Below are 71,794 nucleotides of genomic sequence, written 5' to 3' on the forward strand. Positions count from 1 at the left end.
ATGGCCTCGTGGGCCGCATGCGGCCTGCGGGTGGTAATTTGGGGACACCTGCACTAGACCCACTCAGTCACCACAACCACATACGTGTGTCTTTCTTTCTTTCTTTCTTTCTTTCTTTCTTTCTTTCTTTCTTTCTTTCTTTCTTTCTTTCTTTCTTTCTCTCTCTCTCTCTCTCTCTCTCTCTCTCTTTCTTTCTTTCTTTCTTTCTTTCTTTCTTTCTTTTTTTTTGAGATAGTGTCTCGCTCTGTTACCCAGGCTGGAGTGCAGTGGTGTGAGCTCAGCACACTGCAACCTCCAACTCCTGGGTTCAAGTGATTCTCCTGCCTCAGCTTCCTGAGTAGCTGGGATTACAGGCTCATTTTTGTATTTTTAGTAGAGACTGGGTGTTACCATGTTGCCCAGGCTAGTCTTGAACTCCTGATCTCAAGTGATCTGCCTGCCTTGGCCTCCCAAAGTGCTGGAATAACAGGCGTGAGTCACTGTGCCTGGCCCCAAATATGTCTTTCAACACCATCATTTGTCCCCTGGTTAGAACTACTGATCTAGAACCGCATTTCCCAAAATGTGTCCTGTGGAACCCAAGTTTACTGGGACAGCAGTGAGTACTTTCTGAGAAACGAGCTTCTGAAATCAGCAGAGTTTGATAAACTGTGGGCTGAACACAGTTAAAAGATTTAACAGGGCTCTGCTTTCATTTGCTTTGCATGGGTTTTCTCACTTCTGTTCTTTCCCTGGCTTTGAGCAGAGTGTCGTCTCCCGTGATTCTTCCTAGATCACGTTCATTACTGGAGGGTCTTATTTTTACTGTTTTTCCTTCCGCTTCTTCTCTGCATTGCTCCAGATCACAAGGCATTTTCTCTTATCTGTCCTGAGCTCTTGTATCTCTGACCTATTCTTTTCTTTCACATAGGTTGTTGCCTTTAATTGGCAAAAAGACTTTGGCCACAATTTTCTTAGTTCAGGGGCAACACTTTTGGTGCTATGAGCAGCTCACGGCCCCGCTGCCGGGGACGTGGGTGCACAGCTGTCTCCACATCCGCTTCCTGCGCTCCTCGCTCTGCCTGAACCTCTCCATAGCACCCCGCCCTCAGGCCATGGCACTTTCCCGTTCCCAAATGACGCCATTCTGAGGATAACAAGCCATGTTTGTCCAGCAGATGAACCGACATCACTGGCAAAGAAAACACGTGTTTGGCCTTGGTGGGGAATCATGTAAGCCTGTCTGTCCCACTGCTGAGTGTTGGAGACCAGCACCTCGAGCGTTTAATGACAGCGCAGCTCAAGAACCACAGGTCAGAGAGGATCATGCCCTGAGAGGAACGTTCTCGAAGGCAGAAGGTGGGCAGATCTGCCCAGATTTAGTGGCTCTTCGAGAGTGGAGGGGCACAGCTTGTTTACCTGTGTTTATGAAGGGCGCCAGCGTAGACAGTTCATGTGTATATCTCTTTAGTTCTTCTCACACCTGCTTTCCAGGAGGCGTAGAAGCGATAGCACCTACTGCCTCTTTTGCTGGACAAGGGGAAAGGAAGCATGCTGGCTATATGGGGATGCTTATTTAGGTTATAAATACGCTGCTCCGAATCTCTAAACTGGATTACCCATTGGCGGCAATTGGCTCTCTTGTGGTATTTAGTTTTGTTTCAAAAGCCATTGGTGATTTTAACTCTCTCCCTCCTTGTACGCTCTGGTCTTAAATACTACAGGACTGACGCTAAATTCATCACCTTTCTCCTCCTTCCCTCCCTTTCTCCACACAGTTTCCTTGATATGGACCACATTGTTAAGAGAAGCAGTTCAGGCTGGGCATGGTGGCTCATGCCTGCAAAACCAGCACTTTGGGAGGCTGAGGCAGGCAGATCACCTGAGGTCAGGAGTTCGAGACCAACCTGGTCAACATGGTGAAACCTCATCTCTACTAAAAATACAAAAATTAGCCTAGCCGGGCACGGTGGTGCATGCCTGTAATCCCAGCTACTCCGGAGGCTGAGGCAGGAGAATCGCTTGAACCCAGGAGGCGGAGGTTGCAGTGAGCTGAGATCATGGCACTGTATTCCAGCCTGGTGACAGAGTAAGATTCTGTCTCAAAAAAAAAAAAGAGTAGCAGCTGAGCTCTTAGGTTATGAGACTTGGAGTCACTCCTTGTCCCCATTCCTTCAAGCTCTCGACATTATCTGTCATTATCATCATGTTTATCATCTTTTTTCTTCCAAAATGGTTTTCTGCATCATCCCCAAAGCCTCTGCCCAGACAAACCACAGAAATGCCACAGGCAAAAGGATGGGTGTGAGAGCGTATGGCAGGGTGATGTGATTAGCCAGAAAGAGGTAGTGGCCGTTGATGTCCAGGGAAGCCCCCTCTTGGGAAACGACTTTCTGCCTGAGACTTTAAGCACCAGCAGTGGGTAGGAGTTCCGTGACTGGGGTTCCTCCCTGCAGCCCGTTCCACCCTGGTCTTCCTTGCCTAACCCTTTGTGGTAGTTTTCTGGGGCTAAGTAGCCAAGTACCACACACTACAGGGCTTGAAACCACAGAAGTGTGTCCCCTCACAGTTCAGAAGGCCGGAAGTCTTAACAGCGAGGGGGCGGCAGGGTCAGCTCCTTCTGGGGGCTGCAGGGGAGAGTCTGTCCCGTGCCTCTTCCTAGGTTCTGGGGGCTCCCAGCAACCTTTGGTGTCCTTTGGCCTGAAGCTGCCTCCCTTTGATGTCTGTTCCATCTTTACAGGGCCTCTGTGTGTGTGTGTGTGTGTGTGTGTGTGTGTGTGTGTGTGTGTGTATTTTCTTTTTCTTTTGTTTCTTTCTTCTTCTTCTTTTTTTTTTTTTTTTTTTTTTGTGAAATGGAGTCTTGCTCTGTTGCCCAGGCTAGAGTGTAGTGGCGTGATCTTGGCTCACTGCAGCCTCCACCCCTTGGGTTCAAGCAGTTCTCCTGCTTCAGCCTCCCGAGTAGCTGGGACTACAGGCGGGTGCCACCATACTCAGCTAATTTTTGAATTTTTGGTAGAGACGGTGTTTCACTATGTGGCCAGGATGGTCTTGATATCTTGGCCTCATCACCTGCTCGCCTCAGCCTCCCAAAGTGCTGGGATTACAGGCATGAGCCACCACGCCCAGCCTCTTCTTTTTATTTTCTAAGGATACCAGTTACATCGGATTTAGGGCCCCCTATAATCCAGTAGGACCTCATCTTAACTTTAATGACACCCGCAAAGGCCCTATTTACACAGTAGGCCACGTTCACAGGTTCTGAATCTTGAACCATGAATTCTGGGGAGACCCAGTACACCCTTGTTTAAGAACCTACCCAAGAGATTGTTTGAAGCTGTGCAATGAATCCCAGTTCCTGCACATCAAGTCCAAACTTCCTCGGCAGCCTTTAATTAATTAATTAATTAATTAATTTTTTGAGACAGGATCTCACTTTGTCACCCAGGCTGGAGTACAGTGGGGCAATTATGGCTCACTGCAGCCTCCACCTCCTGGGCTCAAACTATCCTCCCACCTCAGCCTCCTGAGTAGCTAGAACTATAGGTGTGAGCCACCATGCCTGGCTAATTTTTTTATTGTTTTTTGTAGAGACAGAATCCCTACATTGCCCAGGCTGGTCTCAAACTCCTGGGCTCAACTGATCTTCCTGCCTCAGCTTCCCAAAGTGTTGGGATTACAGATGTGAGTCCCTGTGCCTGGCCCAGGCCGAGTTTTTTGGTCTTTTGTTTTTTGTTTTTTGTTTTTTTGAGACAGAGTGTCAATCTGTCCCCCAGGCTGGAGTGCAGTGGTAGGATCTCAACTCTTTGCAACCTCGGGACTACAGGTGCGTGCCATCACACCTGCCTAATTTTTTTTTTTTGTTTTCGCATAGGTGGGGTTTCACCATGTTGCCCAGGGTGGTCTCAAACTCCTGACCTCAGGTGATCCACCCGCTTCGGCCTCCCGAAGTGCTGGGATTCCAGGTGTGAGCCACCAGCCCCGGCCGAGGCTGAGGTTTTATAGACCCTTCATTCCGATCTATGGACTAACCCTTATATCCTGCCAACCCCAGTCCATCTTCCCAGTCGAGCTCATGTTCCCTGCCCTGCCCACGCCTCTTCTGGCCACTCCTCCTGCCCTTGTTGAAGGAGACATTGCCCCTGTCCCGGGGTACCCCTGTGGTCCCCAGCTTTGGCCTGTCTTTTCCATGGCTGCCCCGAGGCTCTTCACCCGTGGCCCTCCGTTCCCATGATTTCTCTCGGCCTGTGGGCAGCAGGAATTAGGAAGCCCCAAGGAATCAGCACCTCCAGGGAGCAGCCCTTATCCAGCGGCTGGTGGGAGGAAGCGAATCAACATCTCATCTTTCTTGCTGTCAGCGTGATCGTTCTGAGGCACACTGCAAGAATGCCATTGCCCAGAGTTCCCCAGTGGGAGTAAGCTCCGTCCTCTCTCGGAGGAGACATGTTGCTACCTCATCCTTCTGGGGCCGCCTCACCTCCCCTGCCTCTCCTCCCCCTCACCTGCAGGTGCTTCCCACCGCCACCTGCCGCATCCACTCCCAGAAACCCTGCAGCAGGGTCCCGTTCAGTGAGGCACCCAGCCTCTCACAGTGCTTTCCGCACTTCAAATGCCTACCCACGGCTGATATCAAGTGAATGCTCCAAACCAGCTCCGCTTCCTGCCCCACGGTTCCTAGGATGACATCAACCTGCACAATTTCTCTTTCTCAGAACCACGAGTGTTGCAAGAGTCAGGACTCCTTTGGCCTTTCTGCTGCTTTTTGGCTTTGAGTGTCTGATTTCTCTTTCACAGAGACCATGTTTCTTCCATCTGAAATGGAGCACGTCAAACAACTTCCTAAAATTTCCCCAGACCTTGTATAGAATCTGTGCTTCCTTCAAGTCTGCAAAATGTTGTTCCTTTTTCCTTGTCCTGTGCCACCTTTTTTTCACAGGCTTATTTTTTCCCTTGCCTGCTGTGTGTTTGTTTTTTGAGACAGAGTTTCGCTCTTGTGGCCCAGGCTGGAATGCGGTGGTACGTTCTTGGCTCACTACAACCTCCGTCTCCCAGGTTCAAGCAATTCTCCTGCTTCAGCCTCCCGAGTAGCTGGGATTACAGGTGTGTGCCACCATGCCCTGCTAAATTTTGTATTTTTTTAGTAGAGATGGGGTTTCATTGTGTTAGTTTAATTAGGTTCCAATTGTCAATTTTTGGTTTTGTTGTGTTTGCTTTTAAAGATTTAGTCATAAATTCTTTGCCTATGCCAATGTCCAGAAAAGTCTTTCCTAAGTTTTCTTGTATGATTTTTATAGCTCGAGGTCTTAAAATTAAGTCTTTAATCCATATTGAGTTCATTTTTGTATATGGTAGGAGGTAGAGGTCAAATTTCATTGAATAGGGTGTCCTTTCCCCTTTATTGATTTTTGTTGACTTTGTCAAAAATCAATTGGTTGTAATTATGCAGCTTTATTTCTTGGTTCTCTGTTCTGTTCCATGGGTCTCTATTTCTGTACCAGTACCATGCTGTTTTGGTTACTATAGCCTTGTAGTGTAGTTTGAAGTCACGTAATGTGAGCCTCTTCTTTTGTTACTTTTGCTTAGGATTGCTTTGGCTATTTGGGCTCTTTTTCAGTTTCCTGTGAATTTTAGAATGGTTTTTTCTAATTCCATGAAGAATGACATTGGTAATTTGATAAGAATTACATTGAATCTGTAGATGCTTTGGGCAGTATGGACATTTTAATGATATTTGGTTCTTCAAATCCGTTGAGCGTGGAATGTTTTCCCGTTTGTTTGTGTCGTCTATGATTTATTTCAGCAGTGTTCGGTAGTCCTCCTTCTAGACGCCTTTCGCCTCCTTGGTGAGATGTATTCCTAGGTATTTGTGTGTGTGAGAGACTATTGTAAATGGAACTGCATTGTTCACTTGTTTCTCAACTTGAACATTATTGGGGTATAGAAATGCTACTAATTTTTGCATATTGGTTTTGTATCCTGAAACTTTACTGGTCACTTATCAAGTCTAAGACTCTTTTGGTGGAATCTTTAGGTTTTCTGGTATATCATCAGTGAAGAAAGATAATTTGACTTCCTCTTGCCCAATTTGGATGCGTTTTATTTCTTTCTCTTGCCTGCTTGCTCTGGCTGAGACTTCCAGTACTATGTTGAATAGGAGTGGTGACAGGGGACATCCTTGTCTTGTTTTAGTTCTTAGGGGGAATACTTTCAACCTTTGCCCATTCAGTATGATATTGGCTGTGGGTTTGTCATAGAGGACTCATTATTTTGAGGTATCTACCTTTGATGCCTAGTCTTTTTGAGAGCTTTTATCATAAAGGGATATTGGATTTTATCGATTGCTTTTGTCTGCATCTATTTAGACGATTATGTGGTTTGTGCTTTAAATTCTGTTTATGTGGCAAATCACATTTATTGATTTGCATGTATTGAACCATCCTTGCCTCCGTAGAATCAAGCCCATTTGAACTTGTTGGATTATCTTTTTGATGTGCTGCTGGATTCAGTTTGCTGGTATTTTGTTGAGGATTTTTGTGTCTACGTTCATTAGGTATATCGTGATTTCTTTGTTGTTGTATCTTGGCCTCAGGGATCTTTTATAAGGACCCGTAATTCCATCCATGATGGCAGATCCCTCACAATCCAATCATCCCCCAAAGGCTCTACCTCTTAAAACTCTCATTTGGGGATTAAATTTCAACACGTGAATTTTGAGGAGACATAAACATTCAGACCATAGCACCCTCTTACCACATTTTTAAGTGTGTAGTATATTATTGATAAGTGTAAGCACAATGGTGTACAGAAGACCTCTAGAACTTTTCATCTTGTGCGACTGAAACATCGTACATGCCGAACAGCTGTTCCCCACTTTCCTCTCCCCAGCTCTTGGCAACTAACCATTCTATTCTCTGCTTCTATGAGTCTGACTATTAGATACCTTACGTGAGTGGGATCATGCGCTGTTTTTCCTCTATGTCTGGCTTATTTTGCTTAGCATTATGTCCTCCAGGTTCATGCATTGCATACGGCAGGACTTCCTTCTTTTTAAGGGATGAATGATATTCCATTGTATTTACCATATTTTATTTATTTGTTCATCAGCAAATGGACAGTCAGGTTACTCCCACATCTTGGCTATTGTGAATAATGCTTTTTTTCCTCTTGAAACGAGAATCTCCCTCTGTTGGCCAGGCACAGTCTTGGCTCACTGCAACCTCTGCCTCCTGAGTTCAAGCAATTCTCCTGCCTCAGCCTCCTGAGTAGCTAGACTACAGTCATGTACCACCATGCCGGGCTAATTTTTGTATTTTTAGTAGAGACAGGGTTTTGCCATGTTGGCCAGGCTGGTCTCAAACTCCTGACCTCAGGTGATCCACCCGCCTCAGCCTCCCAAAGTGCTGGGAGTACAGGCATGAGCCACCACGCCCAGCCTGCTATTGTGAGTAATGCCACAATGAACACGGAAGTGCAAATATCTCTTCAAGGTCCTGATTTTGGTTCTTTTGAATAAACACCCAAAAGTGGGATTGCCGGACCTATGGTAATTCTATCTTTAATTTTTCGAGGAGGCCCCAGACTGTCTTCTACAGCAACGGCACCATTCCACATTCCCACCAATCATGCACAAGTGTGTCAATCTCTTCACATCCTCATCAACATTATTGTTATTACTATTATTTTTGAGATGGAATCTCACTCTGTACCCCAGGCTGGAATGCAGTGGCATGATCTCAGCTCACTGTAACCTCCACCTCCCAGGTTCTGGCTTAAGAGATTCTCCTGGCCCAGCCTCCCGAGTATCTGGGATTACAGGCACGCACCACCATGCCCAGCTAATTTTTGTATTTTTAGTAGAGATGGGGTTTCACCATGTTGGTCAGGCTGGTCTTAAACTCCTGAACTTGTGATCCACCAGTCTTGGCCTCCCAAAGTGCTGGGATTGGTGTGAGGTGATATTTCATTGTTGTTTTATCTACATGATCAGTAATGTTGAGCGTCTTTTTATGTTCCCGTTGGCCATTTGTATGTATTCTTTGAAGAAATGCCCGTTCAAATCTTTTGCCTTTTACAAATTTGGGTTATTTGTTGTTTTGCTACTGAGTTGTAGGAGTTCCTTATATTATTATGGATATTAACCCTTATCAGATATGTGGTTTGAAAATATCTTCTTCTGGCTCGGCAAGGTGGCTTACGCCTGTAATCCCAGCACTTTGGGAGGCTGAGGTGGGTGAATCACCTGAGGTCAGGAGTTTGAGACCACCCTGGCCAACATGGTGAAACCCTATCTCTGCTGAAAATACAAAAATTACCTAGGCATGGTGGTGGGTGCCTGTAATCCCAGCTGAGGATTACGGGAACCCACCACCTGAGGCAGAAGAATCACTTGAACCCAGGAGGCAGAGGTTGCAGTGAGCTGAGATCGCACCATTGCACTCTAGCCTGGGCAACAAAGCAAGACTCCATCTAAAAAAGAAAAGAAAATATCCTTTCCCATTCCATAAGTGGCCTTTTATTATTTATTATTATTATTTTTTGAGATGGAATCTTGCTTCATCGCCCTCCTGACCTCAGGTGATCCACCCACCTCCGCCTCCCAAAGTGCTGGATTACAGGCTGGTCTTGAACTCCTGACTTCAGGTGATTCACCCACCTTGTCCTCCCAACGTGCTGGGATTACAGGCGTGATTACTCCCGGCCCCATGGTTGCCTTTTAAATTTTATTTTTCAATTGACAACGAAAAGACTATATTTATTATGTACAACATGTATTTATTATGTACAACATGTTCTTAAGTATGTATACATTAAGGAATGTCTAAATTGAGCTACTTAACATAAGCATTACTCATATACTTATCATTTTTGGTGGTGAGAACACTTAAAAAGTACTCTCTTGGCAATTTTCAAGAATACATTAGGCTTAATATCATTCCATTGTGTATATAAACCACATTTTAGAAAATTCATTCATCCATTGATGGACACAGTTGATTCCATATTTTGGCTACTGTGAATAGTGCTGTAGTAAACATGGGAGTGCAAATATCTCTTCGACATGCTGAGTTTATTTCCTTTGGATATGTACCCAGTAGTGGGATTGCTGGATCATATGGAGTTCTATTTTTAAATTTTTGAGGAACCTCCATACTGTTTACCAAAATGGCTATACTAATATGCATTCCCATCGACAGCATGCAAGGGTTCCCTTCTTCCACATCCTCAACAACACCTGCTAGCTTTTGTCTTCTTCATAATAATGATTCTAACAAGTGTGAGGTGACATCTCATTGTGATTCCCATTTTCATTTCCCCTATGATTCATGGTGTTGAGCATTTTTTCGTATACCTGTTGGCCATTTGTGCGTCTTCTTTGGAGAAATGTCTATTCAGGTGCTTTGCCCATTTTTTAATCGGGTTATTAGTTTTCTTACTTCTGAATAGTTTGAGTCCTTACGTACTTTGTATATGAATCCCTTGCCAGATGTAGGATTTGCAAGTATCAGTCGCTACCCAAGCTGTCCTTGCTACGAATAGAGGGACCCAGCCTGCTCAGGGAGGAGGCGCCAGACATCTGGAGCGCAGGGTCCCCACTCCCTCCGTCTGCGTCTTTTCCCTCTGCAGACTGTGCTCTTCGCCATGGCCAGCTGGGATTTTCAAACTTTAGTTTTGTTGCTGTTACTCCACACCTGTTCAACTCTCGGTTAAGTCACTAGTGGCCTCAAACAAAATGTAAGTGCACTGGGAAGCTTCCTCTGAGGGACGAGCCGTTTTCTAAAGTAAAACCTTGTGCCACACGGAATGCCTTTTCGTCATTAACTTGTCTGGTAAATATCACATTAGGCCAGGCTTTACAAAATCGGATCCTGGATGTACTTCCCATGAAAACATGAACACATCTGCATTTGGGTGATCAGGGTGGCAGGGCATGGAGCTGAGGGACCTTTCCAGAGAGCCAGGTCCTCTCTCTGGAGGACAGTCACCATCCAGAACTATGTCTACAGGAACTGTTTCCAACCATCAAGATGCGGACGTGAAGGACCAGCCCACAGTAATGACTTAGTCAATTCCCTACATATTTACTGAGCATTCCCCATGACCTGGGCTCTGAGAGCGTCCCCAGAGGAAGCTGGTGCATCCTGCCCTTGGCAAGGTTAGGCTTCTGTCATACCCAGTGTAATATGGTCAGCTCCCAAGACCCATACCTAGCCAGGGAGAGGAGAGGATTGGAGAGAAATCGTCAAGTCACTTCAGCCCTTTTTATTAGCTTTTTTCCAGCCCCAAGTGCTGCTGCAGGTATGAGAGAAGCAAAGCCCTGAGCGTAGCTCCAGGGGAGTCAGCATGCCCGAGAGCCAGAGAGAAAGAAAGCCCCTTCAATAACTGCTGCGGAAAAAGTGCCCTGGATGGGCGCATCTCAAGTTGACGTGCATACAGGTCACCTGGGAGTCTTGTCAGAATGCAGATTCTGATTCGCTGGGTTGGGGTATGGCCTGAGAGCCTGCATTTCCAGTTTGCCCAGCTGATGCTTATGCAACTGATCCTGAGCCACACTTTGAGAAGCCGGGTAAAGCCCCACGACCAGCAGGGGAGGGGGCACAGGGAGCTGTGGTGATCAGGGGCAAGCTGCAGCCTGCTGGGGCTGCCTGGGGCCTTGAAAGAGGAACAGGATGGAGGCAGTACCAGCTGTGGAGGTCAGAATGTCACAGGGAAGGAGTGGGGCTGGAACAGGGGGAAGGGGAGGCCCCTAGTCCCTGCCTAGGCTGCTTTCATTCTATAAAGAGGTTTTTACTCTCTAGACCTTCCACTGTCCTGGAAGTGAAGATCTGACGTGCACTGACCCAGAAGGTGAAAACCAAAGGATGGGTGAATAGGCACACTCATCCTCACTTAATTCAGCTGAAATCAAAGCAACAGGGAGGTGGAGGTGGGGTGGGGATTGGGGACAGGCGTGGCGGTGGGAGAAGGGCTTTCTCAGGCAGGGAAGTTCCTGATGGGTGGGAATTGGGTAGGGAACAGCAGATGGCAGGGGGTTTCTGTGACCGGACCTGTGATCCTCTTGCCTTGGGGCAGCCAGTGTGCCCACGAGCCCTCCAAGGGCAAAGTTTGTGCTTCTAGACATTTCTTTCCAAGGAAGCGATTAGCCGGCCAGACCTGTTGTCCTTTTGCAAGCAGCCAATTACCCAGGAAAATGTAATTACCCATTTGCTTTGTTATTAGTGCACAGCTAAGAAGATTGAAGCAATCGCCCCTTTCATGGTATTTCAAAGCTTACTCACACGATGCATCCCTGATATTAAACACAATGAGACTTTTTTGAATTCAATTAAGCATTTGCCTACTGTGACTCTTTATTCATTGCAAATTGTCTCAGTAAATAATCTTCATCAAAAGTCAGAACCAATCCCCATTAGTTGTTTAGATTAATTAATGGGTCCCCCTGGAGCCACCCAAATCAATTCAATTTGAACGTCAACAACTTGGCGATGGAGTTTCCCAGGTTGGCATTAAGACAATATTAAACCTGCAATAAGTCACATTTAAAATGTTAATTCAGAGAAGCTCTCCATTTAGAGCATTTAATTAAATCCTTAAATAAACTGCATGGGCTCAGTACCAGATGGTTCTGCATTTTCATTGCAGCACAGAGCCTTGAAGTCATTGTGGGAAGTAATATTGGAGGCGCGGTGAAGATAACCAGGATATATAGAGTAATAAAATCTAATCTCGTTTCCAGCGGGGAGATTCAGTGTATGTACACAACCCGGGCTCAAATTGTAAGTTAATTACATTAACCCCAGTGTACTCCGGGATCTGAGCAGCCAGAGATGAAATTAGTCTTTTTCCTATCATAAGATTCTTTTCAACTTCACTATATTAATTTTTAGCCAAATACTTACTCATAAGGAAAATTGAAGTTAATGTAACCAAAGATAAAGTAATGCAGCCTTAATATTCTGAAGGGATTATGGAGACCCATGAAAATATACTCTGCAAATATCATTGGCTTGGAATGGATTTATGGAGTTGGGGGTGAGGGAAAGGAAATGAAGATACCAACAAGACCCTTATCCCTGCCCATTTCCCCCCTGCCAACCTAGGGTTAATAAAGGACCGAATCTAGGAAATTTAGTCCTTGGAGCAAACAGTCTCCCAAGGGCAGTGGAGGGTGCTAGGGGGGTGAGACAGATGGCCTCTGAGAGCAGTCATGCCTTCATCTCAGGGGCAGGCGAGGGGTGCAGCAGGACGATCACCTCCTGGGTGGCCCAGGAATTTCCATGGCTCAGCCTCTTCATCTCCCTCCCGAGAGCATCCACCCTCCACAAGGAGAGACGAGACAAGCCACGCTTCCCGGTCTTTTCCTTGGGATGTCAAGAGGGACTGTTGGCTCCTCCGCCTGCCAACCTGGAGACCCTCAGGCAGCACCCTGAGTTACCGCAGTGGTCCTGTGGTGACTGAATATCTGGGGCAAACTTTTTTTTTTAAAGAGTTTCCTCCAAAAGTCTCCATTCTCCAACAACTAAGAAAATGGACACATCCCCCAATCAGTCTTGGGAGCCTGTGTTCCCGAGGGGCTACGATTCCCACTGCTACCCCACCATCTGGGGCAGGCATCCCCAAACTGCGGCCCCCTGAGGCCATTTATCCGGCCCCCCGCCGCACTTCAGGAAGGGGCACCTCTTTCATTGGTGGTCAGTGAGAGGAGCACAGTATGTGGCGGCCCTCCAACGGTCTGAGGGACAGTGAGCTGGCCCCCTGTGTAAAAAGTTTGGGGACGCCTGATCTGGAGAAATAAAGCCAACCTGAAACCTTGTGAGTGTGTCTCAAAGGTAGTTTTCCGCTCTGATAATTCCAAGTGAAGCAGTAGGAACTGAATTTCTGATAGCCTCATCCTGGGAAAGGACTCTGTTGTGACCCGGCCCTCACCTTCACTTGACCTTCTGTGATCCTAGCCCTCTGCCCGATGCTTGGTGCCATCTTACGCTCCCAAGCTGGAATATCCCGAACCCCTTTGGACCCTCCCCCTCCCTTCTGGTCTTCGCTCTGAGAGAAATGATCCCAGCTTCGGGGACCTGATTCCGCCGGGCCTCTGGGCTGCAGAGCAGGCACTTAGCTCCCTTTCCTGTCCTGACCTTGACTGCTGTGCTTGTCACTCAAGCGTCCCCACACTGAGGTGGCTCATAGGTTTCATCTGAATGCCAATTGCAATTGATTGTTGCTGAGTGGTTGTTGACAGCGTTAAGAAGGATTCTGAGCCTGAATTCTGAGCAGTCTCCAGGAGGAAGAGAACACGCATATGTTAGCAACACATGTCATGCGTGTGGGTTTGTGTGTGTTGCTTACACTAGGAATACTTTCCAAGGTTTTTAAATGAAAACATGTTAATGGCTACACCATAATTTAATTCCATTTTTTGTTTTTCCTTCACTAGTAAGGGGAAATGACACATCTTTATACACAAGCCTTTGAATGTCTGACCATTTTTTCAGGTAGACCCAGTCCCTCCCCCAGCAGGCACCTGGCAAAACCTTAGCCCAGAGGGGCCAGAGGAGCTGTTTCTGGGTTCATTCTGGAGCAGCTGGGGTGGCCCTGCTTACAGGTCCTCTCCTGGGGTCCACGCTGTGCCTGGGTTCACTCTGGCCTGAAATGGAATGACCGATTCTTTGCGTTGGGGCATGGATGGTAAGGACGCCCAATTTCATCATCTCAAACTGCTCCAAGCACAGAGGGTGAGCGGAGCAGAGATATTCCTAATTATTCAAATTAAGTGATCACACACGAGAGCCAGATTTAAAGCCACAAGCAGGAGGTTATTGTGTTCTCTCTCAATAGCTTCCTTCTCGTAATACCTGGTCATAAAATCAAAGACCTTAGAGCTAGAAAGAAAACAGGAGGCTGGGTCCAGCTGTCTCATCGGACAGAGGGAATGCGAAGCTCGGAGAAGTTAAGCGGTTTAACCGAGCCACACAGCCCGTTCGTGGCAGGCCAAGTCCTGGTTCAGTGGTCCACCCACCATACCTCGCCTACAGCCATCTCTGCTTACATATCCCCACCCGCTGAGGCGCTGCCGTCCCCGGGGCTCACCCTCACTCTGAGTCCGGTGCCCTCCCTTCTGCGTGCGCTTTCAGATGCAGACATCTTGCTGTCTATCGTGGCTTCATCCCACAGCGCAGGGCTGTGGGATGCCTTTGCCTCCACATTTCTCTCGTTTTGCTCTTCCGCCTAGTTCCACGTGGCAAAGGTGAGAAGAGATCAGTCCTGGTTATGCTGTGCCTACATCTGTATGGTATGCTCACTCTATTTTTTGGGGGGCGGGGGACAGAGCCTCACTCTTGTGGCCCAGGTTGTAGTGCAGCGGCGTGATCTCAGCTCACTGCAACCTCCGCCTCCTGGGTTCAAGCGATTCTCCTGCCTCAGCCTCCTGAGTAGCTGGGATTACAGGCGTCTGCCACCACACCCGGCTAATTTTTGTATTTTCAGTAGAGACGGGGTTTTCACCAGGTTGGCCAGACTGGTCTCAAACTCCTGACTTGAGGTGATGCACCAGCCTTGACTTCCCAAAGTGCTGGGATTATAGGCGTGAGCCACGGCACCAGCCTGCTTGCTCCACTTTGTAAGGGAGATAATAAACAGACCTTGCTTGTGTTTGGTTTGAATCAGTTTTGCAGAGAGCATCATCTTCTTGCCCCACATGAAAGGCAGAAGGGTCAGCCTCACCCAAAGCAGGTGAACTGAGAGGGAGGAGAACCCGGGACACTGTTTCCCGCCAGGCATCTTCCTCCCTCGGCCCCAGGATCCCGTCTCAACTGTGGTCTCATGAATCCTCCCAGTGGATAAAGAGTACAAGGAAGGGGTGGTCTAGGCTCGCGGGCACTTCCTGAGCACCTGCTACGTGCCAGGTTCACTCCGTCCTCACACGGGCCCCGCGGAGGAAGCATCATCACCGCATTCTACCGATGCAGGAAGCGAGGCCTGAATTCATCAGGAAGGGTCTGAGGCCACACAGCTGGTAAATGGCAGAGTGGGGACTGGAGGCCAGGGCCTGTCACTCCACGTGCGGGCTCCTGTCCTGGCCCTGCTGGCTGCTCTGAGGTGGGTCACTGAGCTGGGCACAGCTTGAAGCCTCCCTGGTCCCCTCCAGTCACGACGGGACCTTCCCTCCAGCCCACAGCCACCGTGCTTCCTCGCCAGGCAGCTTCCGTTGTGTTTCCCAGAGTCAGGATTTCCTAACCATCTCTCACACCCCTTCCTGTTCAGACTCCAACTTTCTCTGCCCTGAAGCCCCTGCGGTCATGGGCACCTGTGCCAGGCTTGCTCAGTGGGAGATGGGTTCACGGCCTCTCATCGCCTTCCATGCTCACTGCCCTTGGGACTGTCTGAATAAAGCTCAACACCATCCCTTCCCTCAACCCCACCCCATGTCACCACTCAAACTGACAGCGCCAACCCTTCCTGGCCAGCTCAAATCCCAACCCTCACCTTCTGGGGCTGCCCCTGCCTGCCCAGATCACCTTCCTGCTGAGAAAATGGAAACATTAAACTCTCAATCCTCCTCAAAGATCATTAGCCAAGAGCAAGCTTCACATCAAATTGATTTTACTTCTCTAGGTTCTGGCGACAGCAGTGACTTCGGGACACAGGCGGGGAGGGGGGGGGTATTTTTTCGAGGCTTGCCGGTGCCTCTCTGCCCTTTCCTTCTGGCTGCCTCATGATTCTTGCAATGTGACAAGCTCTGTGCAGTCCCAGGGCCAGAACACAGGGTGAGCCTTGTGCTCCCCTGGGGCAGGATGGGGGTGGAGGGATGGAGGAGGTGCTGAGCCTGCAGCTTCGTCCCTTCCTGGGGCCCTACCCAGAAGCTGTCCTGCCACTCGTAAAGGGCCTGAAAGACAAAAAGGATCTCTCTCTTATTCTTGTAACATGCTTTGTCCAGAATTCACCATGAAATATTTTCTCCAGCACGTTTTATGCTGTTAATGGCTAAAATCAAACTGACTGTTGTCAGACCATTCTCAATGGCTCCCCTAACCCCAGCATTTGTGCTGAAGATGGTGGGACCTCAGCTCACCCTTCTGGAATGTCACAGAGCCTGGCCCCAGCCTGCGCCACGGCAGCGCTCCAGGGGCCTCAGGTTAATCTGCCTAATACAGCGTCCTGGAGAGCTTGTGCAGACACAGAAGTGCCCTGTGCCCTGCAGGGGGCCTGGTAAGCATTTTGTCCCATCTGTCATGTGCTCCCTCTGTGCGGCTGCCCTGGAGGCTCTGAGGAGGCCTGCGGGGAGGCTCTCGGCTGTTCCAAACCACCTCTATAAATAGCCAGCTTCAGGAATTCACTGGGAGCCAGGCTGTTTTTATAGGCTTGTGTCTTCGTTTTTCCAGTAATCCAGCTGAGTGCTTCTGGACCAGGGCCCCTGCCAGGGAACTGACAGCCCCACATCTGCCACAGGCAGAAAACTCACAAGGGTCAGGAGCAGCTCTTTCTCTGCCATTTAAGAAGGGACGGTGGGGGCCGAGACTGCAGGCCGGCTTGGCTCACGACTCTTGGACTGTCTGGCTTTGTGGCCAGTACGTGACTGTGGTTATTTGGGGCAAGTAGCGGTGCCCAAGTCCACACACATCTCCTCCTGTCCCTCGCTGACACATCTGGTAAGCATGAGATCAAGACAGAGAACGCTGTGTAACAGGAACCAGTGCTGGGCTGTCCCAGGCATCCTTTACGGAGAAAACTCTTTTTATGGGGTCTGAACTCTTCTGCTCTTACATAACCAGTGTGAATTTCTTCTAAGCAGCCAGTGACCAGCCAACAGTTCTAGTAGGGCAAAGCCAGTGATGGGCTGGGTTTCATTTCTCATCAGTGGCATGAGGGGTTGTGCCAGGGGGTCTCTGGTCCCACTTAGATTCAATTCTGTAACCTCAGCCAAGTACCTGGGGAGAGTGGGGTCCACAGGGCCCTATGAGTGGGTGGTCAGGGGTAGGGAGAGGCCACGGAGGTCAAGGCAGGGCTGTGCTTGTTCAGAAGACCAGGTGACAAAAAGTCCCAGGAAAGCCGGTCTCCGTCCTTGCTCAACACACTCGTCCTTGTGAAGGCAGAGGGAGGAAAGGGGCAGCTGGCCCCCGGGAGGAAGAGCCCGAGGGAGGGGCGGACGGAGCACTCATGAGAATGAGGAAGAGGAGGTCCTATTCAGCTTCAGTGGAGGGACACTGCCCAGCACAGTCCGCATCAGAGGAGAAGTCTGGGGTCAGGCAGAGACTGAGGGGCCTGCTCCCTGGGGCCCAGTGGCCATGACTTGGTGCCAAAGCCCCCGCCTGCCCAGCCTCCTTGCTCTGAGCCCTGGTCTTGAGTATCTGCTGCTCTCCTTCCTGAACTAGCCTTGAGCTCGCATTGCAACTGCTGCTCCCTGGCTTCATTCATTCAGGAGAGATCTATGGACCACCCCCATGATGGACGTTCTCTCTCGTTCAGACCTGACGCGGGATCCCGAGCCCCACACGGTGGACCCTGGCGTTCTCCCCCCAGCACAGCTCACCTTCAGTGTTTTGATGTTGCCGCTTCCAGCTGTTCCAGGGAGATGCCCCCACCCACACCCTGGACGCAGACCTCAAGCAGCCACCACAGACCCAGCAGAGGAAGGAGCAGCATGGGTAGTGCAGGTGGGCCTGCTGTCGGGAGAGTGACCCTCCCTGCCTGGCCCTCCAGGGCCAGAGTGACTGCGTTTGGGTGTGATTCGGGTTCATGTAACAGAGCAGAAGTGACATTAAAGGGGAAGAAGTAGGTGAAGACGTAGCTGAAAGCAGACATTAACCAAATTCTTACTCTAAGGAGAAGTGAGGGGTGACAGGCCTTTCATCCCTCATTGCTCACTTGTCCCCAGTTCCCCAGGTACCAGACTGCAGGGAGTTGGAGCAGGCTCCAGGGAGAGTCTCGCCCGGTACCCAGCCTGACAGTCTGCAGTGGTGGTTGGTTTCTCATTGATGTTGGAGTTCTGTTTTTTTCTTGAGATGGAGTCTCACTCTTGTTGCCCAGGTTGGAGTGCGATGGCTCAATCTCAGCTCACTGCAACCTCAGCCAACCAGGTTCAAGCATTTCTCCTGCCTCAGCTTCCCAAGTAGCTGGGATTACAGGCATGTACCACCACACCCAGCTAATTTTGTATTTTTAGTAGAGATGGGTTTTCTCCGTGTTGATCAGGCTGGTCTGGAACTCCCGACCTCAGATGATCCACCCACCTCGGCCTCCCAAAACACTGGGATTACAGGCGTGAGCCACCACCCCTGGCCTCATTTTTAAATCAGGCAAAACAGGACCGACTGCCGAGACTGCATCCCTGTGCCTTTGCAGGGCCACGTCCTCTTGAGGAAGACCTGTGGATTCTGAGCGGCGAAGGGGGTCCCTTTGAAGCCCAACAACCGGGGCTGAATGCCACTTCTGCTGGTTGCCAGCTGTGTGACCTTAGCCAGCTTCTGGATCTAGGCCTTAGCTCCCTCACCTGTTAGATGGGGACAGAGCTGGCCACTTTGTGGGGCTGTTGATGGAGGGAAGGAGAAAAAAGCTGCAAAGGAGCTCAGTGTGGCACTGGGGACATGCAAGCATCCAACAGGTGACATTTGCCTTTTTTTTTTTTTTTGACACGGAATTCTCCCTCTGTTGCTCAGGCTGGAGTGCAGTGGCACCATCTTGGCTCACTGCAACCTCCACCTCCCGGATTCAAGGGATTCTCTTGCCTCAGCCTCTTGAGTAGCTAGGACTATAGGCGCCCGCCACCACACCCAGCTATTTTTTTTCTATTTTTAGCAGAGAAAGGATTTCACCATGTTAGCCAGGATAGCCTTGATCTCTTGACCTCGTGATCCACACACCTTGGCCTCCCAAGGTGCTGGGATTACAGGTGTAAGCCACTACGCCCGGCCACATTTGCCATTGTTATATAACCACTGTCATAAGAGTGTGTTCGTTCGAGAATTCACAGACAAGAGGTGGAGGCTCCGGTGGGGCTGGGGCAAAGGATGCCTGCCCAGGACACCACAGAGGTCCCATGGGAAGTGACAGAAAGGAGGTGATGAATGTCAAAGTCCTAAGGGTGCCTGCAGCCGTCCTGCCAGAGGGCAGGACCTTGCCCACTTTTACAATGGCATCCTCAAGTGGGGGCCTCCTTGACACATGGGCAGTCCACGCTTCTGGTCGCCTCTCTCGCGTTTGACTAATGGCTTGACCTGACATCTTTCAGCAAGTGACCTTGTTGCAGCTGGTAATTCAAATATCTTTCAGTGTCAGAAATAATAAACTCCACCATGAGATGAACAAGCAGAGCTTAAGTTGAGCGCAGATTAATGGGGTTTTAATATTCCTAATTTAATCACTCCTTTCTGTGGCACTGTGGGCAACATGATGTAGCAGCTAATTATTTTTTTAAACCATGATGGGGATCTTGCCTAATCAATTTCATATTTAACATGAATGAAGGGAGGGCAGTGATTAATGGGAGAATAAATCTCACCAAACAGGCACAAGCAAGCGATCGGTTAAAAATACAGCGGGATGATTTTTCCTTCTCCTGTAGTAAATTCCTCAGGGATGGGATGGGGCAATATTTAAAGTCTCTTTCAATCTAGAAAGGGAAAATAAGTTAAAGATTAAAAAACTATTTTGGGTGAAAAGTCATAAACACATTTTCATTTTTTAAAACAGTATAGACTCATAAGTATGGTGGAATTTTACGCATCTTTCAATATATTCTAGTATTATGGTACTTCATACCTGCTACAGTGCATACCAGCAAGTATGTAGCATTTTGTACCTGCTACAATGTATACCAGCAAGTATGTAGCATTTTATACCTGCTACAATGTATACCAGTAATTACGTGTTGTTTCATACCTGCTACAGTGTATACTAAGGAGTATTGTGGTATTCTATACTTGCTACATTATTTTTTATTTTTTAAAATTATTATTATTTTTTTTTGTAGACAGTCTCTCTCTGTCACCCAGGCTGGAGTGCAGTGGCATGATCTCAGCTCACTGCAACCTCTGCCCTCCAGTCTCCTGCTCCCAGCAAGAGACCAGGCACTGGCTATAGAGTGAGCACAAAAACGGTGAGGGGACTCTGGGTGATACCAGCAGAGGTGGACAGTGCCTGCCCAGGAGGCTGGTCAGTTGCTCCAGGTCACACAACGGAGGTGTAAGCTGGCATAGACCCCGGGTCAGATCAGGAGGTGGCTGGGTAAGATGTGGACTTGCACCCCAGGAGCTATGAGTCCCCAAAGACCTGGAGTAGGCTCTGTGCATGCGAATGTTCCCATCCTACGGGGAGCCCTTGGGGCAGGCTGCAGGACCCCCCAGGACAGAAGAGAACCACTTAAGCATTTCTCCTAACAAGCTCAGTTGGGCATCTTTGCCATGTTTTCATTCATTCTTATTCATCCTTATTCATTCATCCAACCTTTGTTTGGTGAGTGCCTCCTGCCGGCTGTGTATTGTTGTAGGCATGAAGTATAACCATGAACAAAATTTTTTAAAAAATTAATTCCTGCACTCGTGGAGCTGACATTCTAGAGGAACAGGATGAGCAATGAGAACAGCGAAACACAGAAACACCATGCGTCTTCAAAGGTGACGGCTTCTATGCAGAAAATAAAGCGGGAAGAGCGGAGGACTGGGGCTGGGAGGAGCGCCCTGCCATGGCTTCCAGTGGAGCTTCACTAAGGAGCTGCTGGCGCGGACCTGAAGGGACCTGGAGGAGCCTGTGGCTTTGACTGTCACACAGATGCTGACATGTCACAAACTGCGTATCTCCAGCATGTTCTCCCTCCAACTCCAGCTGGTAATTCAACTATCTTTGAATTCAAGGACATCTTCACAAAGAGATGCCCCTATATACCGAAGAGCATTCCAGGCAGCAGGATTAGCAAGAGCACAGGCTCAGAGGCGGGAGCCCGCCCGGTCCGCGGGAAGACAGCGGCACCAGCTGCGGAGAGGTGAGCTGAGGCCAGAGCAGCCGAGGGGCTGCAGGCTTTGTGAACAGGCAAGTCTGGATGAGGCCTTGGGTCGTGGTGAGGACTGTGGCTTCCTCTCCAAGTGAGTGAAGGCTGCAGAGTAACATCTGATTTGCGTGTTAAAATGCTGGCTGTGATGATAGAGAACAGTCTATGGGGGCATGGGCAATGGGAGGTGCAAGGGGACTCACAGGAGGTTGAAAGATGATGGTGGCTGCCCCAGAGGGTCAGAGGTAGCAGAGGCAGGACCGGCTGGACGCTGGGCGCTTTCCAAGGTCGAGCTGGCAGCGTGTGCTGGCAGGTGGATGGAGGGTGCAGGAGACTCGGAGGAGTAAGGGTGAGTCCACGCAGCTGGGAGGGAGCTGCCGTCAACGCAGATGGGAAGATTTGGGGTGTGGAGTCGTGGGAAGATAGGAGTTTGGGTTTATCAGGCTTATTCAACGTCTGTGTGAGTGAAGGGGCTGAGGACACAGTGGGATGTTTAAGTCTGGAATTCGGAGGAGAGAAGACGCTGGCGACAGGCAGTTTGGGAGTTGCCGGCATCTGTGTGGTATTCAAAGCTGCAAGGCTCAATGAGGTTTCAGGGACAGTGAAACTTCATTCTGGAAACAGAAGAGAAGCCATCCAAGCCTTGGGTGGCTCGTGGGGTCAGAGTGTGAGAAGACAAGGGGTCCAGCAAAGGAGACAGGGAAGGAGTGGCCGGGGGGGCAGAAGGAGACCCAAGCAAAGTGGGGTCCTGTGGGCTAAGGGAAAAGAGTCCTCAAGGGAAAGGGAGGATGGGCAGCTGTGTCCACACTGCAGAAGGAGCGTTTGATGACCACCGAGAACCAACCACTGGACATACCATGTTGTGGTAGGCCACTGGTGATCTTTTAACGATCAGCATAACATGAAACTTACCATAGTAATCTTAATCTGTTTTTTTTGAGATGGCGCCCCCCTCTGGCGCCAGGCTGGAGCACAGTGGTGCGATCTTTGCTCACTGCAGCCTCCGCCTCCCGGATTCAAGTGATTCTCCTGCCTCAGCCTCCCGAATAGCTGGGACTACAGGCACGTGACACCACTGTCCAGCTACTTTTTTGTATTTTTAGTAGAGACCGGGTTTCACCATGTTGGCCAGGATGGTCTCAATCTCTTGACCTTGTGATCCTCAGCCTCCCAAAGTGCTGGGATTACAGGCTTGAGCCACCGCACCCGGCCCATAGTGACCATTTTTGAATGCGAATTAACGTGGCCATAAGCACCTTCGTAATGTCGTGCAATCATCAGCCCTGTTGCACTCCACAACATTTGCCTTCCTCCAAAGGGGAGCTCCGCACCTGTCAGCAGTCAGTCCCCATCTCCCTCCTTCAGTCCCCACCACTCCTCATCTGCCCTCTGCCTCTAGGGCTTTGCCTGATCTGCATGTTTCATGTCCGTGGAATCACACAACGTGGTCTTTGTCCCTGGCTCCCTTCACCGAATGTCGTGTTTTCCAGGTTCATGCACACTGTAGCACCTGTCAGTACTTCACTTCTTTTTGTTCTGCATTTGAAATTAATTGTTAAAACATTGATAAAATTTTATATATATATATATATATATATATATATATATATATATATATATGCTGTGCAATGTGGTTTCGAAATTTGTATGCATGGCTGGGTGTCGTGGCTCACACCTGTAATCCCAGGACTTTGGGAGGCTGAAGCAGGTGGAGCACCTGAGGTCAGGAGTTCAAGGCCCGCCTGACCAACATGGAGAAACCCCGTGTCTACTAAAAATACAAAAATTAGCTGGGCCTGGTGGCACGTGCCTGTAATCCTAGCTACTTGGGAGCCTAAGGCAGGAGAATTGCTTGAACCCGGGAGGTGGAGGTTTCAGTGAGGCGAGGTTGCGCCATTGCACTTCAGCCTGGGCAACAAGATCGAAACTCCACCTCAAAAATAAATACATAAACAAATAAATAAGAAATATGTATGCATAGTGAAATGACTAAGTCGAATGAATAAGCACATGAATTACCTCATAGATTATCATTTATTTTATTTTATTTTTTTGTGGCAAGAACACTTAGAATCTACTGTCTTGGTGGTTTTGTTTCTTTGTAAGGTGAATAATATTCCACTGTATGGATAGACCGCATTGCGTGTACCCATCCGTTGATCGCCTTTGGGCTGTTTCTACCTTTGTGCTACTGCGAGTAATGATGCTATGAGCATGTGTGGTAAGAGTCTCTGTTTTCAGTTCTTTGGGGGTTATCCCTAGGGGTGGCATTGCTGGTGAACTGGACTGTGAGCACTGGGGATGTTGGGGCCACGCCCACACTGGACGCTGGGAGAGAATGGGAGGACAGGAATGGAGCTGGCATGGGTTCGCAGCTCTTTTGAGAAGTTTTGCTATAAAGGAAAGGGGAGAGGTGGGGGGATCACTTGAGGGAAAAACAGGGCAAAAGAGTTTAATTTGGTTTTGGGGACAGGAGAAGTGGTCTGTGCTGGTATGCTGGTGACAGTGGTCCCACAGGGAGGGAATCACCGACAGCCGCTGGACTGCGAGGGAGGAAGATCCAGACACTGATCCCATAGGGAGGTGGATGCTGGGCAGGAGCTCCCCAGGGACCCTCTGCTGTCTTTGAACTGGTTCCCTCCCAGTGTTCAGACAACGTCCCTGACCTTCCCAGGATCTGCTGGGGACTGCAAGGAGATTAAGGACTGTGGGCAGGTGGGATATGGAGAAGGAGAGAGTTCCTGGTGGATTGAATTCTGTGAAAAACGTGGCAGCAGTGTGGAGTCAGAGCCCTGGGTCCTGTTCTTCCCCGCTGTGAAGCTGGAGCCTCCAGAGGAGGGAAAGAAGTCGGAAGGAGGTGAGGAAGGAAGAAGGGCCGTGTTGTGAAGATTAAAAATAAACAATAACGCTGTCATCATGGGGGTGCTGGGCCACACCCCCTCAGCAAGTGCCGAGGATACCCATTTGCACTGTGCTTAGGAAGTTTAAAAAATATATAATTCTTCCACACTAATAAAAGAAAGACTCCAGTGGAATTAAACTTAAAGGGGTTGAGTTGAACAGTAAACGATTCATGAATTGGGCAGCCTCCGGAGTGGGCTCGGAGACTCCAGGGCAGCCACGCAGTGGAAGATTTATGGACAGAAAGATGAAGTCAAGTACAGAAAATGCCAGCGAGGTACAGAAACAGCTGGATGGGTTACACGTTGGCATTTGCCTTATTTGAACACGGTTCAACCACTCGGCCCCCTTCGGTTGGCCAAACCTCAGTGACGGGCTCAAGTGCGATCTATTGACGCCTCCACTTGTTAAACCAACAGCTCACGCTGCACAGAAAAACCTTTAGGCCAAACTTAAAATATGTAAGGAGGCAGCTTTGGGCTAAACTTGATTTAACAACGTGCCTTTAGCTTTCTGAACTCAGTATTATTTCAACCGCTCTTTCCTAAGCTTCCAGATGGCAGCTGAGTTTCGGGTATGTGGTTTGTGCAAGGATGCATGCCAGGGGGTGGTGGGGCCTGGTGGGTACCCCAGTCTGCACCCCGCAGTGAATGGGAGCAGGGAGGGGATGCAGCCTTCAATGTTTCTGTACTTTGAGCGGATTGCTTTCCCATTTGACCCCAGAAGTTGGATATAAACATCGTCTTGTGTTTAATTTTCTTTGTCTGGGGAGGTCGTAAGGCCCCAACAGGATTCTATTAAAGCTTTTTCTCCGGAGTGAGTATGTAAGACCAAGTTAGGAAGCGTTGTTGGGGGAAAGCGAACCCTTGCCTCGAAACCTCTTCCTTTGCTGCCTCATAGGAAAGCAGAAGGGAAAGAGCCCTGAGCAGAGGAGGGGCAGTCTCGTCCCTTGTCCACGTCCTCTGGGCCCTCAGTCACGAGACTGCGGGGTCCTCCCTCCACCGAGACGGGAGCTTCCAGGGCATGAAGGGGGCAGCATCATGGTCCCGTTGTTTTCCTTCCGTGGCCTTGGGGTTCACAAAATCAGAAGGGATTTGTCCCTGAGCATTTTTGGTTTTTTTAAAGCCATTTCGGTTTCAAGGAAATTGAATCCATGTGTGTTTGGATTAATTGCTTAACTCCTAAAAATGTTTTGTAACAGCAATTTGAAGTCCAAAAAGCCTGTTAAGTTGCTTTCCATCATTTTTTTCTGTGGTCCCGGTTGGGGGAACTGAGAGATCCCCCTTGCACCAGCCCCACGCTTACAGCTGGAGAGGCCTAATGAAGAATTAGCAGCTCCCCATGATGTTCAATTCACCCCCAGATAAGGCGGGCTTGCAATCTTCACTGTGAAATCCAGGAAGCCTCCTGGGTCCTGCTGGGTTTCCGGGCTTCAGAGGATGTGGACACCTTCTGTGGTCTCATGTTCAATTTGAGATTTCCTTTTCCCCAGGTCTCATTTCCAGAGCTTGACTGTTTCTCTGGTGGTTCAAATTGCAGAGGAGGAGATTTCAGGTCCCCAAAAGGATGCGCTTCTCAGCAGTCAGGGCTCTTGAGGTCTAGGAGGTGCTGCTGAGGGAAGAAGAGTCACGTGCTCTGCTCTAGAAATTGTTCTGATGTTCAGGGATGGTGACTGACGAGACGGCCCCATTTCATGAGTCAGAGAGGAAGAGTGTACCTTCCTGAATGGCCGGGTCCATCGGGAGGCTTGGGGGTTCATGCCACCTGGAAGAGAGGAGTACCCTTAGGCTGGGCATTAACCCCCAGACCTTGGTTTCCCCATCTGTTAAACAGGAGTAACCCCTGACCTCAGAGTTGTTCCAAGAGCAGTTTCCTGGTACCCCCAGACTTCATGTGAGCGGGCGTCTGTGTGGGCTGCAGTGGACACTGAGGGGTTGCTCAAGTGGACTCTTTCCTCCTGGGAACCTCCATTGCCTTCCTTCTGCCTGATCTCATTCATCTGCACCCCACATGGCCTCTGATACCTTCCCCGATGTCTTCAGTCAGGCGGGCGGTCTTCTGTTTCCCTAGCAACCATCAGAGACCATGGAGATCAGCAAGCAGGTCAGCGTTTCCAGGAGGAGGGTAGCCGCCCATTCTCCATATTCCCACCACTGCAGCACTTGGCAGAGGCCCAGGCACAGCAGCCGCTGTTCACTAAGCTCCCCATTGATTTATAAACTGCTCGGGGGTATAGATGGGTGTGGGTGTGGGTGTGGTGGGGATGCTGGTGTTCCCACAGCATCCACAATGTAAATGATGTTCCCACTTGTGTTCAGACCCCAAGAATCCAAATGAACCCACCTAATGACTTGGCAGAAGTTGGCTGGCTCCAGCGTCCATCATGATCTCATTTTCCTCTTGGCAATTTGACCAGGGCTTCACTTCTAGTGGCGTAGGACAGACTTCCCGTAGAGGCTCGCGTATGTGACTTCACTGGCTGACAGGCATAAAGCAAGGTGTCTATACCCCACTTCCGCGCTCCTTTATGGCATAAATGGCATGATCAAACAGTAATCCACCATGATATCTGCAATGCAGCTCTGACACTAACCACCTGGAGTGGGTGCAGAGGACAGGTTTGGGGCTCTGTCCCCCCAGGAAGGTCCTCACTTTAGATGTTGGCTGCAAGTTCTGGGCCCCCCTGGATACAAGCACTTCTGACCAACTGGCTAGAAATTCAGGGGTTTCCCTGACCTCCTGGCATTAAAAAATTCACCACAATGAACCATACAACTCAGGCAAGGGCTGTACTTAGGATTGCTGTGTCATTACCAGGGATACAAATCAGAACCAGCCGCTGGCAGAGGAACAGAAGGGGAGGTCTGGGAAGGTCCCAAATTCAGAGCTGCTATGTCCCCAGACCATGCAAAGCCTCCCAGGGGACCGATATGTGATTATGAACCAGGGACAGTCATCCAAGCTTCTGACACTCAGAGGTTTTACTGGGGTTTCATGATGTAGGTGTGACTGATTGGACTCGATCTCCAGTCCCTTCCCCTCCAGGGGGTGATGGAGCAGGGCCTCAGCCTGCTGTTCACACGGTCAGTCTTTCTGGCACGGGCTGTCCTCACCCCAAGTCCCCTCGTTAGCAAATAACTCTGATGGCCCATTGTGAAATACAAAGGCTTGCCAGGATTTCGAGGCGACCTCCCAGGAACAAAGGCCAGCCAATTCCGTATTATACAGCAATGTGCTGGTGCTATCTGATGACATGCTCTCCCCAGCCCTTGCCATCGAATGCCCTGACTCCATGACTCTTGCCAAGGATTCTCCCTGACCCAGCTGACAGAAGCCACATTCAAGTGCTCTGCGGAGGCGACCGTGGAAACCCTCCAGAGAGGCCCCTTCAATGGCTTTGCTCTGAATGAAGTTAGAGCCCAGGTTCACACAGCCATCGTGAAATCTTCAAAATGTTTAGTTTTCAAAGTCATAAGATTCTCCTGAGCCCTCCCTGTCCAAGTTGTGCGGTTCTCTCTTTCAGAAGGAAACGAGCCAGGACAGACAGCTTGAACCTCATTCCTCTTACACAAATGAGTCTTGTTTTAAGGGGGACTCCTTTCCATGGTGGGGTTTTCAGCTCGGCTTGGCATCCCCCACGCACCAGGCAATGCAGGCTCAGTAGGGATGCAGCACGAGCCCCACCGTGGAAGGCTTGCGGCCTTGGGTGCGGAGGGGTAAGGCTGGATCACAGATACTGAGCAAGGATTTCAGTTTGGGCTGGGAAGGGGTATGCCCAGAGGTCCCTGGGAACACAGAGCAGGTGCCTGTAGCTCAGACCGGGAGGGTTAGGCTCATCCTGGTGAGTCTTTAATGGATCAGTGGGGGTGACCAGGTGATTATGGGTAAGGGGAGAGCATGAATAAGGCAGAGAGGAGCCAGACAGCAACCCCAGGCTGTTTGAAAATGTGGAGTTTTGAGGGGGGCTTGAGGTGGTGTATCAGAAGATAGCCGGCTGGGTGCGGTGGCTCACACCTATAATCCCAGCACTTTGGGAGGCAGAGGTGGTCAGGAGTTTGAGACCAGCCTGCTAAAATGGTAAAACCTCGTCTCTACTAAAAATACAACACAATTAGCCAGGTGTGGTGGGGCACACCTCTAATCCCAGCTACTGGGGAGGCTGAGGCACAACAATCGCTTGAACCTAGGAAGCAGAGGCTGCAGTGAGCCAAGATTATGCCACTGCACTCCAGCCTGGGCGACAGAGCAAGACGCCATCTCAAAAATAAATACATAAATAAAAAAGGCAAAACAAAAATTAAGATAGCCAAGGAGCTCCGATTGTCCTGTCTGACAAAGTAGAGCCATCAGCAGATGAATGGGGAAATAAACTGTGGTATCCACACACTCAGCCCTAGTGAAGTACATACTGGGGCAAGCCACGACATCGATGAATCCTGACAACATTAGCTAAGCGAAAGAAGCCAGATGCAAAAGTCCACATAGCGTGCAATTCCATTTAGGGGAAATGTCCCCAGTAGGCAAACACACAGGGTCAGACAGCACGTGGTCACCTGAGGTTAGGGGAGCGGAGGACGCGTGAGGAACCGCTTGGCAGGTACAGGGTTTGCTTTTGGGATGATGAAAATGTTTTGGCCCTAGACAGAGGTGGTGGCTACACAACACTGTGAATGTACCAAATGCCCCCGAATTATTTTTTAATTTATTTTTTATTAAAAAAATTTTTTTTGAGACGAAGTCTTGCTCTATTGCCAGGCTGGAGGGCAGTGGCACAATCTCGGCTCACTGCAACCTCCGCCTCCCGGGTTCAAGCGATTCTCCTGCCTCAGCCTCTGGAGTAGCTGGGATGACAGGCACCCGTCACTACGCCTTGCTAATTTGTTTGTATTTTAGTAGAAACGGGGTTTCACCATGTTGACCAGGATGGTCTTGATCTCCTGACCTCGTGATCCACCCTCCTCAGCCTCCCAAAGTGCTGGGATTACAGGCGTGAGCCACCATGCCTGGCCGAACTGTTTATTTTTATTTTTATTTTTTATTTATTTATTTATTTATTTTGAGACGGAGTTTCGCTCTTGTTACCCAGGCTGGAGTGCAATGGCACGATCTCGGCTCACCGCAACCTCTGCCTCCTGGGTTCAGGCAATTCTCCTGTCTCAGCCTCCTGAGTAGCTGGGATTACAGGCACGAGCCACCATGCCCAGCTAATTTTTTGTATTTTTAGTAGAGATGGGGTTTCACCTTGTTGACCAAGATGGTCTTGATCTCTTGACCTTGTGATCTACCCGCCTCGGCCTCCCAAAGTGCTGGGATTACAGGCTTGAGCCACCGCGCCCGGCCTGAACTGTTTATTTTTAAATGGTTAATTTTATATGAATTTAATCTCAATTTAAAAATTTTAAAAATGAGGCTGAGTGATGGAACGAATTTTAGAAGAGTGGGGAATGGCCACAGGGGGCTTTTAGAAAGCTGTCCAAGGGACAGCGACAGTGTGGGTGACAAGCCGTCCAGGCAGGGTGGCAGAAGGAAATGTCCAAAGGCCACTTCAGAAGTCTCCATGAAAGACAATGAGACAATGAGGTCTTAAACCTGGAGAGGATTTTCAGGGAAGGATGGTGCTGAGAATTTTTAGGGGCTTCAGCAGGCATATCTTGGTGATGGGTTTAGGAATACAAATGTTTTCTCTGACAGGTTGACTACAAGGAATACTTTTTGTTTGGTTTTTTTTTTTTTTTTTTTTTAATGGCATGTTTAATAGCAAGCTGTCCTAGGGCAGCACTTCGCCTGGGAGACTCTGCCTTTGGGCTCTGTCTGGCCCTTCCCAAAGCCCAAGGATTCACGCCCAGAGGTCATCGGCCAACGTGGAGCTGGAGACCTTCACGGGCTTCCAAGAGAAAGCTGCCTAGGGTTAAGTAGGATGAACCTGAGGACAATTCTGGGAAGAGCAGGCTCGTTAGCATCTTAAATAAAGGTAACTTCTGAGTCTCACTCAACTTTGCCTGTGGAATCAGAGCTGGAATCATTTACATACTTCCGGTCAGGCAGAAGTGGCAGAATCACGACCCCTCCTTAGCCTCACTCTGAAGCGTTGTCTGTTTGCATAGCCTGAATCCTTTGTATAGCTCTACCCTGTGTGAAGAGGTAGAGCTTTTCTGAAGAGGACTTTGTGCTTATTCTGTGTGCCAGGAATTTTAAAATGGCATTTAGCCCAAAGCAAGAAAGTTCTGGCCTCATCTTTATAAAATTTTGTTTTAAAGGGAGGGCAGTATTTAATGATGCACAGAGGGGCCATCCATGCCCGCAGCTGGGCCCTCATCACTCAGCATATGCCAGGGTAATTGTTCTTTCCCGGTGGTGGAGGTGACCCCAGGGGACCCTAACTGATTTGAATATCAAGTCTGATAAGAATGTAATTAGGAAAGGACTGCAGAAAATCTGGTGATGCATTTCTGAAGTCAGATAAACCATGATTCGCCCGGTGTCCACTGTGTCTTCAACTCTCTTTTGGGTTCTCGCATAGGGAGCACACACCTCAGAGGCGCTGAGTCAGAGACTCTTAGATGGAAACTTGCCATGTGTCATCCGGTTCAAGCCCCACGCCTGTGAGGCTGACGTCTGCCCTCACGCACACGCCTGTGCAGAGAGGGTCCCCTGCGCCAGCCTGGCCCGTTACCGACTTCCCTCCTCCTGGTTACAGTGATTCCTTCCAAGGTGGTTAAATTGTCCGAGGCGGGTGAAATAGAGCAAGTCCATCTTGAATAAGAGCTGAGTAAAATGAGGCTGAGACATACTGGGCTGCATTCCCAGATGGTGAAGGCACTCTAAGTCCCAGGATGAGATAGGAGGTCGGCACAAGATACAGGTCACGAAGACCTTGCCGATAAAACAGCTCACAGTAAAGAAGCCGGCCAAAACTCACCAAGACCAAGATGGCCCTGAGAGTGACCTCTGGCTGTCCTCACTGCTACGCTCCCACCAGTGCCATGACAGTTTACAAATGCCATGGCAACGTCAGGAAGTGACCCTGTATGGTCTAAAAAGGGGAGGCATGAATAATCCACCCCTTGTTTAGAATATCATCAAGAAATAACCATAGAAATGGGCACCCAGCCGCCCTCGGGGCTGCCCTGTCTATGGAGTAGCCAATCTTGCTTTCCTCCACTTTCTTACTAAACCTGCTTTCACTTTCCTCTGTGATTGCCCTGAATTCTTTCTTGTGCAAGATCCGATAACCCTCTCTTGGGGTCTGGATCGGGACCCCTTTCCGGTAACAAAATCAGTCTCCCGTGAGTCAGTCCTGCGGCCTCAGCTGGCGCAGAGGGAAAGGCTTGTTCTCGTTTCTTGGGTGGGCAGGGTCAGGAGGATGGAGCCTAGGGCTGCTGTGTCTGCAGCTACCTGGGTAGACTCTGCTGGGAAATGAAGCCAGCACAGCAGAGCAGAGTTGAGAGACGGAGAGAGGTTCCCAAAGACACTGTTTATTTGGGTCCAGCCATGTGGAACGTTCTGGACTTTTTAGTTACATGAACCAGAACTTGCTCCCATCACCTTTTAAAAATCTTCAGCCAATTAAGCTGGTCTCTGGCTCTTTGTCATCAAGTGGCCCCTCTGTTATTTGCGTTTGGGGACTGTCAGCTTCCCCTGAAACCTGGGGGGTCAGACGGCTGCCCAGGAAGGACTAGCACATCATCAGGTCCTCTGCCGGTGACAAGGATGCTCTCCCCAGTGGCCTCATCCAATGTCCTAATTCTCTTTAGGGAACAGCACCAAGCATGTTGACCCGCTTTGGGTAAAACCTCTTTGTTAGCTGAGCTCTAAAAATTCTTGCCTCAGCTCTTGCCCACCTCTCTCCTGAGCTTCCTGCAGTCTAGGGGACAAGAGAGCAGAGAGGCAGCAGCCTCGGTTTCCCCTTCAGTCCCACCTTTGCTGAAGGGGCCCTCACCTCAGCATCCCCGGCACCGGCTGCCTGTGGCCCCCGTCAGCCTGGGTCACAGTCACACAAGTGTTTGTGTGCAGGCAACCGTGCGTTGTTTGGCCCGGTGAGGGAGAAAAGCTCATACCGCAGCCCCAGCCGACCAACAGCCCCCATCATGCCTTACAGAGCCCTTCCTCCTCCTTCATCACCTCCCACCAGCAGGGACTCCTCCCGTCCCCAGCACCTTTGCCCACGGGCTCAGGCACCTCCTTCCCTCCTAGCCTGCTTCCTGCTTTGCATGTGCCCTGCCTGCTTCTCCCCCAGTTCAAGTCCCATGGGTGTTTTCTAGGGCTATGTATCCCTGTGGTCTCCACACCCCCCTCTCGTCCCCACTCTCCCCAGCTCTGACAACTGCGAGCCTCTACTTCCGCAGCACAGCAGCACTGCCAGGGGCCCCAAAGGCCCATCCTTTTCTTCTTTGGTCCTCAGCCAGGGTAGGGGGCAGGAGGTCAGACTTATGTCCCCCCAGCAGGAGTTACACCGCTCTCCCTGGGAGGCAGGGCCAGCCACAGTCACTCCGGGTTTTCAATAAACATTTCTTTTCTCCCCGTGGCACAGAAATACTTGCAGCCTGTGACGAGCTCCCGTCCTGACCGCCCCCACTCCAAGCTCAAGCTCAGCTGACGTCTCTGTCACTCCTCTTTCTTTCCAGACCCTTCACCTTCCATCCGGAACACACTCCCCTGAATGGCTCTCCTGTGAGCGCACCCTTGTTTGCTCCCGTCCTTCTTAAACCAGGGTGTCCAGGTGGACGGCTGAATTCCAGATGTGACCTGACCAGTGGCATGAGGCTTTCGCGGGGACTGGCTCCGTGTAATCCAGGCTGTGCCCGCTTTTCCTGGCAGTGTCCCCGTCGTCAGCTCTCATGACATTGGTCATGTCTATCCATCCTCAGTCAGCGGCTTCCCACATGGCACCCTGCTGTCGGGTTAGGCTTCCCCAGCTTGTGAGGGCACCCTAAGTGTGAAGGAGTGCCAGCCATGTCTGACCCACTGGTTTTGCCAATCCTTCCCAGTCTCCAAAGCCATCCGCCTCTGCTCAGTTCATTGGAACACTTGTTCTAGTTTTCATTTTTCTTTTCTTTCCTTTTTTCTTTTCCCCTTTCTTTCTCTCTTTTCTTTCTTTTTCTTTCTTTCTTCCTTTCTTTCTTTCTCTTTCTTTCCGTCTTTCTTCCTTTCTTTCCACCCTTTCTGCTCTTTTGCTCTCACTCTGTTGCCCAGGCTGCAGTGTCCTGGTGCAATTACAGCTCACTGCTGCCTCAACCTCCTGGTCCAAAGCATCCTCCATCTCATTCCACTCCCTGGGTGGCTGGGACTGCAGGCGTGCACCACCACGCCAATGTCCGACCCACTAGTTTGACTGATTTTCCGTATCGACCTCATCATCTTTCACTTGAAGCATCCCTCCCAGGTGTGTGCCATTTGCAAGTCTGACAAAAATGCCCCTTCTTCTCTCTAAGGCTCTGGCTGGCACTGAAACAAAGAGCCCTGGGGCCCCCACTATGGCTTTCCTTCAGGGTGACTCACTGTCCTCAGCTGTCCATCTAGCTATGAACTGACCTCCTGGTTCTACCATCTAGGCCCCGTTTGACCACCTAATTTACAAAGATAGACGCCAGTCACTATATTGTCTGAGACATTCTTTGGATCCATAAATCTGGTAACTCATGGTAAATGGAAATAAGGTCCTTTGTTGAGACAGCCAGGTGGGAAGGGATCCCCAGAAAAACTCCCACCAGCCTGCACACCGGGAGGAATCTGCACTGGGGTGGAACCCCAGAAGCCCGGACCTTCACAGCAGGGAGGAGCCTGGCCGCTCCTCCTCTTGGGTGGAACTTGGGGTTCAGTCTGTGAGGAGGGAAGCCTGCACCAGGTGGCCTTGGCTCTGCTGAGTCCGTTTCCCCTTTTGCTCAATAAAAACCATTATTCTCACCCTTCAGATTGTCTGCGAGCCTAATCTTTCATGGCCGTGTGATAAGGAACCCGCCTTCAGCTGAAAAAGTCCCACAACACTGTGGTGTGTCTTATTCTTAGAGTTTCCGGTTGTGTGTTGACTCCTTTTACACCTTCATTAACCAGCTCTAAAATAATCTTTTTCTAAAGAGGCACATCACATTTACTGGACTATCATTTCTAGAATTTTCTTTCGTGTCCCTTTTTGAAACCAGGTCAGTGGCTCACGGCCCCTTTTCAGTACTTCTCTTACCCTTCATCATTTCTCAGAATGGGTTGTGGCTCTGAGGGGATGACTCTTGGAGGCTTCAATGTCCTGAGCTGCAATTCATCAGGGGCTGGGGAAGGAACTTGTTTAGAGCAGCTGGGGTAGCTATTTTCTCTCTTCACCTATATCTGGACTTATATCCGGCTGCAATCCCCTCTTTGCATTTAATTCAACAAACAGTTCCTGAGCTCCTGCAATATGACTGGCATCATGCTTTGTTTTCACCTTTTCAATTCAAAAACCATTCTCTTTCCTGGAACAGGCAGCAGTAGGATGAGAGCTGAGGTGGTGTGGCTTTGTCCTCTTCTTGAGGGGGTGTATTTGTCCATTTTCCTGCTGTTGAAAGACACACCTGAGACTGGGTGGTTTATACAGGACACCCAGGGGTTTAACAGACTTACAGTTCCACATGGGGGGCACCTCACAATCCTGGAGGAAGGCAGGGAGGAGCAAGTCATGTCTTACATGGATGGCAGCAGGTGAAGAGAGACTGCTTTAATCCTTACCAAAAAAACGTAAACTGCAGTAACCTGGTGTTAACCCATCAGTTCCCTCTCCAGTGCCCCACCTCCCTGTTCCCATCTTACAAGGAATGTAACTTTAAAATGATCCATCTGCTTTTTGTTCTTTGTTTTCACTTTCTTCAACCCTTTTTTGTACAAAGCCAAACTTCTTTGCTCAGTTCATTGGAATACTTATTCTATTTTTCATTTTTCTTTTCTATTTTTGTTTTTTATTTGAGACAGTGTCTTGCTCTGTTGCCCAGGGAAACTCCCCCTTACAGAACCATCAGATCCCATGAAACTTATTCACTATCACCAGAACAGCACAGGAAAGACCTGCCTCCGTGATTCAATTACCTCCCACTGGGTTCCGCCCGCAACACATGGGGATTCAAGATGAGATGGGGGTAGGGACACAGCCAAACCATATCCGGGGGACTTGGTGTGTCCTTGTTCACCTTGCTGAGGGTTGCTGTAAAGGGTGTGTCTGAGTGTGTGTGTTGTGTACTTTGAAGGCTGTGGTTTGCTCCTGGTTCACACTCTTCCCTCCAGCTCTGTGGGCTCATCTTTGGAAGATGGGAGCTCCTGGGGATGCCTCATGCAGCCCCATCCACTTTTTAGGCTGTCACTCCAGCCTCTCTCCCAAGGGAGGCCTTGCACTCAGAAGACCAGAATTTCATTTACAAAAACATTCCGTGAGCCATGAGCCCTGGGGAGCCTCAGACTGGGGGCTCCCATCTCCCTCTGCAATCTGTTTTCTTTGGTAGGGAAGACAGGGTGGTTTATTCCTTCCTATTTTGGAGTCAGGAGGTTAGAGTCATTTTCTTGAGGTTTCTGTCACTTCTTCATTACCAGCTACCTCTTACTGTGAGAGTCATGGAACAATCCATAAGTCCCATTTCTGAAAACGCCACTAAATTTGTGCATATGTGTGTAAGAAAAGACATAGAAAAATCTGGATGGATTCACACAGAAGATGTTAGTGGAAGTGACCTTTGGTGAGGGGGTGAGATCGGTATTTGGAAGATAAGGAGAAGGCCTTTCGCTTTTATCATGTACAATATATAAAGTGAAATTTTAAAATCTATATATATTTATAGTTAAATAAAAATTATAGGAGACCATTTCTGGGGGGGCTAAGCTCCTGCACTAGGCCTCAACAGACCAGACTGAAAAGAAAAACACAGTCACTCGTAGTAAATCCCACATCACCAAACCCAAACTCAGTTGTTACCTGGCCTTCTAAAAGGCAGAGACAGAGAGATAACGGCCACATTTCCCGAACAGGCCAGCTTTACTCAGCTTGAGAATAAAGTTCCCACTGCTTTAATCCTTACCAGAAACAGGTAACCTGCAGTAACCTGGTGTTAACCACTCGGCCACCTCCCCAGTGCCTGCCTCCCGGTTTCTGCCTTACAAGGAGTTAACTTTAAATGATCCATCCACTTCTTCTGCTTTGTTTATGCTTCCTTCCACCCTTCTCTGTCTATAAAGCCAAACTCTTCTGCTCCGTTCATTGGAACACTTACTCTATTTCTCACTTTCTTTCTCTTTTTGCTGAGACAGGGTATTGCTCTGTTGCCCAGGCTGGGGTGGAGTGGTACAGTCACAGCTCACTGCTGGGCCAAAGCAATCCTCTATGTCATTCCATTCCCTGGATAGCTGGGACCACAGGTGTGCACCACTATGCCAATTTTTTCTAGAGACAGGACCTTGCTGTGTTGCCCAGGCTGGTCTTGAACTCCTGGTCTCAAGCAATCTTCCAGCCTCAGCTTCCCAAAGTCCTGAGATTACGGGCATGAGCCGCCTAGTCCAGCTGTTTATTCTATTTTATAGAATGAAATGTTGTCCTAGCTCTAAAATCATAAATAAAGCCACTTAGGGTCTTTAAGTTATAATTTTTTTTCTTTTGACAATATATAATATACATAGCTATGATCTGTGAGTATAAACAATTTTTCTTCATGACAATTATTTAGGTGTCTGTTTTATCAACCATACCTGATCATAACAAATCCCAGGTACGTTTTCAAACAGGATCATTTAGGACTGGCTGGTTTTTCACTCAGCATAAGCCTCTGGAGATTGATCCAGGTTGCTGTGTATATCAATAGCATGTTCTGTTCTGTTCTGTTTTTTTGTTTTTCTGAGTGTATTCCATAGTATAGATGTGTCTGTTTGTTTAACCATTCTCTCCTTGAAAGATAACAGTTGTTTCCAGTTTTTTTACTATTATTCACAAGACTGCAGGACCTTTCCCGTGCAGGTTTTGTGTATGTGCGAACATAAGACTTCATTTCTCTGGACAAATGCCCGGGAGTGCCATTGCTGGATTGTACGGTTAGTTGCATGTTTGGTTTTTTAAAGAAACTGCCAAACTGTTTTCCAGAGTGTTTGCATTTCACGTTCCCACTGAAAATGTATGAATGATCTGATTTCTCGGCTTCCTGGCCAGCACTGGGTGTGATTACTTTGTTTTGGCCATTCTCACAGGTGAATAGCGCATCTCACTGTGGTTACACTTCACGTTCCTCAATAGCTGATGATGTTGCTTTTCATACGCTTATTTCTGTTCCGTACATCCTCCTCGGTGAAATGTCTCTTCGTGTCTTTTCCCATTTTCTAATTAGACTGTTTGAATTTTTTCACAGTTACATTTTGAGAGCTCTTTGTATATTCTAATTACTAGTCCTGTGTTTGACTTGTAGCCTGCAAATATTTTCTCCCCATCTGTAGCTTTTCATTCCATATTCTTAACAAGGTCTTTCACTGAGCAGGATTTTAAAATTAAAAAAAAAAAATTTTTTTTTTTTTTTTTTTTTTTTTTTAAGAGAGGGTCTCACTTTGTTACCCAGACTGGAGTGCAGTGGCACAATCTTGGCTCAGCGCAACCTCCACCTCCTGAATTCAAGCAATTCTTGTGCCTCAGACTCCCGAGTAGATACGACTACAGGAGTGCACTACCACGCTCGGCTAATTTTTGTATTTTTAGTAGAGACAGGGTTTTGCCATCTTAGCCAGGCTGGTCTTGAACTCCTGACATCAAGTGGTTTGCCCACCTTGACCTCCCCAAGTGCTGGGATTACAGGTATGAGCCACTGCGCCTGGCCGAGTTTTCAATTTTGATGAAGTCCAAATTATCAAGTTTTCCTTTTATGAATTATGTTTTTGATATCAAGTCTAAGAACTCTTTCCCTAGCCCTAGATCCCTCAGGTTTTCGCCTACGTTTTTTTCTAAAAAGTTATAATTTTATATTTTATATTTAAGTTTATGATCCATTTTGAGTTAAATTTTGTGAAAGGTATGAGACCTAAATAGAATTTATTTTCTCTTCTTTTTCTTTCTTTCTTTCTCTTTCTCTTTTTCTTCCTCCCTCCCTCCCTCTTTCCTTCCTTCCTTCCTTCCTTTCTTTCTTTCCAATTGCCCTAGTTTGTTGTAAAGGTAATATTTCTTCTTCTTTTTTTTTTTTGAGACCGAGTCTCACTGTCACCCAGACTGGAGTGCAGTGGCACAATCTCACCTCACTGCAACCTCCGCCTCACAGGTTCAAGCAATTCTCCTGCCTCAGCATCCTGAAGAGCTTGGAACTATAGCCGCATGCACTACCATGCCTGGCTGATTTTTATAGTTTTAGTAGTGACAGGGTTTCACCATGTTAGCCAGGCTGGTCTTGAACTGCTGACCTCAAGTGATCTACCCGCCTTGGCCTCCCAAAAAAGTGATCCTTCTTACATTGAATTGGTTTTGTAGCTTTGTCAAAGATCAGTTGGACATATTTGTGTGGGTCATTTCTGGGTTCTCTGCTCTGTTCCACTGATTAATGTATCTACTCTGCCAAATAACCAATCTTGATTACTGGAGATACTAATATATACCAAGTCTTGAAAAGGGGTAGAGAGATTCCCTCCCATTGTATTATTTTTCAGAATTGTTTTAGCTATTCTAGTTCCTTTACATTTCTGTTTAAATTTTAGAATAATCTCATCTAGCGGGGCACAGTGGCTCACGCCTGTAATCCCAGTACTTTGGGAGGCCAAAGCAGGCAGATTACCTGAGGTCGGGAGTTCGAGACCAGATTGACCAACATGGAGAAACCCCACTTCTGCTAAAAATACAAAATTAGCCAGGCATGGCGGCACAGGAGGCGGAGGCAGGAGAATGGCTTGAGCCCAGGAGGCAGATGTTGCGGTGAGCCGTGATCACGCCACTGCACTCCAGTCTGGGCAACAAGAGCGAAACTCTGACTCTAAATAAATAAATAACGAAATCTTGTCTGTCTCTACAAACAACCTTGCTGCAATTTTGGTAGAAATTACCTTAAACCTGTGTATCAGTTTGGGAAGAATTCGGCATCAACACTATGTTGAGTCTTTCAACTTGTGAACACAATATATCTGTCCAGGTATTCAGATATTTTTGGACTTCTTTCACGAGATTTGTGTAGTTTTTAACATACAAATCCCGTACATGTTTTGTTAGATTTACGCCTTCCGTATTTCTCTCTCTTCTTTTAGCGATTGTAAATGATACTGTAGTTTTAATTTTGGTGTTTGTTAGTATATATAAATAAAAGAAGTTTACATAATTACCTTGTGTCTTGCAACTTTGCTGAACTTATTTGTTCCAGGAGTTTTGTTTTGATTTCTTGGGATTTTCTAGATAGACAAGCATGTCCTCTCCCACATGGGATGGCTGGATTATCTGGTAATTCTATGTTTAGCTTTTTGAGCAACCGTCATACCATTTTCCACAGCGGCTGCACCATTTTCATTCCCAGCAGCAGTACACAAGGGTTCCAACCTCTTCACATACATGCCAACACTTACTATTTTGTGGCATCTCATTGTGGTTTTGATTTGCATATTCTTAACGATTAGTGACAGATATCGATTATCTTTTCTTGGGCTTACTGGCCATTTATGTTTGTTTGTTTGGTGAAATATCACTTACCATCCTTATGATGTCTGCAGAGACTGTAGGGAAACTCCCTTTTGCATTCCTTACATTGATACATCGTGTCTTTCATTTTTATCAGACTTGCTAGGGATTTGTCTACTTTATTGGTCTTTCAAAGAAACAGCTCCTTGTCTCAATTTTTTTTTTCTTTTAATTCTATTGATTTCTTTTCCTATCTTTATTATTTGTTTCCTTCTGCTTACTTTGGGTTTATTTTGCTGTTCTTTTTCTAGGTTGAGGTGGGAGCGTAGATTGAGACTCTTCTCAAATGCATGCATTTTAATCCGATGAATTTTCCTCTCAGCACTGCTTTACCTGCATCCCACAAATTTTGCATATGTGCTGTGCTTTCATTTTAGTTCAGTTCAATGTCATTTTTTTTCCCCCTTGAGGCTGCCTTTTTGATCCGTGGGTTATTTAGTTTCCAAATGTTTGGAGATTTTCCTCTTATCTTTCTGTTTTTCATTTCTAGTTTGATCCCATTTTGGTTAGAGAACATATTCCGTATGATTTTAAATTTGTTGAGGTTTGATTACTTTGTTCGAGGACTCAGTTGGTATATGTTCCTTGCACACTGGAAAATAAAAATCTGTATTCTGCCGTTGTTGGATGGAAAGGCATATAAATGCCAATTAGATCTCATTGGTTGATGGTGGTGTTGAGTTCTTCTGGGCTCGCCGAGGTCACCAAGGCTACTTTGTTGATAAATCCAGTGGATATTTTCTTGCCTTCATCCAACTTGAATTCCCCTGGGTCTCTGCAGTGGTATCTTCACTCATCTTCCTGCCTCTGTGTTCGTTCCTCTAGTCCATTTTCCTCTTGGTGACCAGAGCTCACCTTCTAGCAGGTGAGTCTGATCCTATGGGCTCTCCAGAGCCTTTAGATTCATTTAAATTCCTCAGTCCAGCACGCAGAGCCCTTTGTAATGCAGTCTTGGTCACCCCCCGCCCCCAGCTTTGTTTTCTGCCATTCTTCCTGGTACCCTATGAACCGGCCGTCCTTGACCAATGTCACTCTCCTTGAAGAGGCTACCTCCTTTCTCTACATGATACTTTTGCACGCACTGTTTCCTGTGCATGGAACAACACTCAGGTCCCCCTTTGTCCTTCTAGTCCTTCTCTTCCTCTCCACTCAGACGTCCCCTCCTCCCAGAAGCCTGCCTTGAACTTTCTCCGCATTCCAAATAGATGGCCATCTACGGGTTGTCGTGCAGCTTTGCGGTTCTCTAGCTCAGCCCTACTCATGCTGCCTTCCTTACTTTCTTTTTTTTTTTTTTTTTTTTTTTTATTGCATACTTTCAATTAGTCTGCTTTTCCCATTGGACGGGAGCTCTCTGAGGTTAAGGATTGTGGCCTAAAGGGCCCACCAGGAAACTGGGGCTTAGCAGATGTGTCAATGCTGGCTGCTGGGTGAAGCAGAAGCAAATGGTCTGTACACTGGAACCCAAATCGAGAACGTGTTTGCTTTTTCTTCTTGAAATGCAGCAGCCACTTCTTACTGCATGAAGGACGTAGGTGGAGCTTCCCACTGGACTTTCCAACTGCGTGCACCTAGAGGGCAGCTCTGTTTTGGCCTCGCTATTATCCCCCCAAACACTAGAGTTCGGGATTAGTTTCAGTGCTGATCTTCATTGCTTAGAAATTTTATTTGGTACTTACTCAAAGAGCTCTTTTAGAATTAGTTAGGTACAGTGGGTTTCTATATCGTAGGTTGCTTTTATGCATATATAAAAAGGCAAATATAAATAAAATGAATGGTTAAGAAATTCCTGGCTCTTCTTCGCCTTTGGAGTGATGGATGTCCCTGTTTTCCACACAGTATCATCCTCTGAGTCACCAGGAGCCTTTGTCAGGCAGGATTTCCTAGAAGAATCCCCCCCGGCCACCTCCAGGATTGGCTCCCAAGGCATTGGTGCCTGTATCCATCAATATGCTGGTGCCTCGGACGTTTGCCCACATTTGCCGTCTCCAGTTCTCCCACCCAACTCACAGAACGATGGCACCAATGTTCACACACAACCCAAATGTAGCATCCGTCAAGTGTGGGGAAAAAGTGAATCTTAGAGTTAACAAACTATGATTAAGCAATTCTTCCTTTTCTGTTGTTCCGAATAATTTTTACCTTATGTTCAGTTCCCATGTGAACACGAAGTCTAAGTGCTCTGTCCTCCTCCACCAGCTGATCAGTTCTTATGTGAGTATCTGGCACCCCGCCTTCCTACTGCGGTGTGGAATATGCCTGCATGTCCAGGATGGACAGTACCCGCTTTACTCTTTATTTTCGGGGTTATTAACCTAGCCTCCTTATTTTTATTCTCTCTCTCTCTCTTTTCCTGAGTCAGGGTCTTGCTTTGTTGCCGAGGCTGGGGTGCAGTGAATTCCTGGGCTCAAGTGATCCTCCCACTTCAGCCTCCCAAGCAGCTGGAACTATATGTGTGCGCCATTGTGCTCAGCTAATTCTTAAATTTGCTATAGAGATGAGGTCTTGCTGTGTTCCCCAGGCTTGTCTGGAACTCTGGGGCTCAAGTGATCCTCCTGCCTCAGCTTCTCAAAGTGTTGGGATTATAGGCATGAGCCACTGTACCTGGGGTATTTTTATTTATCTATATACATTTTAGGATAGGTTTAGCAAGTTTCTTTAAAAAAATTCAAGTAGAATTCTTAGTTTTGTATTGAATGTATTGATTCATTACAGTGAATATATTTTATAATTAATTTATAAAATAATTAACAGAAATTTAAATTACAAATTGATATAAAGAATGTTGTAAATTAATATAATTATTATAATTAATATCAAATTATATTCATTTATATTACAAATGAACACAAATAAATTATGTTATATACTACATTATATATTTTATATTAATATAGATTAATTTTAATTTTATGCATATATAAAAAGGAAAATATAAATAAAACTAATGGTTAAGAAATTCCTGACACTTCTTTGCCTTAATATAGATTAATTTTAATCTATATTAATTACCAAATTTACCAAATTTATAGATTAATTTGGTAAAAACTGATATCTTTATAATAAGTTATACTATGCAAGGAATGGAATGTCTCCTTTGAATCCAAATCATCTTGTGTTTTAAGTCATGCTTATTGAGATATAATTCATACACAGTAAAATTCACTTTTTAGATACACATTACTATGAGTTTTGACGAATGCATACCACAGTGTAATCACTGCCACAATCAAGATATGGGCTATATTTGGGGTCTGTCTTTTCTTGGGGAGAGCCCAGTAATCAAGCCAAGTAATCAAGTGTCGATTCCGGCCTTCAGCCCCTTTGAAAAGAGTTGGGGAGGAGACAGCAAAACCCCCGGAGTGGAGCATTTGTGGGTGGGAGAGGCAGAAGTGAGATTTGCACATGGCCAACAAATGGGCCTTTTAGGCAGGGTCCTTCCGTGAGGCTGGGGTGAGACATGATTTCAGTGCCGCCACCCAAGGCAACCACTAGGTAGATTCTTTTTTTTTTTTTTTTGAGGTGAAGTCTCGCTCTGTTGCCCAGGATGGAGTACAGTGGTGGGATCTTGACCTCCTGAGTTCTATAGCTGGGATTACAGGCATGCGCCACCACACCTAGCTGATTTTTTTGTATTTTTAGTATAGATGAGGTTTCACCATGTTGACCAGGCTGGTCTCGAACTCCTGACCTTAGGTGATCCACCTACCTCGGCCTCCCAAAGTGCTGGGATTACAGGTGTGAGCCACGGCCCCCGGCCCCACTGGGTGGATGTTAAGTCGATCTGGAGGAATTAATCCTGCTTCCTTGCCTCTCATTTTCAGCTGTTTTGCAATTGTATCCTTCCTCCCCGGGGTCCCCACTTTCCAAAGTTGTTGATATTGTTGGTGGTGGTGGCATGTAGGTCTATGTTTTAATTCTATCCTTCTTTATATTAAGAGAAAAGAAGGTTTGTCTGACCATGGCCAGGACAGAGAAGGTGCAGGGTGTACCTGAAGTCCTGCAGTGTCATGGCAGCCACCACCCTAGGTCCAGGGGAGATGGAGAGGGGACCCCGAGCAGACAGAGACAAGAAGTCACTTGGTGAAGAGCATCAGAGACCCCGAGCATGCCATTTCTCCACCTGCGGCTCTCCTGCAGCAGCCCCAAAGGTTTCATGTGTGTGGGATTACATTTTCTTTTTCTTTTTTTTTTTAAAGAAATTTACAAGTATATTTATTAACAAAAATGATGTTCACAGCACAGTAAGCACACAGGTTACAAAGAGGGTTAGAGTCTAATTTTTATTTAAAATGCATATGGTAATATAAGAATGAAGAATTATTGAGGATTCACTATAGGTAGGAATTGTTCTAAATATTTTGCATCGATTATTTCATTTCATCCTCATTACATATTTTCTTTTTCTTTATTATTATTATTATACTTTAAGTTCTGGGGTACATGTACAGAACGTGCAGGTTTGTTACACAGGTATACACATGCCATGGTGGTTTGCTGCACCCAACAACCCATGATTTACATTATGTATTTCTCCTAATGCTCTCCCTCCCCTAGGCGCCCCCCACCCCACTGCCAACAGGCCTTGGTCTGTGATGCTCCCCTCCCTGTGTCCATGTGTTCTCATTGTTCAACTCTCACTTCTGAGTGAGAACACGTGGTGTTTGGTTTTCTGTTCTTGCATTAGTTTGCTGAGAATGATGGTTTCCGGCTTCATCCATGTCCCTGCAGACAACATGAACTAATTCCTTTTCATGGCTGCATAGCATTCCACGGTGTATATGTGCCACACTTTCTTTATCCTGTCTATCACCGATGGGCATATCGGTTGGTTCCAAGTCTTTGCTATTGTGAACAGTGCCGCACTTACAGTTTCAAAGGCAGCTCTATAAAGCCCAGCCACAGCCCAGGAGAGGCTGGGACATCTCCAGCGCTCTCAGCTTCCCCCTACTTCCTTAGCTTCTGGATAAGCTGTCACTGGGTGTACCAAAGGGTGAGGGCCACAGACACCCATCTTTTCTTTTTTGGAAAAATCTGAGAAATCCCACGGACTCCTGGAAAGATGCCAAGGGCCCCTCGCATGGGTATGTGGTTAGAAAAAGTCCATTCATGCTCAAGCCTGTAATCCCAGCACTTTGGGAGGCCGAGGCCGGTGGATCACGAGGTCGAGAGATCGAGACCATCCTGGTCAACATGGTGAAACCCCGTCTCTACTAAAAATACAAAAAAAATTAGCTGGGCATGGTGGTGCGTGCCTGTAATCCCAGCTACTTAGGAGGCTGAGGCAGGAGAATTGCCTGAACCCAGGAGGCGGAGGTTGCGGTGAGCCGAGATCGCGCCATTGCACTCCAGCCTGGGTGACAAGAGCGAAACTCCGTCTCAAAAAAAAAAAAAGAAAAGAAAAGAAAAGAAAAGAAAAGAAAAAGTCCATTCATGATAGTTGATTCCGATTGAGTCCTAAGTGGCTGCCACCGTGCTACAAACCCACGAGGTATAGTTAGTTACTCCCCATGTGATGGTTAATTTAATGTATTAACATGAATGGGGCATGGAGTGCCCAGATATTTGCTGAGACATTATTCTGAGTGTTTGTGAGGGTGCTTTGGGATGAGATTGACACTTAAATCCGTAGACCGAGGGAAGCAGACTGCCCTTTGCAATGCACTGAATGTTCTTGCCTCTCCCTCCTGCAATTCATATATTAAGAACCTATTCCCCAAGGTGATGCTATCAGGAGGTGGGGCCTTTGAGAGGCATCAGGTCACAGGGCTGAGCCTTCATCAGTGGGATTAGTGCTCTTATAAAAGAGCCCCCAGAGGACCCCTCACCCTTCTACCATGTGAGGGCACAGCAAGAAGGTGGCCGTTTGCAACCTGGAAGAGGACCTCCGCCAGACCCGACCGTGCCGCCACCCTGACCTCAAACGTTTAGCCTTCAGGATGATGAGAAATAACGGTTGTTTATAAGCCACCTAGTCTATGGGATTTTGTAAAAGCAGTCCAAAGGTCTCAAGGAAGTTCAAGGTTAGCCCTTTGCTGGGTGAGGAAGAATTCTCCTGCGGGCCAGCTGTGAGCTGGGACCTTGGCTCTCCTCGGTTCTGCAGCACCCCTCTGTTTTTCTGGAGAACTGTCACTAAGGCACCCCACTTTTACAGATGTGAAGAAGGAAGCTGAGGGGTAGGCACAGTGGCTCACACCTGTCATCCCAGCACTTTGGGAGGGCAAGGAAGACAGATCACAGAGGTTAGGAGTTTATGACAAGCCTGGCTAACACGGTGAAACCCTGTCTCTACGAAAAATACAAAAATGAGCCAGGTGTGGTGGCGGGTGCCTATAATCCCAGCTACTTGGGAGGCTGAGGCAGAAGAATCGCTTGAACCCAGGAGGCAGAGGTTGCAGTGAGCTGAGACTGAGTCACTGCACTCCAGCCTGGGCGACAGAGCAAGGCTCCATCTCAAAAAAAAAAAAAAAAAAAAAAAAAAAAATGTGGTGACGGCCTTCGTGCCTTGGGAGGAGACACACTGGTTTCCTGTGGCTGCCAGAACAAATGACCACACACTGCATGGCTTAGAACAACAGTCGTGGAGGCCAGGAGTCTCCGATCCCCGCACCTGCAGGGCCACTCCCTCTCCAGGCTCTGGGGGAAAGCCCTGCCCTGTCTTTTCCTGCTTCTGGGGCCCTGGCGTTTGCTGGCTTGCCGTGAGTCACTCCAGTCTCTGCTCCATCCACATGTGGCCCCCTCCTGTGTCTCTGAGTCCCAAGTCTTCTGCCTGTCTCTCATGAGGACACTTGTTATCGGATTCAGGATTCACTCGGATGATCCAGGATAATCTCATTGCAAATCCTTAACTCAATGACACCTGCAGAGACCCTTTTGCCAAATAAGGTCACATTCACCGGTTCCAGGCGGACGTATGTTTTGGGGCCTCTGGTCAACCTGTGACAGAAGGTGACTTCCTCGGGTGTGCTTGTCCACTCTGAAGTCCCCAGTGTCCCGTCAGGAGCTTGTCGCAGTGGCCCAGGAGCTGGGCAGACATACGGGGTGGGCCTGTTTCTGGAGAAGCCTCGTGTCCCACCAGTACCAGAGGTGCAACGTGAGGCGTGGGAGTACGGGGTGGGAGAGCACCACAGGCAGGCGGGAGGGGCTGCTCTGGGAACACGAAGGAGGGACGGGGACAGAGATGAGGAGGCCTCCCTCCTAGGGCACCGTGGTGGCTCAGCTGAGGCCTGGATGCCCCGGGAGAGATGCAGACATTCCAGGCTTGACCCGGGAGCCCTGGGAGCCGGGCTGGGGCAGGCTGGATTCGAGAGGCTGGGAAGACTTCCGCAGAATCAAGGTGTTCTCAATCGAGGCTTAGTCCTGCTGACGCCAAGGACTCCATTTCCTTGCCGTCTGTAGTTGCCTGTGACTTTATACACCCCCTCCTCTCCTCTGGGGTCATGTTCATCTCTTTCCTGTGAGCTGGCTGGAGGCTGGGCTGTCACCCACCATTCCCAGTAGCAATCAGGTCTCTATTTGGCAGTAGGCATGCATGAAATGCACCCTGCCTGCAAAACATCCCTGTCCTGGAGGAGAGAAACGAAGGTAAAGAGTGGTCAAAATGCAGCATGGCAAGTGCTGAGTGCTGCGTGGTAAGTGCTGAGTGCTGCGTGGCAAGTGCTGAGTGCTTCGTGGCAAGTGCTGAGTGCTGCGTGGCAAGTGCTGAGTGCTGCGTGGCAAGTGCTGAGTGCTTCGTGGTAAGTGCTGAGTGCTGCGTGGCAAGTGCTGAGTGCTGCGTGGCAAGTGCTGAGTGCTTCGTGGTAAGTGCTGAGTGCTGCGTGGCAAGTGCTGAGTGCTGCGTGGCAAGTGCTGAGTGCTGCGTGGTAAGTGCTGAGTGCTTCAGTCCAGCCAGGTGCCTTTCACTCCTGAGTGCCCCCTACCCCTGTTTTACAGAAGAGGAAACTGAAGACTCTGAGCGGGTGAGCTCCTGCCCTAGCCACCCAGTGGTGAAGGGCCAGGGCTAGAGCTCCACACCACACCCATCAGAGCCCAAAGTCTCGGTCTTTCTGGAACAACTCAGGAGTGAGAGAGGTCTGGTGGGGTGATGCAGGGAAGGAGGAGGGGCGAAGGAAGGGCAGGGAAAGCTTCCCACTGGGTGCCCTCTGATGAAGCCTAGGACACCCCACCAGGGATCTCCAGAGCGAAGCTTGCCTTGGAAGGGTCATGTGAGTGGCCCACGTCCCGGCTCCTCGAGGGCAGACAGGTGCCCAGAAAAGTGGGGCTCATACCCCGGTCCTTGCGTACTTTCCCGGGGCTGCCATGATGAGTTTCCACAAACTGGGCAGCCTAAAACAATGGAAATGGCTTCTCTCAAAGTCCTGGAGGCCAGAGGTCCGAGATCAAGGTGTCAGCAGGGCTGTGCCCCTCCAAAGGCTCTAGGGAGGCCCCTCCTTGCCCCTTCCAGCTTCTGGCTTGAAGCGGCCTCACTCCAGCCTGTCTTCACCACCCGGCTCCATCCCCGTGTGTCCAGCCCTCCCCTTCTGTGTAAGGACGCTGGTTGGATTTAGGGCCCACCCGAAACCAGCAGGACCACATCTGAACTAACTACTTCCGCAAAGACCCTATTTCCAAAGAAGGTCACCTTCTGAGGTTTCAAGTGAGCGTTCTGGGGGACACTGTTCAGCCTGGTACAAGTCCTGTCCGGAACTGGAGATCCAAAGGGACACCTGCAGGGGCTGGGAGGAGAGGGTTCTAGGCAGGGGACCAGCCTGTGCACAGGCCCAGAGGCTAAAGACTGTGAAGCTGTTTCAGTGCGGTGAGAACATTCTAGAAACGAGGAGGGTGGGGGTCACAGGCAGGCTGAGGGCCAAGGTCAGCAGGGCCGCATCAAGAAGGGGCCCCTGACCCAGGCTCTGGAATCTGGCCTTTCTCCTGAGCCACGGAAGGACCCTAACCCAGGCTCCAGGGGATTGGCCTCCTCCCTCTCCCCAGGGCATGGGGCCTCTATCCCCTCCTGGGGATGCTGAATCTCCCCTCTCCTCCTCCTCATGTCTTCCCCTTCCCGTACCCCAGCACCTGGGCCCCCAGCAGTGACCGTTTCCAGTAACCCATGCTCCTCTCAGAACGCCAGCCGCCACGGGATTGGGGCCGCGAGCGCGAAGACGATGGGGAGTGGGGCGGGAGCGCTGCTGCCAGGAAAGGTCTGGGACAATCGCCCTGCCTCCCAGAGTGCCCGGCCACCTCCGATGCGGGACAGGAGCGCACAGATGAGGAAGGAGAGGACCGCGGAGCCTGCGCGTGCTCCTCTCCAAGGGGCCCTTGGGGCAGCTCAGGGCTGAAACTTTCTCCCTCCAGGCGGGGTGGAGCCGCGTGCGCCTGCTCTCTGCGCTCTGATCGCGTCGCTGTGGACTGGGGCGATTTCCAGAGCGCGGCACGGAAGCCCCTCTTCCTTTCGGATGACTTAAGGCCTCTTCGAATCTGAGTTTCTGGCTGCCCGGTTGATCCCAGCCTGGAGGGGGTTCCTTTCTTGTGTGGGGGTTTCGGATCCAGACCCGGCCACGTCAGAGTGGAAGGCAATTCCTCCTCTGGGGCTCCCGAAACAGACATTCCTGGGTAATCGTCGCCAGCCACCCGCCCCCACGGCCCCAAAAGGCAGACCTCAGAGCCCTGGCTGTGCCTCCCTGCTCAGCCAGCAGGTTGCCATGACGACGAGCCAGTGTAAGCCTCTCCATCGATGAGCCAGAGTCTTCCCAAGACGCCGCCAGAGCCTGGCCCCCAACACAGCCTTGGGGTGGGAAGGAAGCCATGGGGTTCCACACAGAGGTGGTTAAATAGCAGGAAGAGGAACTGGGCGTGAGAAAGGGCTCAGAGGTGACTGCATGGAACGGCTGTCTTCTGCAAGCCCAGTCCTGACCCTGCAGTGAGAATTATTTGCTTGGTGGGAAATGGCAGGGGATATTCTGGATCTGAGACTGTGGTGCTCGCCAGACTTTGTTTGGGGGCCATGGGGGTGCAGGCTGTGAATCTGTCTTTGAGCTGCTACACGTGTCTCCTGTGGCTGCACCAGGCCTTACTGAACCCACAGGGGAGCCCTGGGCTGATGTGGGTAGCAGTCTGTGGGCAGGAGTGCCTTCACTTCCTCGAACAACTGAACGTGCAGACCTAGGAGGCGCGGAAAGAAGTGGGGGCCGCGCGCCGAGGCTCCTCCCTGGAATCCCAGCACTTTGGGAGGCCAAGGCGAGCGGATCACTTGAGGTCAGGAGTTTGAGAGCAGCTTGGCCAACATGGCAAAATCCTGTCTCTACTTAAAATACAAAAATTAGCCGGGCATGGTGGCAGGTGCCTGTAACCCAGCTACTAGGAAGGCGGAGGCAGGAGAATATCTTGAACCCGGGAGGCGAAGGTTGCAGTGAGCCGAGATTGCGCCACTGCACTCCAGCCTGGGCAACAGAGCGAGACTCTTAAAAAAAAGAAAAAGAAAGAAAGAAAGTGGGGAATCGGGGGCTTCCTCTGTAACCTGCTGTGCAGTTTGTGAAGAAGTTCACTCCAGCCTGAACCTGTGCTCGGCACTAGGGCACCAACAGGAAGTCGGAGGATCTGACCTTGAAGGCAGTGCTGATGTGGCTCCGCCTCTGGTGATGTCCGGGATCCAGTCCACTGCTTGGACTGCACAAAGCTGGATCTTCATGATATGAGGACTGGAGGGTTTGCCAGGCCAGGCTACGGACAGGATGCAAAACATGCTTATTTCACTGGAGGACAGGAGGTGAGGAGATGGGGTCCTGCTTAGAAGGCGTCCTGCAGAGGGAATGCTTGGGTACCCAGGGAAGAGGAGTGGGTGTCAAACGCCCAAGGAGGGCGTGACGGGGAGGGGAGGTAGAGATAGAACCAGAACACAGACCAGCCGCAGCAGCTTGGGGGCTGGGGCACCCCCGTGGAGCTCACTCCCTGCACCCTGTAGCGGGTTGCATGGTGCCCCCCAAAAGTGTATGTTCGTATCCTAATCCCCAGAACCTGTGCATGTGACCTTATTTGGGAAAAGGGTCTCTGTGGTTGTAGTGAAGTATCTCAGATGAGATCCTCGTAGGGCTGGGCGCGGTGGTCCATGCCTGTAATCTCAGCACTTCGGGAGGCTGAAGCTGGTGGATCACCTGAGGTCACGAGTTTGAGACCAGCCTAATCGACATGGCAAAACCCGGTCTCTATTAAAAATACAAAATTAGCTGGGTATGGTGGCGCACGACTGTAATCTCAGCTGCTTGCGAGACCGAGGCAGGAGAATCGCTGGAACCGGGAGGCAGAGGTTGCAGTGAGCGGAGATTGCACCATTGCACTCCAGCTTGGGCAACAAGAGTGAAACTCTGTCTCAAGAAAAAATAAAAATACAAAAATAAGAAACTCAAGAAGAGAAAAGCGGAGAAGGGCACATGAAGACAGAGGCAGAGGTTGGCGTGGTGCCACCACGGCCGGGAGTCAAGACGGCCGCCGGAAGCTGGCAGAGTCAGAGGACGGAATCCCCCAGGGCCTCCAGCGGGAGCGTGACCCTGATGACATGTCGACTTCAGACTCCCAACCTCAGCATCGTGAGGAGATGCTGCCGCGTTCTAGGCCACCCCGTTGGTAGGAATTTGTACAGCAGCCCTAGGAAGCTAATACAATGTCAGCGGAATGCGCCTGTCCCCTCTGTGACAATGTCAGGGAAAGAGGCTGCAGGGAGGCCCTGCCCCACCCCAGCTACGCCAGGCGGTGTCTGGCCCCTTCCCCTGCAAAAGGACACAGCACCATGCTGGGGCACTCACCACCCAGTCGGCAGGGAGGGAGGGGCCCACCTGACTTGGTGGAGCAGGGCGGGTGTGGGGGAAACAGATGCCCTCTCCAGCCCTCGGATTCAGGCCTGGGGACACGGGACAGCTCAGTGACAGACAGCAGGGACAGATACAGACAGACAGGCTGTAGTTTAAAAAAATTCTACCCTTGGAAATTCAGACTTACAAGGACATGGGTTGGTCATGGTTAGGACAATCGTAAGATGATTCTTCACTTTACAATCAGCTGCTACTGCTCCTCCTCCTCCTCCTCCTCCTCCTCCCCTCCCCCTCATCCTCTCCTCCCCCTCCTCCTCCCCTCCTCCCCTCCTCATCCTCATCCTCCCTCCTTCCCCTCCTCCTCTTCCTCTTTTCTTCTTCTCCTCCTTCTTTCCCTCCTCCTCCTTCTTCCTCCTCCTCTTCTCTCTCCCTCTCTCTTCTCCCTCTTCTTCGTCTTCTTTTCTTCCTTTAACAGGGTCATGCTCTGTCACCCGGGCTGGAGTACAGTGGCACAATCATAGCTCACTGCAGCCTTGAAATCCTGGACTCAGGGAATCCTCCTGCCTTCACCTCCTGTGTGGCTGGGATTACAGGTGCGAGCCCCTACATGCAGCCAGTTTTGTAATTTTTACTTTTTGTAGAGATGGGGGTCTCGCTCTGTTGCCCAGGTTGATCTCCACTCCTGGCCTCAAGTGATCCTCCCACCTCAGCCTCCTAAAGCCCTGGGATTGCAGGTGTGTGCCACCGTGCTGGACCACAAGCTGTTTCTTCTAAACAGCAGATCCCTTGACCTATTCCAAGTATCAGTGGATTTTGTTCGTCGCTTGCTCTGAGGCAGCTCTCACCCCTTTGGAGGTCGCTTCCCGGTTGCATTTCCGCCCTCAGGTACAAGCCTGAACAGCTCGCCCAGCCTCCAGGCAAAGCCACATCTCTCCTTCTGCCCGCCTCGTCAGAAAACCAGCCAGGGTCCCAATCCCCGTCCTGCATTTAAGCTGCAAGGGCTACCTTAAGCCACTCTGACACTCGCAGCTTTAGCCACCAGCCTAGACTAAGGGCTGCTCTAGACCAGTGGCTTTCAGCTTCTTTCCGGCTGTAGAATCCAATCTTCAAACCAAATCTGCGAGGGAGGAAAGATCTACCATCTCACCGCTGTGTCCAGTCTTCCTCCGGCCCCACCCAGCCCCAGCCCAGCCCAGTTCAAAGGGAAAGAGCTCCGTCTCTGCCTACCCCGGCTCCACCGTCCTGCCTCCAGGCCCTGCCTCCTGGGAGAGATTCCCCCAGCCTGGCTTCTGGCCTCCTGGAGAGTAGAACCGAGCAGGAGCGAGACACCGGACCAAAGGAAATGAAGGAAGTGGCTCTTTCTGCGCAGTCAGTGCCAGGGCTTTTGTTTGTTGTGGAGAATCCAGGTCATTGGTGAAGTAAACAGGGAAATGAAAAAAGGAGCTGGAGCGGCCAGGCGCGGTGGCTCCCACCTGCGATCCCAGCACTTTGGGAGGCCGAGGTGGGAAGATCACTTGAGGTCAGGAGTTTGAGACCAGCCTGGCCAACATGGTGAAACCCCATCTCTCCAAAAAATATAAAAATTATCCGGGCATGGCAGCAGGTGCCTATAATCCCACCTACTCAGGAGGCCGAGGCAGGAAAAGTGCTTGAACTTGGGAGGCAGAGGTCGCAGTGAGCCGAGAGGGTGTCACTGCATTCCAGCCTGGGCGACAGAGCGAGACTCTGAAAGAAGAAAAAGAGGAAGAAAGAAGAATGAGGAGGAGGAGGAGGAGGAGAGGGAGAGAGAGGGAGAAGGAGGGGGGAGGGGAAGGAGGAGGAAGGGAGGAGGGAGGAGGAGTTGGAAAGACAGAGTGAGAGAGAGAGGAGAGAGAGGAGAGTGAGAAAGAGAAATTGACTAATTGCTGCTTAGACAAGGTCAGAAAGCGGGTGTCAGGCATCTCCAGAGAGAGGTCAGCTTTTAAGGAATGAGCTTGCATGATTATGGGGATAGGAAATGCTGCAGGCTAGAGGCAGAATTTCTTCTTCTCAGGGAAACCTCAATTTTTGCTCTTAAGGTCTTGCACTGATGGGACGAGACTCATCCGCATTTTCGAGGGTCACCTTTTTTAAAGTCAGCTTATTGTAGATGTCAGCTACTCCTACAAAACGTACCTTCACGGTAACACCCAGGTTTGTGTCTGATCTGGGTGCTACACAGCCTGATCCTTGCCGTTGGCGTTAGAGGTGACAGCATCTAAGAGAGCTGGGGAGGAGACGGAGGATGCTGGGACATGAGTCCCCTTTAATTCCTTTGGCCTCCCAGATCCAGCCTCTTGGAGTGTCTGGGGACTAGGCCCCAGGAGACCCTGGTTTATACTCAGGTATTTTAATGAGGCAGCCACTCTGTGCAAGAAGCCAGACCTGCTGTGTTGTGAAGACGGCTGGGGTGGGTGGTCCGGCTCTGCCCCAGGCCTGGGCGCCTCAACTCTGTTCGACTCACCAGACTCACCACACCCCTCAGCAGGCAGCTCGTTGCTTAAGGATGGGCTTCCGTGGAGATGAGAGGATGCCTGGAGAAGGTGAGGAGCCAGAGGGAAAGGCCTTATTATTCTGTGACATTCTCTGTCACTTTATACACCCAAGTTGGAGATAACGAAGCTCTGTGCTCTTTAGACTATTAAAAAAAAAAAAAATAGTTTCTGGAATGATTTCATTCCACCCCCATCTTAGCAGTCTCTCTCTACTAATAATAGACTTAATTATTTAAATTTAATTTGTTAGAAGTTTGACATTTGAGAAACCTAATGAATGATTAACATTTAATAAATAGTAAAATTTAATATCTATTAACTGGGGTTTAAATATATAATGATTTAATTTCTTTATTCAATGCCTACTTTTTAAAAACAGATAGGAATGACGCCTCAGAGTCATCCTGCCCTACGTAAGCCCTTGGCAAAACCACCACCCGACAAACAGCGGAGTGGATCCTGCTGTCCGGGTCACCTTGTCCAGTGCCCAGATCCAGAAGCAGCTGTGGGCAGGGAGGAGGCTGAGTGACAGTTTAGCTACAAAGTATCCCCAGTGGACACATTCCCCAGTGGGACTGCTACAAACAGGGTGGCCTTCCCCCCAGGGAAGGGGAGGGAGGAGGCTGTCTGAAGAATGAGGCTTCTTCAGGAACATCAAACTGTGCATAAATAGACCGGCTGTGCTTTTTATTTGAATATTAATTGGCGTGGATGAACAGCGCGTGTCTGTTACACTGGCAATTAGTTACCAGTGAGGTCCTGGGACGCCACACTGCTCCTGTAATTCTGATATGGAGGTTCCTGGAACACACATGGAGCGTTCCCCAAAGCAGCTGTCCTTACAGAGAGGGCGGCTGCCTGTGTCTCTGCCGAGGTCAGCCATTCGCCTTTTCATGGGTGTGCTAAGTAACAACCCACAGGACTGATTCTAACTGTAGCACCCATTTAGGAGGGGGCCATCTGTGGGTCAATGAGTCCTGTGAGCCCCCGGGTGCTTCAACCATTCCTGGGTTCAGGGGTTTAAGGAGAACAGGAGGAAAGTGTCCCCCCATTTCCTTGGCCTTTTGGGAAGCTGGGGACCTTTCTGGGGTGTCTGTCCTCAGAGGGAAGAATGAGGGAGGCAGCCAGGACGTGGGAGGGCCTGGAATTCTAGACAGGGCGGGGTCCAAGCACACCAGCCATCCGGCCAGGGGACACCCCACAGCGCTGGGTTGGCTGCTCGAGATCTCCTGTTACCTCTGGCCAACGTCCAGGCAGACCCAGCCGGGCGAGGGTGCACTGTGGGCTCATGTCACCATATGCAGAGTAGCCTCCGGCTCTGGACTGGAAGCCCTTTGAGGAGGTCCGCCTGGCCCTGCTGGTCTGCGTGTGCCCCGCCTCCAGCACCATGCCCGGCACATAGTAGGTGCTCCATCTATGGAAGGAAGGATCGAGAGAGAGGGAGAGGAGAGGGGCTCAGAGCTCGGGAGCCGCCAGCCGCTGAAGGAAGTGGGAATTCGCTAGTCATTGAACCTGTGTTAGAAAGGCATAAGAGATGGGGTGGGGGCATTCTCTGGCAGAGCTTCCCCGAGTGGGGCAGTGCCCATAACCCCCATCCAGCATCTCCTTCCAGCCCCAGCCCCCACCCCAGACCCCCCTTCTCCTCCCTCCCCCGTCCTGGGACCCCCATCCCAGCCGGGCTGGGGCAGGGAGAAGGCACCCTGGCCTCCCGGGCTCTGTTCGGGGGTGCTCTGAGAGCAGCAGATGAAAAGCGCCTCCGCTGGGGGCTAATCCTCGCACCTCCACGCTCCCCGTGGCCGCCTCGCCCCGCGGCTTAGGCTGAAGGATGTCGGGGAGTTTTAAATGGAGGAGAAGGAGCATTTCTGATCTCATTTTCCAGTATTTCAGCTGTGCCATAATCTATTTACCACACAATTTGTGTCACTTTGATAAGCGGCTGCTTCAAGACTGCATTTATTAAAATCAAGAGCGGGGACAGCTTTCAAGTCTCTCAAGAATTGTAATAAATGTTTGAAATTAGTCATTACGGTGTTTGCCATGGTTCATATCATATACTCCATCTCGGTGACAGACGATCACATCTCTCGCACCTTCTTTTTGGGTGACGATGATGAAGGCTTCACTTTGAGGCTGGGGAGGGGACACCAGGAGGTGAGAGCCCTTCTGGGGACCACCGGGATCCCCCGGGGCCACAGCTCAGCCCGTGAAATGCTCTTTTAGCCTGAGCTTCCGTACTTAAAAAGGAGTGAAATGGCCCAGAGAGACTTTTCTTCCCTTCCTCTTCTCCCCTCCGCCATCTAAACCACCAGGCTCTTATTTCCTTCTGGGTGACAAGGCCTCTCCTCCACCACTACCCCTGCCCAGTGGTGGCATCTGAGGACGCTGCAACTTTGCGGCTGGTTTACTGTTTCCTTTTTTGGGGGGGTGGGGGTTGTAGTTACAGGAAGTAACCCTGGCCAAAACAATGTCGCATTCCTAAAGGCTCCAGTTCAGCAAGGCTTCGAGCCCCAGGAAGGGGAAAGGAGGGTCCCAGAGGCCATCAGAGGCTTCTTCAAAGACTGTACAGGAACCACGCACAGAGACGGGGCTTCCAGAGCCATGCTCCTCCTCCACAGTGACTTGTGGTTCACAATCCTAAAGTGACACTTGGGAGATGAAAATCAGAGCGTGAAAACCATCAGCATTGAAGACTAGGAACAAGACCCAGGGTACCAGAGGCGGGGTTCTGAGTGGGCAGGAGGGGCAGGTCAGGAGACTTATATTTCCTAATGATCAGGGGATTTTCCATCTGGGGGTCCTCAGAGCTGGTAGCCCTCTCCCTGGGTGCCCCTGGAGCTCAGTAGACACTGTCTGCTGTGGGAGGCTCCGGGTGGGGTGGACATAGTGGGAGACACAGACACCGAAGGGCTGGGGGCGGGGGTGGTGGCGCTCCAGGTGACAGCTTCTATTCTATGGAGAAATACATCTGAATTTTGTTTGTGTTCAAAGGCTGGTGAAAGGAAGTCCTTTCTGTTTCACAAACACATTGAAAACAGGCCTTAAAAAGGGGTTTAGCAGGGCAGCCACCTAAAGCTCGAGTGTTTAACCTTGTTGGGAAGGCGTGTAGGTGTGTGCGTGGGAGTGACCCAGACAGACAAATACACTTTTAACTGAAAAATCACAGATTCGAGCCAAGCATGCACAGTCCTGTTTCGAAGTTGACGTTCTTACCCAAAGATGTGAATGGTGAAAAAGGCGTTCTTCACTGTAGCTTTGTATATAAAAAAAGAAAACTTGATGGGGCGCGGTGGCTCATGCCTGTAATCTTAGCACTTTGGGAGGCACAGGCGGGTGGATCACCTGAGGTCAGGAGTTTGAGACCAGCCTGGCCAACATGGCGAAACCCCATCTCTACTAAAAATACAAAAATTAGCCAGGCGTGGAGGCAGGCACCCATAATCCCAGCTACTAGGGTGGCTAAGGCAGGAGAATTGCTTGAACCCAGGAGTTAGAGGTTGTAGGGAGCTGAGATCATGCCACTACACTCCAGCCTGGGTGACAGAGCAAGACTCCATCTAAAAAAAAAAGAAAAGAAAAAAAAAAAGAAAGTTTTTGGGGGCGGGGGCTCACTTTAAGGGAGATTCTGGAAAATACAGAAAAGAATAAAAACGAATATTTATATGTGTGTGTGTGTATATATACGTAATTTTTTTGGGGAGACAATGTCTCACATATATATATGTATGTGTATGTATATATGTTTGTGTGTATATGTGTGTGTATATATATATATACGTGTGTGTATATATATATATATATATATATATATACGTGTGTGTATATATATATATATATATATGTAATTTTTTTGGAGACAATGTCTCACATATATGTGTGTGTGTGTATACGTGTGTGTGTGTGTATATATGTGTGTGTGTCTATATATATGCGTGTGTGTGTATCTTTATATATGTAATTTTTTTGGAGACAGTGTCTCACATATATATGTGAGTGTGTATATATAGGGGTGTGTGTGTGTGTGTGTGTGTGTGTATGTGTATATGTAATTTTTTTTTTTTTTTGGAGACAGTGTCTCACTCTGTCACCCAGGCTGGAGTGCAGTGACTGATCTCGGCTCACTGCAGCTTCTGCCTCCCGGGTTCAAGCAGTTCTCCTGCCTCAGCCTCCCGGGTAGCAGGGATTACAGGCACACACCACCGCATCTGGCTAATTTTAAACAAATATATTTTTTAAAAGGAGGCACAGTCCTGCATGCGGGAGACGGCCGTGCGGCATTTCGACGCGTTTCATGCACCGTCTGCTTGGCTGGCTGTTGCGGATCCTTGGGGTTCTCTCTCCCACCCCCACCGCCCCCATGGTGGCCACACTTCCAGGGTGATGCCTGCACCTTAGGACGGGGAGCCCTGACGCTCCACGCCCTCCCGGAGCTTGCCAAGGCGGAGTCCCCGAGGGAAAACCACGGCAGCTCCTTTGAGGCCTGGGTGCACATTCAAAAGCACGCTGACGCCTCATGGCCGGCTGTTTGCAGGGCCTGGAAGCGGGTCAGCATCCCCTTTAACGCGACACCCACCGTGAGAAGCAGCGTCTAAAGGCCCATGGTCAGGCCTGAAGTCAGTGAGATCCGAGAGTCTCCTGCGCTGCCTTTACCTGTATGCAGGGCCTCCTTCTGCAGCCAGCGCTGGAAGCTCTGAGGTTGCTGGGTTAGCAGGACAATGCCTACACCCTCATTAGCATCTGACATTCGTCGGGCGCATTCGTCACAATTAATTAACCCATACTGGCGTATTGTTATTCGCTCAAGTCCATAATTTATTCAGGTTTCTCTAGTTTTTACCTACTGTTCTCTTCCTGTTCCAGGAGTCCATCAGGACCACCCATGACACTCAGGCTTCATCTCCTTAGACCTGGTCGTGACGGTCTCTCATCAGTCTTTCCCTGTTTTTGGTCTCTGCAACAGTTGTGTGGATTCCTGGTCAGGCCTTTTGTAGAATGTTCTTCTGTTGGGGGTTGTCTGATATTTTCCTCATGATTAGACTGGGATTATGGGTTGTTGGAAACAGATGCTCAGTGCTGCAAAGAAAAATCAGCACTGAGACAAAGGATTTCTCAGCAAAGCAATTTTACTTCCAGCACTGCAGGAAGGGCACCCTGGCTAGCCACTGGGCCACAAGAGTACAATGAACAAAGGGAAAGCAGACATATCTATCCCTTACGCATTTGGGGTGGTCCTTACTGCTGTGTCTGATCTCAGTTGATTAGAGGCAGACTTCACAATTTAAACCGAAACCTGATTGGCTAATAACTTAAAACTTTTTTAAACAGGTAAGGGGCATTAGCTACAAGCTGGGACGTGCCTGTGAGCACAGATACCTTGGTTAAAGTACAAGGACATAGAATGTACTGCATGCCTGTAAACATGGCATGTCTAACAGCTACATAGGATGGGGCTTAACAAAGAGTTATTAGCACACTTATGATTTATTCTTTAACAAGAAAGGAAACTTTGAAGGGGAACTTTTTGACTTCCCACATGGGTCTTGGGGAGGAAGAGTGCATAGGTAAAGTGCCATTGTCAAACATGTCATTTCCAGGGTACCCACTATCAACAGAATTTATGTCTGCTGACACTGACCTTGATCAGCTGGCTGAGGTCGTGTCTGTCAGGGTTCTTCTCCGCAGAGTTATCTTTTTACCCCTTTTCATGCTGTGCTCTATATGAGGAAGTCACTGTGCAGAGCCCACACTTGAGAGTGGAGAGTTACGTTCCACCTTCTTTTTCTTTTTGAGATGGAGTCTCTCTCTGTCACCCAGGCTGGAGTACAGTGACGTGATCTTGGCTCACTGCAACCTCCGCTTCCTGGGTTCAAGAGATTTGCATGCCTCAGCCTCCCAAGTAGCTGGGGCTACAGATGCCTGACACTGTTTCCAGCTAATTTTTGTATTTTTAGTAGAAACGGGGTTTTGCCGTGTTGATGTTCCACCTTCTTGAGAGTGCATATGTACATACATTCTCTGCAGCTAGATTCACATGTTCTTCTCCATTTATTGTTCTATTTCATCATGTATTTATATCCATACAGACTCATGGCTGTTTATTTCATACTTTGGGTGATGACCCAATACGATGTTATTTACTTTGTGGCTCAAGCTGTCCCAGCCTTGGTCATTGGGAGCTCGTTCAGTTGGGTCCTGTGTTTCTTTGACATATCACATCAATGTGGGTTTTTAATTTTTTTTTTTTTGTATTTCCTTACTTTTTGACACTATTTTGTGCTCCAGACTCATTTCGTATCTTTCCAGGCCCAATCCAAGAATGAGCCATTTCTCCAAGGAGCCCTGGTTCTTTTTCACTGGAGAAGGTAGAAGCCACAGGCTGGTGCAGAGTGTGCTCATAGCTCCTGGGCTGTCCTTTCTTCTAGACACTCTCAACAGACAGGACAAAAGATATGTATGTTTACAGTAATCCGTATATATATATATATATATACACATCTATACGCCTTTCTAAATGCAACTACCTGTATCTATGTTAAGTATCGTGCATCTATAAATGCATGTATTAAATACGAGTGGATAGTGATTTCTCCAACTCAAATCCATTAATTGTGTGAATCATTCTACCTTCTTTCCTTGCTTGTCTGTAACTTTTCATTCCAAATGCAATGTGAAACTGATAAAGGCTGGCTTGGCTGGTATTTGTTCCTGCCTCCTGGAGGGAATCGCTAAACCCTTCAATTTCCTGTGATAGGAGAACCTTTGTTATTCACAGTGGGCCCCTCGGACAATTCCTGAGCTTGTGCTAAGGAGGTAACATGCGGTGAGCCCCTAGATAGTTCATTCTAAGGAGATTATTCAGGATGGAGGCTGGCCAGGCCAGAAAGACCATCTGTGTGATTGGAGGGATGGAGGGATGGAGCTTTGAGCCACGTGGTATCAGCCCAGCTTCCAGGGAGGAGATTGAGCTCAACCATGTGACCAGTGACTCAATCAATCATTCCCAGGTAACAAAACCCCATAGAAACTCTGGTCCCCAAAGCTTGGGTGGACTTCCCTGGTTAACAGGACTCTGCATGTTGTACACATCAGTGTGCCAGGAGAATGGCGGATCCTGACTCCAGAAGGGGAAGCTGCAGAAGCTTCACATTTGGGACCCTCCCTGACCTTGCTTTATGAGTCTCTTCTTTCAGCTAGTCAGTCCTGATTGTATCTTTTTTGTTGTAAGAAAACTCTAATAGCAAGTGTAATGCTTTTCTGGGTTCTGTGAGACGTTGTTGCAAATGACCATAACTGAGTGGGTCATGGGAACACCCACATTTGTAGCCAGCTGGTCAGAAGTGAGGGCTCCCAGGCTTCAGTTGGTGTCTGAAGTGAGGGCAGTCGGGGGAGGGCTGGGACTTGTGAGGCTTGGCCTGACTCTGGGGAATTCATGTCACAGTCGCTCTGTAGAAGCTGCCGCCCACCATCTGCCATCCATTTACCTAGTTGTTCAGTTCCTGTAGCCATGTATAGTGCTCTCAGAACCATTCACCCATATCAACACGGGGCACAACTTTATCAACCACAGTGCAGTGTTTGTGTACAGTTTCTTTTGCCTTTAGTTTCATAGACTCTGCTCACTTCCAGAGTTACTTAAGTCAGCATCTTTTCCTCTGTTCACAGTGGGGAGACTGTTTCATGCGTTTGGAATGTTTGGATTTTTTGGTCACATTCTGTATTCCACCTTAGGAGCTGCTGACCTCCTAAATTACTGTAAAATTTTGCATACATTAAGATGCATCCTTTGTGCGGTGAAGTTCTATGGGTTTGGGCAAATGCAGTGTCGTGCATCCACTATTACAGTATCATATACAATCATTTCACCTTAAAAAAACCCTCTGTTACCCTTCAGTTTAAAAAAATCTCAAAGTATAATTTATATGCAACAAAATTCATCCTCTATAAGTGTGCCATTTAAAACATTTCGGAAAACATATATACCCATGTGACAACCACTGTAATCATGGTATGGAGTATTTATATCACCTGACAATTTCCCTCATTTCCCTTTGGGGACATTCCCTCCCTTCCCAGCAGGCAGTACTGATCCCCTTGCTGTTCCAATCATTTTGCCTTCTCCGGGGTATCACAGAAATGGAATCACAGATTACGGCATTCATTATTTGTTTCTACACACAGAACACTTTTGATACCAAATGTGTGAGCTTTTTTTCCGCCAACAGTAAATTCTCCAACTCTGCAGACACCAACTAGGTGTCCAATGGTTCAGTTCATTAGCTGCTCAGAGTGAGTGTCAGACCCCACAGGTTCAGGGCTCTACCCCCACTGCAAGTATTGGGTACTCAGGGTACCCACACTTCTGTCCAGCATGGCTATACAGTCAAGGGCTCTTAGCGCCCCCTTCTTGGGTTTGACAATTTGCTAGAGCGATTCACAGAACTTAGGAGAAACAATTTGCTTACATTTACTGCTTTATTATAAAGGACACAGTTCAGGATTAGCCAAATGGAAGAACATTTGGCTAACGGTGTGGGGCTCCCACGCCGTTCAGCCATCCGCCTGTCACTTCCACACGTCTACCAACCCGGATGCTCTTTGAACCCCATAGTTTAGGGGGTTTCATGGTTCTGTGACAGAGGGATCATGGATGAAATCGTTGGCCATTGGTGGCTGACTCAATCTCTAGCCCTTCCTCCCTCCCTGAAGGTCACTGGGCAGAGCTGAAAGTTCCAGCCCTCCAATCACATGGTTGGTTCCTGAAGCCATCTAGGAGACTCCAGCCCCTGGTCATCTCATTAGCATACAAAAAGGCAACTGCAGGGGTTCCAGGGGTCTTAGAAACTGTTGCATCAGGAACCAAGGACTAAGACTACGTGTTATAACAAAAGACACCCCTATCATCCCTATCACTCGGGAAATCGCAAAGGTTTTAGGAACTTCGTGCCAGGACCTGGGATGAAGACCAAATATATATTTCTTATGAAAATCACAACGTCCCACCATCTTTTGTGCGTGGATTTACCTTTGGCTTTTTTCAGTTGGCATAATGCCTCTGAGATGCATCCATGTGGTTTCATGGGTCGAGAGTTATTTCCTTTTTTAGTAGGGAGTAATCTTTCCGTGTAGGGGTATACTTTGCTTGTTGATCTATTCACTAGATAAGATATTTGCGTGTTGCAGATTTTGGGGTATGATAAACGAGGCTCCTATGAGTGTTCCTGCACAGGTCTGTGTCCGGACACGTTTTTATTTATCTTGGACTGAGATTTCTGTGTCATATGATAAGTGTGTGTTTAGCTTCATAAGAAACTGCCAGTTTTCCAAAGTAGCTATACCGTTTTCTATTCCCACCGGCAATGTAGGAGAGTTCCAGCTCTTCCACGTTCTCATCAACATTTGGTGTTCTCAGTCTTTAAATTTTAGCCTCCCAGCAGCTGCATGGTAGTATCTCATTATGGTTTTAGTTTTCATCTCCTAGGTAAATGATGCGAGCATCTTTGCATGAGCTTATTGGCTTTTTTTAAAAAAAAGTATTTAAAAGGTTAAATTACTGTATGTGAACTACTCATGGAGCAAACATGTCGGTCTCTGCTTATAGTGTAAACAGTGAAGTCCCTCTCTCTCCTGTCTGCCTCCTCCATCCAAAGTGACCACTTTCACCTCCTGGGTGTCCAACCTTCCAGACGTGGGGCTATGCGTGGACAGTGTGCCTGTGTCTCTTTGCATGTCAGCATCCAGAAATCTACCTTCTTCACAACAGCTGCAGATCCCATTCTTCCCCAGTTTTCTAAACCTGGAATCATCTTCACCTCCCCCTCTCCCTCCACCCTTTGGTCTAAACCATCACCGAGATCTTTGATTTTACCACCCTCCAAATATCTCAATCACCTCCTCCCTCCACCTTCACCACCATCCAACTCTCCGTCCCCTCTTGCCTGGACACTGGTCCCCGCCTCCCGACCCTTCTCCCACCTCCACTACTCTATTCTCTGTAAGCAACCGGAGTACATTTTTCAAAACGCAAAAGCGATCATGTCATCCTTACCCACTTACAGCTCTCAGTGCCTTCCTTAAAAGTCTAAAGATAAAGCCCAGATGCCTATGATCACCCGCAGCACGTGGGCCTGCCCTCCCTCTCCTCCCTGCCACCTGCCCCTGCTTTGAGCTCCGGCCCACCTGCCGAAGGTCAGACATCAGACACATGGCAGCCCTCATGCCTCCACCCTTTTCACCCAGGAAACTCCCATCTCTCCTGAGCTCTCGTCCTGATCCATCACTTCCTCGAGAAGCCTCTTCTGATCTCTCCTGATCCTCTGTTACCAGGAGACCTTCCTCTTGTTCCTACTGGTTCTCAATCCCACTGCCTCTCCTTCCTGGCCCATGTCACAGCCACGCATTTTTGTACATCCAGAGATCATCTGATGAAGGCTCAGCCCCATTCCTTCCCAGTCCGTAGGTCCCATACTGAGGGCAGGATGGGGGGTTGTATGGTGTTGGAAGTAGATGCTTGGTGCCACGAGAAAAATCAGCACTGAGACAAAGGATCTCTCAGCAACACAGTTTTTACTTCCTGGACTGCAGGAAGGGTACCCTCGCTAGCTGCCGTGCTATGAAAGCACAAAGAACAAAAGCAAACACACATTTGGGGTCATCCTCACTGCTGTGTCTGATCTCTGTTGGCTGGAGCCAGACCTCACAATCTAAACTAAAGCCTGATTGGCTTCAAACTTAAAACTTTTCTAAACAGGTAAAAGCAATGGAGAGCTGGGACAGACCTGGGAGCACGTCCAGCACAGATGTCTTGGTTAACCAAGTACAAGGACATAGAATGTACTACGTGCCTGTAAGCATGGCATGTCTAAGAGCTACGTAGGATAGGGCTTCACAAGTTATTAGCACACTCATTCTTTAACAAGAAAGGAAACTTTAAAAAGGAGCTTGTCTACTTCCACAGCTGGGGAGGTGCTGAACCCCAGCAGGCCCTTGGCACGCTCAGGTCAGCAGGCACCCTGCTCCCGGGGCGGCCAGCCCCTCTTCTCCAGGCCTGCCTTGCCTCCTCTTCTCCTGGGGCTCATGTTCTGCTGGGGCTCAGGCTGGTGTCTGCCGGGCAGGGCCTCCTGACAGTGCCTCACCTGGACAAGGCCTGGTGTCATCTGGAGGGTGGGGGGCAATGTCAGAGGAGACAGAAGCCGAAGTCCAGCCCCACCACCATCTCCCAGCCCGAGCAACGAAGTGCTCTCACCAGCGGCCAGCTCGCTTTCTGCTTCCCTTCTGCCCCTCTCGGCTGCTCCTTGGGGCCACACTTCTCAACAAAATCCCCCCGGGAAAACCTGTCCCAGCCAGGCCCTGTTTCTGGGTCACCCAGGCTAAGACTTCACCAATTTTTTATTCCTACCCTTGGCATTTTATCCGCTAGGACACACCATTTTCTGTGTGGAAAGTCCACGTTGTAGCTTTTGTTTGGGTGTGGGGGACCTCAGGTTTTTGTTTTGGGTGCAGGAATCCCTGCAGGAGCCTCCTTTCTCTCCCCGGGCCATTTCCCGTCCTTTCTCACCTCCCTGTCTTTCCCCCGCCCGCCTGCTGCTGATATTTAAACATGCAGATCCCGGCTTCTGTTTTGCATGAATGTGTGACCTTGGGTAGAGCTGCTCGTGCAGGATGGATGCGTTGTGGCTGTATTCAATCATCGGGAGCAGCCCAAGCCTTGAGAACCCACAGAGACCCGGTTCCCCATCCCTGGCTTCGGATGGTAATGAACTTCTGAGAAATGGCTCATCAATAAATGGAGCTAAGAGCTCAGGGCAGCGAACCCTCTCTGTCAGGACCTTAATTACGATTGCAGAAATAAGTTGAGGGGGTGGGGAGCCACAGCGGGGAGGCGAGATGGGGCACTTAGGGTTAACCCCTGATTTCTTGGGTAGCGGTGGGTGGGCAGGCAAAGTGAAGCCCTCCCCTCTGGGGAGGAAAGGTTGGGGCTGAGGAGGCTGGGATTTTATTTTGGGGAGGAGTTGTCCCATTTGTCTGTCTCTTTCTGCTATGCCAAGCTGGGAGCACAGAGATTTTCCCAGCTGGGCAAGACCTGGCCCCTGGGAGGCTGCCCCGTGCTCCCTGAGAGCCCCTGGTTTGGAAGGAGCTGCCTGTCATACATTTTGGGTCACACCATGGTGGCCGTGGGGGGTGGGGGTCTGTGCTGGCCCCCTGGAGGCAACAAGGAGCAGAGGAGGGGCTGCAGACAGTGGGATGGGTTGATCTGCTGTAAATTTGACCCCATTGAGCTGGGAGACTCTGGGCAAAGCCCATCCCCTCTAGAGCCTGTTTCTGAATCTCCAGCCGGGAATCCTAAAAGCTGGTTTTTGGGGTCATTGTGATGGCCAGAGAAGTATAAGGCAGGCCTGGACATGGAAGACAAGCCCCTTAAAGTGGGTTTACCCTCCGCCACCCCCGAAGACCCAGCCACATCATCCCTCTCCTCCCATTGTCAGTCCAAAGCTGACTCCCTTTGGGGGTCTTCAGAGAGGGCCCTGGTAGGAACTCAGGAGCCATGGGCTCCTCCCCAGCAGCTCAGAGGACCCCACAATCATGCCCCCTGCTTGGCCCTCACCCCCTTGAGAGATGCTGCTCAACTCTGCCTCAGCCCCTACCTTTGACCTTCCTGCAGGCTGGACAGAGGCTGCAGGGTGGAGCGGGGTGTCCAGCCTTTCTGTTTGGTATCTTAGTGATTCCCATCCTGCACTCCGCACCCTGGATGAACAGGCTCGGGGTGGATGGGAGACGGGTGGTGCTGTGAGTCAGCACTGACCTCCCACATTGCCAGGGCTGTCCTGAGAGAAGGATGAGAAGATTCTGAAAAGCCCTAGGGTACCTCTCAGCCATAAGAAACAATGATCATCACAACGGTGCTGCTTGGCCAGGAACCCACCAGGTCTCCCCACTTCCCAGATCCACCGCGTACCCCTCCACGAAGGGAGGATTAGCCTGGGTCACTCAACTGGCCAAGTGACCCATCAGGAGCTGCAAGAGCTGGGGTTGGAGGTGGCATCCTGGCCCTCCTAGAGTCCCTTTCTCCTTGGGAGCGATTGCCCATAAAAAGTATTTTATTTAAAAAAATAAACAAATATATAAGACCCGATTGACTTTTTTTTTTTTTTTTTTTTTTTTTTTTTTTTTTTTTTTTTGAGACAGAGTCTCACTCTGTCACCCAGGCTGGAGTGCAGTGGTATGAGCTCGGCTCACTGCAGCCTCCGCCTCCCAGGTTCAAGTGATACTCTTGCTTCAGCCTCCAGAATAGCTGGGATTACAGGTGCCCACCACCACACCCAGATAATATTTGTATTTTTAGTAGAGACAAGGTTTCACCATGTTGGCCAGGCTGGTCTCAAACTCCCAACCTTCAATGATCTGCCCGTCTTGGCCTCCCAAAGTTCAGGGATTACAGACGTGAACCACTGCACCCAGCCCCACTTGACTATTGCAGAAAAATTAAAATTCAGATGAGAAAAAAAAAAAGATTGAAACATAAATCATTCTAAAGCCTACCACCTGGAAAAACTCACTAACACCCGTGTGGTATGCTGCAGGATAATTGTCTCGGGGGCTTTCCTGCTCCAAGCTTTATAATCATGGGAGGTGGTGAGTGTGTGTGCATGTGTGCATGAGTGTGTGAGAGAGTGTGTGTGTGTGTGTGTGTGTGTGTGTGTGTGTGTGTGTGTGTGATGAGAACAGGCAGCAAAAGGAAGCAAGATTCTGAGATGCCGGGTCGGGGCAAAGCCGCCTGCCTTGGGGCTGGAATTTTCCATGGCAGTAAATCTGTCTCCTCTGAGAGGTGGCAGCGCAGAAGACATGAGCGAGGTGCCAGCGTCAGTGTGGTGTTTACTGCACAGATAGAATATTTACAGCTCCATCTTTGGTGTGAAATGTGGCTCTTCCAGACCCCACGAAGGTCACTGGAATGTCAAGGAATTTATGGATGTTTTATAGCACATTTGTGCTGTCGAGCACGATAACAGGACTCTGTTCCTCTGTACCCAGTGCCGAGACACCCAGAGTGGGAAAACAGTGAGCAGCTGGCCGGGAATCAGCTCCCCCGACACCCCGCCCAACCCTGCTCATTTATGCTCGTGTGTATTCTATTTGTCCACGTGTATGTAGAACATATGTTACTCCAGGCAGGGGAGGGGAAGTTCAAGTGTGCAGAAGGCAGAACAATTAGAAAAATCATGAATCACGATTCTGTTTCTGCTTCTACTGTTAGAGCTAATTCTTTCTTGGTTTTACATAGGAGTTGCTGCCTTAATTAAAGCTGGTAAGGTCCTGGGTAGGTTACACTTCTAGACCCAGACTCACAGCAAGGAGCAGAGAACTTAGAGAGAGTAAAATCCATAGTTGTCATTTTCAGCGAGGAAGCCAAAGCCTGAAGAATGTTTGCTGAATGTGCTTTCATGTTATTGGGAGTTTTCGAGGAACGATTTTGAATGGTACCTCTTAACGCATCTCAGAGGCGAGCTAAGTTTGGCTGCCTTTTCTGGGAGTGGACCCTAATAATCTTCTGCAGGTGGTTCCTAGCTAGTTAGAAACCAATCACCAGCCAATAGAAAGCCACGTGCCTTCTATTATTACACACACCTCTGCCTTCTTGTGGGTTTCTTCTGCCCAGGCACTGGTCAGATCCTCTTGAATTTAAGTCATCTGTGTATTCATCCATCTGCCCAATGTGTCTCTGTGTCTCTGATTAGAGAATCTGTGATGTGACCCTTGGGGGCACAGATAAGAACAACACAAAGGTAGTAACCGAGGCGTTTCCATCTCGTACGGCTCCGGAACCACTGTTGCTAAGACACAGGTGAGTCCTGGCGACTGCAGAGAGCTCTGCTCCCAGGGACGCTTCCCCAGCTGCAAGTACCAGGTCAGGAGCCCATGCTCCGCCATGGTACTGTTCCTCTCGGCATTTCCCTTCCCTTTTCAGGCTCAGCCACGCTATCCGTAAAAGCATTTTGCTGAATTAAGTGAACTTCCATCATTCTGGGTTGTTGTAACTCTAAGAGGAAGTGGCCAACCAGCCTGAAAGAGATGTTAGGATGGAGGCTGTTGCTGAGCTCTTCAGAGTGGTGTTGGCGTGGAGGGGAATTTGGAGGTGATGGAACGTTACAAGGAAAAAAAGTCCATGGACGCAAACAAATGGGGGCAGGGAAACCTTCATGGTAGGATGCCACAGAATAATTACAGAAGGGATAGCAGAGTGACAGAAAGGTCACCAATGGACGCTGACATTAGCGGGTGAGGGCACAATTAAGATCGGGATATTTATGTGCCTCCAGGCATCTCCCCACAAATCGTTTACTAGCTACAAAGACAAAAGAGTAACTTCGTTGTGGAAACATCTGGCAGACAGCACCTGAACCATGTGATTAAGGCTAATTTCACCGATACAATGACAAATGGCCAGGTGCCTCCAGATACCAGGCACTGGGGAGGATGCAGCATCACTTCCACAGCGTCCCCAGAAAAGATGCCTGACCTGAATCTGATCACCAAGAAACATCAGAATGACCCAGATCAGGGGATGTTCTGCAAAGTAACTGGCCCATAGTCTTCAAAAATGTTATGGTAAAGGAATGTGAAGAAAGGCTGAGAAGCTGGTTCGGATTAAAGGAAGCTAACGAGAGGGGCCAGTGCCACCTGTGGTCATTCGTTCAGTTCTGGACCAAGCAGTTCATGGCAAGAAAGGATATTATTTGGATAATTGGTGAAATTTAATATAAACTGTGGGGCCAGGCGCAGTGGCTCACATCTGTAATCCCACCGCTTTGGGAGGCTGAGGTGGGCGGATCACCTGAGGTCAGGAATTCCAGACCAGCCTGGTCAATATGGTGAAACACCGTCTCTACTAAAAATACAAAAAAATTAGCCAGACATGGTGGCAGGCACCTGTAATCCAGCTACTTGGGAGACTGAGGTGGGAGAACCACTTGAACCCGGGAAGCGAAGGTTGCAATGAGCCAAGATTGAGCCACTGCACTCCAGCCTGGGTGACAGAGTAAGTCTCTCTCTCCAAAAAAAAAAAAAAAAAAAAAGAATCTTATCGATGGTAAGTTTCCTGATTTTGATTGTTGTACTTTTCTTTATTCTTGGAAAAGTGCACCTAGAGGTAGAGACATGATGTCTCAGACTTACTCTCCAAAGGTGCAGGGAAGAGGGGTGTGCAGAGAAAGCGAGACAGTGATAAGGCAGGAAACGGAAATCCGTGGAACCTGGTGGGGTCTATGGGCGTTCCTGACACTGTTCTTGCAACTGCAGCTTTTCCTAATTTGATACGATTTCAAAATAAAAGTTTACCAAAAAAAAAAAAGTAAAAGCAGCTCAGTCCATTGTGAAATTCAACAAGTTGTTGGTCTTAAATCAAAACCTACCTGCTTTGAGATTGATCTGTTCATCGTGACCATATAAACCTAATTCAAAGGAGCCAGTGCCATTAACCAGGCCACTGAGACTCTTGGTTCCTTTGCCCTTTCTCTGGTAAGTACTAGGGTGGCAAAAGAAACTCAGTTATTCATTACTTCTACCTGGTAAGCCAAAAAGTTGTCCAGTCATAAACTGAATCCGTGATCTCTCTCTTCCTTCCTCCCTCCTTTTCTGCTTCCTTCTTTCCTTCTTTCTTCCCTTTCTTATCTTTCTCTCCAATTTTCATTTCTTCTCTAATACTGAATTACCAGCATTTTCTTTCTCTTTCCTTCCCTCCTTCCTTCCTCCCTTCTCCTCTCTCTCTCTCTCTCTCTCTCTCTCTCTCTCTCTCTCTCTCCTTCTTTTTCATTTAGCTTCCAAGTCAATACAGTAGTTATTTGATTTAAAAAAAAACAGCTTCTTCCTTCTTGCTTTCCTGGTTTTCGTTTTTCCAGTTAGAAGTGGAAGAAACGGTCTTGAAACATGCTGGGTAAGAAAAAAAGAGCAGCATTGAAATTAAATATTGTAATGATGTAAAACAGTAAGCAGCCTGCTTGACAGCCCTGACAGCTATTTGTTCTAGAAAACAGCATTTATGATGTCAGTCCTATACGGGAGTATGTTTGAATTAAAATAATTATGGCTGATAGCACAACAAAGATCCCTGGTAGTCAATCATCCTTCACAAATACCGCAGATAGAACCTTCCTGGTGGCGGGAAAAGGCTCTGTCAATAGGCGGAAGCAACAAAGGACGTGCCGGAGATCCCTCTGGAAACCCAGATCTCCTCCCTGAAGCCAGAATGCCTCACCTCTGAAAGAAGTCCATGTGTATGAGGGACGGCTTCTGAGGCCACACCACCTGTGGGACTGAGTAGACGGGTCACTGTCACCCCCCCGGGATACACTGCATCTTTCTCAGGTCAACTGCGTGGACTGAATTGACATGCTTATTATTGTTGTTATTATAATTATTTGAGGCAGGGTCTCCATCCATCACCCAGGTTGGAGAGCAGTGGCGAGATCACAGCTCACTGCAGCCTCAACCTCACGGGCTCAAGTGATCCTCCCACCAGGCCTCCCCAGTAGCTGGAACTACAGCCATGCACCACCACACCTGGCTCATTTTTAATGTTTTGTAGAGATGAGGATCTCATTATGTTGCCCAGGCTGGTCTTGAACTCCTGGCCTCAAGTGATCCTCCGGCCTTGGCCTCCAAAAGTGCTGAGATTCCAGGTGTGAGCCACGGTGCCCGGTGACCCACTGTTTTGGTGATACCGTATGGACAACCCAAAGTGAACGTCTGTGTCTGCTTTCTCTTTTGCAATTTTAAATTTGGAATTACAAATAGTGCTGATTCCATTTTTGTGTCAAGAAGAGGATCATTGAGGACCTGGCTGAGATGGCTGGATGCCCAAAAATGCTTCTTGACCCATAGGTAGACCCCCTTCCAGTTTATTCCTGTTGTTTTAAGATTTAATTCTTGGGCCAGGTGCGGTAGCTCACGCCTGTAATCCCAGCTCATTGGGAGGCTGAAGTGGGCAGATCACTTGAGGTTAGGAGTTCGAGAACACCCTGACCAA

The sequence above is a fragment of the Saimiri boliviensis genome, chromosome 17, assembly GCF_048565385.1.
Source record: "Saimiri boliviensis isolate mSaiBol1 chromosome 17, mSaiBol1.pri, whole genome shotgun sequence".
NCBI lineage: Eukaryota > Metazoa > Chordata > Mammalia > Primates > Cebidae > Saimiri > Saimiri boliviensis.